General features: G+C 33.3%; 5 protein-coding genes and 1 long non-coding RNA gene across 6 annotated transcripts in view; 3 read left to right on the top strand and 3 right to left on the bottom strand.

Annotated features, from left to right (window-relative positions):
- LOC133196088 (NPC intracellular cholesterol transporter 1-like) overlaps positions 1–976 on the bottom strand; it is a 1,493-nt gene extending 517 nt beyond the window's left edge. The window contains exons 1-4 of the mRNA XM_061332032.1: positions 858–976; positions 519–750; positions 179–292; positions 1–56 (exon numbers count right to left, since the gene is read on the bottom strand). The exon at positions 1–56 is cut by the window's left edge and continues 107 nt beyond it. Coding sequence (XP_061188016.1) covers positions 1–56; positions 179–292; positions 519–750; positions 858–976 — 521 coding nt within the window. The remainder of the gene's footprint in view (positions 57–178; positions 293–518; positions 751–857) is intronic.
- A 1,500-nt stretch (positions 977–2,476) lies between these two features.
- Positions 2,477–6,063, bottom strand: LOC133196077 (NPC intracellular cholesterol transporter 1-like). Its single transcript, XM_061332022.1, has 6 exons — positions 6,004–6,063; positions 3,425–3,601; positions 3,175–3,289; positions 2,934–3,061; positions 2,692–2,829; positions 2,477–2,599 (listed from the first exon to the last, which is right to left on the bottom strand). Exons 1-6 carry the CDS (start codon positions 6,061–6,063, stop codon positions 2,477–2,479), a joined length of 741 nt encoding a protein of 246 aa, XP_061188006.1.
- Positions 6,064–31,084: 25,021 nt separating this feature from the next.
- LOC133202938 (uncharacterized) lies at positions 31,085–32,344 on the bottom strand. Its single transcript, XR_009723313.1, has 3 exons — positions 32,285–32,344; positions 31,776–31,840; positions 31,085–31,177 (listed from the first exon to the last, which is right to left on the bottom strand). It is a non-coding gene; the product is annotated as an uncharacterized LOC133202938 (long non-coding RNA).
- A 6,972-nt stretch (positions 32,345–39,316) lies between these two features.
- On the top strand, positions 39,317–41,451 carry LOC133196066 (uncharacterized). The gene is made up of 3 exons (XM_061332016.1): positions 39,317–39,439; positions 39,608–39,770; positions 40,778–41,451. Exons 1-3 carry the CDS (start codon positions 39,431–39,433, stop codon positions 41,449–41,451), a joined length of 846 nt encoding a protein of 281 aa, XP_061188000.1. The 5' UTR covers positions 39,317–39,430.
- Positions 41,452–64,988: 23,537 nt separating this feature from the next.
- LOC133202832 (uncharacterized) lies at positions 64,989–66,090 on the top strand. The gene is made up of 2 exons (XM_061338742.1): positions 64,989–65,286; positions 65,379–66,090. Exons 1-2 carry the CDS (start codon positions 65,184–65,186, stop codon positions 65,606–65,608), a joined length of 333 nt encoding a protein of 110 aa, XP_061194726.1. The 5' UTR covers positions 64,989–65,183; the 3' UTR covers positions 65,609–66,090.
- Positions 66,091–66,838: 748 nt separating this feature from the next.
- On the top strand, positions 66,839–68,827 carry LOC133196056 (uncharacterized). The gene has a single exon (XM_061332007.1). It carries the CDS (start codon positions 66,839–66,841, stop codon positions 68,825–68,827), a length of 1,989 nt encoding a protein of 662 aa, XP_061187991.1.
- Positions 68,828–72,089: the final 3,262 nt, after the last annotated feature.

Genomic DNA, 72,089 nt, shown 5'->3' with positions numbered 1-72,089 from the left:
GCGAAGGCTAGAACAATTATTCCACCCAATTTTGTCAGGGTAATACCGCTTAACACCTACAAAATAAGTAAGTAAAATATATCTCAAGAAAAGTATTAATATTTTTTTTTTATTAAAAAATTTGTAGAAAAATTAAAAAAAAAAAAAAAAGAAGAAGAAGAGTTTCTAACAAACTTACAGAACTGCCCATATGAGCCACTGCATCTTTTGCTCTTTCGACTTTATCTCGATGGCTGCTGACGGCAAACGCCCGTGTAATGTTAGCACAAAATTCAACCGATATTCCTACAGCCTGAAATTAAAGTAAAGTTGTTTCTTTTAAATCCAGTGAGAATACTTTTAAAATCAAAATCCTACATGTATACGATAGTTTAGAACAATATATAAATACATATTCTTTCATGAAGTTTTTATTCGTGTAAAGGTAGCAGGGTATTTTAATTTAATAGCATCTATACACCTGGGTATTATGCCACAACTGGACTGAAATCCTGACCATAATTTTAGAATAATCTTACCATAACAAGGTTGACCAATGAAACGGCATTAATTGAGATGTTCCACAAGGACATGAATCCTAAAATGTCAATCACTGTCATAGCCATAGTCATTACCACCATCAAAGCGGAAATGATGTCAAATCCCAGTAATATGAAGGTCACAACAAAAATGGCGGCAACACATATACATAAGTTTTGTACTGTATCCTCTACGATGGTCAAGTATTGCTCGTAAAAGACGTACAATACACTAAAAATATAAGAAAAATAATCTTAAAAAAGAATACCGGTAATAGTTGAAAGAAAATTATGCTGAATGATAGAACATGCTTAATTTTAAGATATACTTCTTTATACCTGTATGGGAAGACTTTAGTTGAATTTCCCCCCGTTTTTATTTTTAACATTTTTGTCATATTGTCTGCTACTTTCCTAGCTTCCAACAATCCCGTGATATAGTCCTTGCTTTCCTTCATTATGGAGTGATACGTCATGAAATAAGTGGCTAAGGGGTAAAACAGAATTATGATGTAGTTACTCAAAAATTCAAAAAGTATGAACAAAATTTCACGCAGGCGTGGTAATACTACATGTAATGATATAAAATAAATCCCACCTCCAACAGCTTTTTTGTCATTTTTTCAGATTCACCGCACGTCCATATGCAGCATGGCCTCTAATTAAAAATAGGTTTCAAAATCATTATATCATGATATAAAGTAAACAAACAATCCATAAATATATATAATAACTATATGGAAGCGTCTTTGGTATATCACAATAAAATCATTTCAAACTTACCCCTTTGCACATTTTATTCCAGGGTTGTCTTCTAAATACCAAGGTAAGAATTTCATAAAATCTTGAGAAACGGGCCGCCCATCGGCAGTTTTTTGAACTGGACAAATTAAACAACTCGTATTATCCTCTGAAAGAAATCAGAGATTTGTTGATTATACTTTGTTACATGCATGTTAACTCAATTGCATTAAGTAATATATTGAATCATAGATTCCAGTTTTTGGTGAAAATTACCTGTGGCTGCACAGAACTCTCCAGTGTGGTTATAGATCCGACAACATGGGGGATCACCACCAGGTCTTAACCAATCAAAGTAATCGTCTATCCAAGCCGATGTGGGATGGGCAATATAAGTACTAAATTCAAAGAGTTTTTTTTAAATATGCATATATATATGTTTACTGACGTTTCTCATGCGTTAGGCCATTACTGAATTTACGGGTTTTTCCGTTTTCCCGATCATGATCGACAAGGAGCAAACGGCGGGTGTGACTAGTCGACAGGGGATACTTATTCCTCAATGACATCTGATTACACCTCTTATGTTTTTAGAGGTCCGTGTTTGCTCTGCTTTAAATCTGCATTGTTTCAATGGACTTTTGAGCTTGATTACTGTTCGTTATCTTTATATTTTATGGAAAAAGCCAATATTTACTTTACCTTTTAACAGAACAAATTATGTATCATGAATGTTTTCTAGATAAAGTTTCGTTCGTCAATTTTACTACTCTGTGTTGTGAAATAAGTATAATGCGTTCTACAAGAGGAAAAATGCACAGATTTTGATTTTAAAAGTAAGTGTTTACTTACTATTTTGCTTGTTTTGCAGCTGTGCTAATCTGACCCACTACGGAATCCTCAGGACACCCTGTCCCCCCACATACTAAGTTTTGACCATCCTTTGTTGTGTAATCAACACCGTCTTCCACGACGAAGTACAACGGGGCCCCCACGTGCAGGTATTCACTCAGGTTTCCGAAATAGTTCAGTACATACGAGTTCTGTTTCACAGAAAACACATATACAAAAGAGCATCAAGTTTATACATTCGATTTCAAACTTGACTTATAATATTTTCAAAAAATGAAAGAAAGAGATATGATTTGAACATTGTCCCATCGGAGGTTTTACTACACAAATTGTTGTTCCTTCCTAGATATTCACAATTTAAAGTGCTAACAGCATAAAGATCTCTTGTTAATACTCACATCTGGCATGGATAGCTTTTGATCAAGCCCAATCTCTATTTCATGAATCTGAGAAACACTGAAGCAGAAATATCCAACAAACATGATCATCTGAAAAGGAATTGTGAGTGTTTTTATCTTTCTTCACTGACAGTAAAAGTTTTGAAAGCATTTAAGAAAACAAATGATACATGTAAACTTACCACAATTGGTCGAACAACTTTGGAAAGTAAAGCTTTCGAATAAAAGTTCTTAAAAATTTTAAAAAGAATTCCCTCAGAGTTTCTTTCTTTCTTTGTTTTATCCAGTTGTACACAACAGCAAATATCCAGCCTATTGCTCTAAAATTGACAAATAAATATGGATGATAATTTGTATAGATGAAATTGTCAGGGAAAATTTTGAAAAATGGCCTTATGCAGCAAAATAAAATCAATTCACTTACTTCTTCTCTTTTGGCATCCAACGTCATAATTGCAACAAAAACAGTTATTTGAAACAGGAAATCTAATAAAACCGCCATAGCTGAATAAAGAGAGAATACTCGTACTGCTGGCATATCGGTCAGTGCACCTGTAGAGAAAGATGGAATCGATCATAGTTTGGTAAATTTCAGTGTCTTCACAGCTGTATCAGAAGGGTGTGGCTTTAAAGTGTTTTTGTGATTATCATCCGAAAAAACCCACCCAAGAAGAAAGCAAGTGATTCAGCACAGCTGGTCAGGAGCATGCTTGGTCCAACTTTGCCTAGGACCCTTCCGATTCTGTCTTCAAGCTCCTCACCAGTAAGAGCTTCATCTCTCTGTAGAAGAAATAGTATGTTTAAAAGCTGGTTATTGAATGTGATATATAATCTTTCTGAACCTCGGAGCGCTTACTTTTACTAAACATAAGCATATTTCTACAGTACAGATTATTAAGCTTGAGCTATTTTGACCTGGAAAGCTTGGACAAAGATGAAGATGTTGTCGACTCCGACAGCTAAAACTAGGAATGGAACGACTTCAATGATGATAAGTGTGGCAGCAACCCCGCAGTAGCTGAACAGACCCAAGGACGAGGATACAGATAGCAGGAAAATGCAAACTCCACACAAAAAGCACAATTTTTTTAACTGTGCAGAAAAAATTTAAGAGAGAATACTCTTTCCTCCCATTTATTCCTTCCTTTCCATCACTGTTTAAAAATTCCTGAATCCGCCAATTTTCGTTATTATTGTAATCTATCGTAGGGTTTATTCAATTAAGCATGCGTATTAAAGATAATAAAACAGGCAATATCATCTATGCGCAGTGGCAGTTGGCAGTAAGATGTGAGCAGTTGGCAGTAAGCAGTGAGCAGTTGGCAGTAAGCAGTTGGCTGTCGTATATGGAATTCCACACCATGTCGACTTTCAAAAAAAAAATTTCAAACGTGTATATTGAAACAATAAATACTTTGTAAAATTTTTTCTGAAGATAACTGTATGTGAAAAATAAATTGCAAAGTTCTGTAACACTGTAAGTAGAGAATAAACAAAGAAAATTTAAATTTACAAAAGCCTCCCCCCCCCCCAAAAAAAAAAGAACATCAAATGGGATGGTGATACAAAGTTTAAAAGAAATGACTAATGCCAAGGTTTGGGTTTCAACGGGTAATTCTCTTGCATTTTTCTGATTAACACTGGACGAACACGCATTTAAAATGTATTTGACAGCATTACATGCGTTTCTTTTTAATAGACATATTATGTTCTCACCACACAATTAAAATTGCACAATAGATGCGTCACAGTGGCTTTTATTATGTCGTCCAGAACTTAAGTCAGGACGACATATCATTATCGATAGAACCTACTATTTTGTCCGAGCATTATCTTGATGACTTGGACAAAGTTATTAATGATTTTTTTTTCAGAAATAACGATCAGCAACTCGAGATGTTCATTAAATATCTTGATTTTTCAATGCCACCGTACACCTATGACTTATAAACATTGTTGCCATTTGAAGTGCTAATTTTTTTAACTCTGCAGAAAAAATATTTTGATTGACATTTGCCGCAATAATGTATGATTCGATGTTTTTTCCTTTCTCGGACCCCAATACACAAAACGTCAACATTTGTACTTTTCATTCTGTTAAATTCGCCTGAAAGCAGACTAAATTCTTTACGATTATTATTTTAAATTATTTTATCAGAAAGTTATGATAATTTCCTTTTGAAAATTGCTTTTACGTCATATTCATTATAATTGTAAACTCTACAGTGTAGGCACGTGCAGTTTTAGAATTCAGGTGGTACAAATATGCTCCAGTTCGTACGACCCTTGATTTTCCGGCAGATTCTAATTACGTTAAATTTGTATGAGGAGAGAATATTTATCTTTCTCAAACTGTTTACATCAACTTTATACATTATTTTTTAATGATATATTGGGTAAAATTGAATGAAAAAGCACATGTTTTGCAGCCGTATTGTCGCTTTAATCTTACAGAGTAGATGTACTCCCTATCACTCGAGGATGGAGGCTGAAGTACTCCTCTCCCTTTCTCTGGAGTATACACTTACATGTACCAAATTCATAAACGAATCAAAACTACTTGTATATATTACTAGTTTTGATTCGTTTATGAATTTGGTACAGTACCCGCATCGATATATCCAAAATAATAAACTTAAAAAACATGTCCCCATTGTCATTTGCTTCTGGGATACATATACTGTATACGAAGCAAAAGTTGTCTAATATCATCCCCCATCCAATTACATAAATTTAGAGAAGTAATTTGGAGAAATTGTGAAATTGTTTGCTTGTAAAAGAAAATATCATGGTCTCAGTTTTTGTTTCGAGTGGATTTGAAAAATAATTCTTCACATGCCACATTTTTTAAAATTATTGTCTCCTTATAACTTCAAGTGACCTCATGTTTTCCTAATAATGAACAATATAAGATTACCTCTGATCTACTGATTCATATACCACAACCTCATGTTTCCATATTCCTTATGTGGGGAGCAGAGCTAATATGAAGTTTATATGAATACGGAGATCATAGGTCCACTTATATTGTACATCATTAGGAGGACCAGAGATCACATTGTATTGTACATCAAAAGAAAGTCAAGAGGTTCCCTTATATCCTACATTTATAGGGAGACCAGAGGTCCCCTTATATCCTACATCTATAGGGAGACCAGAGGACACCTTATATCGTACATCAATAGAGAGACCAGAGGTCCCCTTATATCCTATATTAATAGGGAGACCAGAGGTCCCCTTATATCATACATCTATAGGGAGACCATAGGACACCTTATATTGTACATCAATAGGGAAACCAGGGATCACTTGTACATCAACAGGGAGACCAGAGGTCCCCTTATATCCTACATCAACAGGGAGACCAGAGGTCCTCTTATATCCTATATCTATAGGGAGACCAGAGGACACCTTATATTGTACATCAATAGGGAGACCAGAGATCACATATATTGTATATCAATAGGGAGACCAAAGGTCCCCTTATGTCCTACATCAGTAGGGAGACCAGAGGACAACTTATATTTAACATCAATAGGGAGACCAGAGTTCATCTTATAATGTACAATAGTCGGGAGACCAGAAGTCACATTATATTGTACATGAATACGGAGACCTGGGGTCCCCTTATTTTATTAATCATTGGGGAGACCATATTTCATATAAAAGTTTTTATGAATACGGAGACCAGAGGTCTGTGTACAATATGAATATGGAGACCAGGAGTCCCCTTATGTTGTACTTCATTAGGTTTACCAGAGGTCCCCTTATATTGTACATCCTTGGGAGACCAGAAGTCACCTTATATTTTGTTTAAATAGGGAAACCAGAGGTCACCTAATATTGTACATCAATAGGGAGACCAGGGGTCAGTTCGCAGCACAGTTAAGGCTGCAGTAAGGAGGCGGGGCCTAATTTATACGGGAAATGCTTACTATGATATCACACAAAATATCTTCTTCAAATTACCACAAAATGAAATGATTTGCTATTTTAAACTGATGAATAGCTTTAAACTACATCAATACTTACTAGTGCATGGATTATTGTCGTTGATTAAATCCCACACAGCAATATATAAACAATTCACTGATCGCAATGCACTTGTCAATGTGACGTCATATCGTAAAATTTGACGAAGTTTGTATGCAGTGAGAGGTGGATCAAGTTATATTTATACAATGAAAAATGTGTTTTGTAATTAAATAAAATATTAATTGTAGACATATAAAAGGCTATTAACTTGGATGCGATGTGTATTTTATGATTTTATCAATATGCTTCCCGTACATTCCCTAGACAAGCGATACTGTCGTATATTTGTATGCAGATTCATTGAAGGGTAATAGAAGGGTCGTAATAAATCGATATATTGCAAGGGCATACCCTCAATGAATTATGACAAGCTTTTACACATAAACTCAAGAAGTATGAAGATATTTGAAAAGTGCTGTGAACCTGTTGAAATCTTGCAAATGAAATATCTATATTTAATGTACTTGACCAGCAAAATATTCAACATACGGTCTAACAAATGTACTTTTAGCAATTAGATAGTAGAATCTATATAGGTTCGCATCACTTTTCACAAACTACAAACTACAAAGAGTGTTGAAAATAATTATATGTTAAACTTAGATTTTTAACTTGGTTATGCCCTTGCAATATTAGAATTTATAGATGACCTCAATACTTCAGGTATATTTGCTAAAATCACGTGACTGCCACATCACGTGGCAAGTCTAAATAAGAAATCTAATTGTCCTCAACATGTAGTTTTCAACCACATTGCATTTGTCCGATAATAGTAAAGTCCTAAAAAGAAACGCCCATCCTTGTAAAGAATGTATTTTCTATCTAAAAAATTCGCCGATATTCCCATTTGGCACCTTAACTGTACTGCGTTTATATTGTACATCAATAGGGAGACCAGGGGTCACCTAATATTGTACATCAATAGGGAGACCAGAGGTCACCTTATGTTGTACTTCATTGTGGAGACCAGAGGTTACCTTATATTGTTCATTAGAGAAACCAGAGGTCACATAGAGTTTATATAAATGCCAAGACCAGAGGTCCTCTTATATAAAACATAATTAGGAAGACCATGGAGGTCACGTAAAGTTGTAAATGAATACAGAGACCAGAGGTCTCCATATATTGTACATTACAGTGTTATAGGGAGACCAGCTATCACAAAAAGTTTATATGAATGCAGAGATCAGGCTTCTACGATACTAGACTCTGCTAAAAGACAACTCAAAATCAAAATGAAGCCAATAAGTATGAAAATAAGCTTCTGAACATGTAATAATGTGAAGAAAAAAATACTTCTTTCACTCTATAATTTCTCATATCTTACATAAACAAAGATTGCAACAGTTCTTTCATATCATAACACAAATAAAAATTTGGAATTAACGAACAGTATTCGAGCTCAAAAGTCCATTAAACATTACAAAATAGGAGCGAAGCAAACACGGACCTCCTAAACATCGGAGGTGGGATCGGGTGCCATGGAGGAGTGAGCATCCCATGCCGACCGGTCACACCCGCCGTGTGCTCCTTGTCATGTTCGGGAAAAAACGGAAAAATCCGTGGACAACTGTAAAAATAATAGCCTAACAATCAGTTTGAAAAAAGTCAGTCAGCATTTGACTTACTTGCCGACAAGGTCATTGTATCGACCATAGAACTTAAGAAATGATGACTTTAAACGAGACCGCTGATATTCTTGCTTCATCAACTTGTTTGTCAATAACTTAACTCGTTTTAAAATTGTTCATACGTAGAACATGCTCTTCCGTATTGAATCAACTGAGATATATCATTAGGGAGACCAGAGATCAACTTATAAACCCACATCAATAAGGAAACAAGATGTTCAATATACGAGGGGTGATCAAAAAGTTCGCGAACTATCTCTATATTTACAAAACCACAATTCAGATCAGAATGAAATTTGGCACACATATAGTCATACACATATTATATAAATAGCAGGTGTTATATAATTTTTTGCTCCGTATTTGTGACGTCACAATGTGAAAATGACGTCAATATGTAGGTCACTTGTGACAAAAAATGGTTGACTCAATTGTACTCGAGCAACGAACGGCTGTAAAGTTTAACGTATATCTTGGAAATTCCTTTGCAGCAGAATATGATAATTTGTATAAGGTTTATAAAGACAAAAGACTTACCAGAAGTTCAATCATTAATTGGATTGATTGTTTTATTGAAGGCAGGGAGATGGTTAAAAATGATTTTTGTTCTGTTGCCCAGCGAAAGCAAGCCGGCGAAAAGATGTGTCCTTAGCTGAGCAATTTGTCATAAAAGATCGCCAAGTTACAATTAGAAAAATAGTTCAATATCTTAACAATAATATAATTATCAAATCCCTAAAATATCGTTTACTTTGGACTTTAAACATATGAGCTATGATAAAAAGAGTCCGTCCATACTTTATCCACATTGGATAAACTACGTTCCCGAGACAGAGGACTCGGGTTTTGATGATCACCATGCTAATTCTAGGAAGGGATGTCCATATCCACCCATCCTATTGCCGAGATTTGGCCATTTCTGACAGATGGACTGTTCTTGTTATAAAAAATAACTTGCATGGAAAGAAATATAAGACTCGGAAAAATCTTTTAGCTTCTGTGAACAGAATGCCACAGAGCATGTCACGTGACCGCCTGGATCACGTGATTCGCGCATGAGCAGAACAATGGCAGATGTGCATTATTAATCGGAGAGGACTACTTTAAAAAATAATGAGCACTGAAACCTTATTTTATTTCTTTTAAGGAAGTAATTCAATTAGTTCGCGAACTTTTTGATCACCCCTCGTAAGGTGATCTCTGGTCTCCCTATTTATTTTCAATATACAATATAAGGTGATCTCTGGTCTCCCTAATTATGTACAATAAAAGGTGTCCACTGGTCTCCCTATTGATGTACAATATAAGGTGACTCTGGTCTCCCTAATTATGTACAATATACAGTGTCCTCTGGTCTCCCTATTGATGTACAATATAAGGTGACCTCTAGTCTCCCTATTGATATACAATATAAGGTGTCCTATGGTCTCTGTATTAATATACAAAATAAGTGACATCTGGTCAACCTAATGAAGTACAACATAAGGGGACCTCTGGTCTCCATATTCATATTATACACAGTCTTATGTAATCAGTGGTCTGCAAATGATGAACAATATAAGATGTTCTCTGGTCTTCATATTCATACACAACTTTATGTGACCTCTGGTCTCTTGAATAATGTACACCATGAAATGACCTCTTGTCTCCATATTCATTAACACTTTTATGTAAAATATGGTCTCCCCAATGATTAACAAAATAAGAGGAGCCCAGGTCTCCGTATTCATATACAATATAATGTGATTTCTGGTCTCCCTACTAATGCACAATATAATGGGACCTCTGGTCTCCCTATTGATGTAAAATAATAGATGTCCTCTGGTTTCCGTATTGATATACAATATAAGGTGTCCTTTGGTCTCCCTACTGATGTAGGATATAAGGGAACTTCTGGTCTCGATCCCTATTGATGTACAATATAAGGTGACTTCTGGTCTCCCCATTGATGTACAATATAGGGTGTCCTCTGGTGTCCCCATTGATGTACAATATAAGGAATCCTTTGAGCTCCGTATTGATGTACAATATAAGGTGACCTCTGGTCTCCCTACTGATGTGTAAGTTAAGGTAACATCTGGTCTCCCTAATTATATACAATATAAGGTGTCCCATTGTTTCCGTATTGATGTACAATATAAAGTGACCTCTGGTTTTCTTATTGATGTACAATTTAATGTGACCTCTGGTCTCCCTATCGATGTACAAAATAAGTGATCTCTGGTCTCCCTATTGATGTATAATATAAGGTGACCACTGGTCTCCCTATTGATGTACTATATAAGGTGGCCTCTGGTCCCCGTTTTGGTGTATAATATAAGGTGACCTCTAGTCTCCGTTTTGATATGAAATATTATTTTACCACTGGTCTTCACATTGGTGGTATCTGGTGACTGTTTTGTACACTCTTGTTTCCTTTTTGATATACAATACCTGATGACCTTCGGTCTCCGCATTGATATGACACATTATTTTATCATTCCATATGCAAGATATTGCTCAAAGCAGGCTCATGACAATGAATTTGATGTGACCAGGGATGATCCTCTGCATCTGATCCTGTCTCTGGAATGTAGGGATCTGTGTTTTATACTCTGTTTTCAAATTCCTTTGTTAATAAGATTTTTGAGATCAATTTCTGTTTGGTATCTTAACCTTTTTATTTCAATTGTTCACTATATGTTTGTAGTTGAAAATCAGTTAATTTGAAAACAAATTTAGGATATTAAAACTAAATTTGGACTTAATTTTATTCTCATTTAAAGTTCTTAAAGTCTGTGGATTTTCCTTTTTCTATAGGAACAGAGGTAACCTTTATTTGTATTATGATATAAAATAACCTTTATTTGTGTTATGATAAAAAGACCTGGTGTACTCTTTGCTTATGTAAGATAGGAGAAATTATAGAGTGAAAGAAATAATTTTTTCTTCACATGATTAAATGTGCAGAAGCTTATTTTCATACTTTTTGCCTTTATTTTTTTTTTTCGTTGTCTTTAGTTAAGCAGAGTAAAGTATCGTAGATGACTGCTGATAATACTGAACCATAGACCTAAATTGAACACTTTAGGTCTATGACTGAACGAATGAAGAAAAAGTCTCAATTTCCCTGTGTGCAATTTTTAACACAGTTACAAATACATTGGTTCTCAAACTGCTGATAATAATTCATTTATTGTTTGACAAAGTTAAGCAGTGAAACATTTCTGAAAGGGGGACGTCCGACACCGAGCCTTAATTATGACATGTTTTATTGTTTAAAACATTACCTTCACGTCTCTGCTAATCTATTAGAAAGATCTATATAAAGTTATTAATATAATTCTATTGGAGTAAGACAGAGAAAACTGGGGTTTTTTTTAAATAAAATTTAATCAAAATATAGGGTGACCTGAGGTCACCATATTGATACACTACGCAAAATGACGAACTATTTGCGAGTGACCCGAGGTCATAGTTGAGCGTACACTGTACGTTTTATCCTCCTGTTCGAGTTTATCTGCCGTCACGTGATTTATGTATGGATCATTATATATGTCTGTTGCTTGCAGTAGCAAACATTCTAGTCTTCATCTGTTTCATATTTCGATATTTTACTGATTATAGACGTTTATGGCCGACTAACAAACGGTAAGACTTCAGAATCGGCTTTTCCATCACCAACGTCTCACATATATTCATGTAGTAATATTTCACTATCGCCTGCATATGGTGTTTTGTCTCCTAACTTATTCGGTACGCTAGAGCATGGTCTGAGTACAATCATCTTTAAAACAGAGGCAGGATATTGACAAACAAGTTGATGTTACAGGGCTTTCAATTTTCGATAGAAGAAAATTGTTTTTATTCGGAATTGTTCGGACGAACTGGATATTTACTTCACAATTTAGCAAAATACATATTTGTTCGAACAGATTTGATGTTTCTTCTTTGGACAAAACTTTTTTCTGAAAAATAAGAGCTACCAGAAAATCAAAGATGGTACATGTATGAAGCAAATGGATCAAGTGTTCTTATTCTTTCGGGTTTCATGAAAATATACGAAAGTCACTAAAACATCACCCAATTCTTCTTATTTAAATTATAAAACACTTTTGCTATATGTCAGAAAATTACATGTTTGTACACTGTTTAAATCATGACTTTAAAAAATGCACTCGATCGAACACAACTTAATTAATTGTCGATAGACAGCATAAGCAACCCCCCTCTCTCTCTCTGGATAATATAACCAAAAAATGAAGAGAAATCTTCTTTAAAACAATGACACATTAGTCACATCAATATGGAAGCATTTCCACATAGTGTAGATTGAAGTCGATTAATGTTGTCAATTTATCATAAAACAAATTTGTAAGATTTAATGATAATAACAGATCATCGCTGTATCTTCAATTTACCTTTACTTCAGGTAAGCATTTTGATCCATGGGCCTCTTGATTTATAATTCTTAATCTTTTTAACCAAAAGAAAAATATATCACTAATAAAAATCTACAAGGCGTCATTATTCTACGGGGGTTATTTTTCTTCCCGTAGGGTATGCAGTTTTTAGGTTTTCTACAAGTAAAAGGGTAAATTTTCGACGTCAAATAATGACCGAGAATCATTTTTTGACCCCCGCAATGATGACCCCCGGTCGTTATTCTACGGGTGTCAATATTCATCTTTACACCGGTTATCTGTCCGTCTAATAACTTTACACATTTTTCCGACTTCCCAAAAGCCACTTGACAAATACCAACGGAACTTGACAGAGGACATCCTTGAGAAAAGGGGAAGTTCAAATTAAACATTAAAAATGAAGGACTGTGGCCCTTTCAAGGGAAGATAATCATAGAAATTTAAAATTGGCGGGATAATTAAAAAAAACTTCTTAAAAACTACTGGGTCAGACAAAATTTAAAGTACAACATACCTGGTATTTGAAAGCATCCTGAATGTAAAAGTTAAAGATAACGAACAGTGATCGATCTAAAAAAAATCCAAAAACAAAACAAATATGTGAAAAGGGCATAAAATACGGACCCTTGGAAATTCCAGAGGTGGGATCAGGTGCCTAGGAGGAGTAAGCATCCCCTAATGACCAGTCACAGCCGCCGTGAGCCCTATGTATTGATCGGGTAGACGGAACTATCCATAGTAAATTCAGTACAAAAACAAAGGCCTAACAATTGGTATGAAACAAGTCAGTCAAAATACGACCCAGTGATAGATCATATTTGCTAACAAAGTCATTATAACGACCATAAAATTTACGAAATGCTGACTTTAAACAAGGCTGTTGAAATCCCTGTATCAACTTATCAGCGAGTAGCCTGCCTCGCTTTAAAAATTGATCGTACTCAGAGCAAGCTCTTGAGTAGCGAATAAGTTGGGAGACATGTACACCATAAGCAGGTGATAGTGGAATGTTACTACATAAATAAGGAAAGTTGACGATGGAAATGCTAAAGTCATCTCGTTTGTCACACAATTTAGTTCTTAATTGGCTTCTATCATTTATTCAGTAAAACATCTCAATATGAAACAGATGTGGCAGACTCTGTGGTGTCTTTCATTTCAAGTTCACTGGGATATATCGAGTCGACATACGAATGAAAATAACTATTGTTATTTGATTAAACATTGTCGATATATCTGAATGTCGAATTGAAGGCCACAGCTAGTATTTTTCTCTTCTCGTGTAGAAGTTTTTGAATAAATTCTGCTTCATAAGCATGTAAAACAGGTCAGCTAATAAAGGAGCACAATTAGTGCCCATCGAAATTCCAACGATGACGTTGACGCGTAACAGCGCCACGTTAAGATGGGGCTATTCATCCTGCATGGATTCAAGTTCGGTAAAGTCGTGACTTTTGGATCAAGAGTGGGACCATTATATAGGGTAAAATTTTTATGGATTAAAGAGTGAAATCTTAGAAATCTTTTTCTTAAGAACAAGAGGGTAAATTTGACTCAAATGAGCATTGTAGCCCATGAATCTCTTGTTTGACAGAATAATATCTCCGTATTTGTTTTTGAATGGAAAGAAAAATTGTGGATATACTCGTATAGAAAATAGATACAATTGCAAATTGTTAAAAAATCATATTGATTCTATTGATTTTTTTTAGCCATTTTGCTAGTGTGTTACCAGTGAATTTACTGAGAATATTGAATCAACAGTTCACTTTCTGGCTCTCATCCAGACTAACATTTGATTTTATTACATACTCATAAGCAGCACAAACGCCTTTTCTTCATTGTTAATTATTATGATGTAAACTACATTATTGTACTATACAAATAAACCCCACACTTGAAAATAAGAGCTTCGTTTTTTAAACCTACAGCTGTTGTTTTATGGCTGTTTGGGACTTAAATTTCCAGAATTTAGTCCTATAAGATGGCAATTGCAATAGTAATCAAATCAAAGTTCATTTACAGAAAGAAAGCTAGGTGTGGTCTGATTCGACATACAGAAAAAAACCAAGTCATGCTAAAACTGTTTGCTATCGTCGTGTTCAGTTTGATGGTTTTGGTTGATAGTTATAATGAATGGTAAAACATAAAACCCGTACCCAGCCAATTTGTAAAGAAGTCATTCGCCGAGCAGTTGGACGAAGAGAATGTGGGTGGCATGCTGACCTGAGTCGAAATTTGGACCAATTCTATCTCAGAGGCAGGATCGTTGCATACAAGATCCGATGGTTCAGTGGAAGGTGATCTGGTTGGTTTGTTCCCGGTGTGAATGATATTGACATCAAATTCATTGTTTATGGCCGATACTGTAAAGACTACCCTGTAAAGAGCAACACATTAAGAAGATGGTGGTCCTATTTCTATGACCACACACATAGATTTTTCATTTGCAAGGACAAAAATAAACAGTGAATAAGGTGGATGTGAGGACCGTTTAATCGGCGAATCTTTGTGAACAAATTTTATACTTGCTAACAAGTATTTATTCCAATAAACTGAAAAATGTATCCATTAAGCTTTTTGTTACCTTATTTGGTTGTTTTAAAATTGTTTTTTAAAAATTTATGTTCCTTTTAATTTTGTTGGCATTGTAACGGTATTGTTAAATAAATAAAAATGCAATTCGCTCAAAGCTGGTATTACATGTGAATGGATGTTCTATAGCATACAAATTGTCTCATTTTTTTTTTATACATGTAGTATTTACTTAGTTTGTAGTTACACATCCCTCTTTCCTCTGCTACATTGCAAATTTACTGGACGGATTCTATAATTAAATCGGATCCGTGGGACGATAAAGATAAAATATTCTTTATCGTCAGTCTATCATTCTGCCCGTAAACTTTTTTTTCAACAATCTAACTCTCCAAGTTTTTGTCCTACATCAGTAAAACTTTAAACAAATAGATTAGACGGAGATAAATACATATTATTGTATTTATTGGTTTTTGATTGTAATGGTCAATGTTATGTATAATTCTATAAAAATAATACTCCTCCTACAGTTTTGTCCGATTAAAAAATTGTATATGTTTTCAATTTAACTATACAACATTATTCCCTAAACTGTATAACTTGAAAGGCATTGCAATAATCACTAAAAATGGAATAATTGTGCAATAATCTTTCGAAACTCTACTTCTTCAGCAGTTTCGGTTCGATTTTTAATACAATGTGCTAAACACGTAGACTATACCAGGATACATACAACTGGCTATAGGTTTTTGATGTGTGAAAGGTGTTACCATGGTCAATGCATTTTGTGTGAAATTCTTCAGAATTCTACTTATCCTGCAGGTTTTTGTCTGTTTTTAATATATCTTGGTACACAAGTACATGTAGACTATTCAGAGATATACAATTAATTCATATCGGTTTTTCGATTTCTTTGACAATATTGCCATTGTTATTTAAGATAATATAACGAATTTCTTTTTTAAAATTCTACTCCTTCTACAGCTCCGAAAAAATAAGTGCAGTGTTTGAAAGCCTTGAAAAATCAAGATACATCAATTCTTCTAAAAATAATTGCAATTTATAGGTACAGGTTTTCTCTTTCACTGTTATTAGTACAACCTGTTACCAGAAGAGCTTCATGCTCATCAGAGATTTCTGGTCGAAGTTTCCCGTAAATAATAACTTTTGATCTTTCTGTAAAACAAGATAGTATGAGAAATTTTTGAAAAAAAAAATGAATTCAAGAGATATAATAAATATAGTTTTACAGTAGAAAGGATCATTCATGTATACGGTGTATGTTTTTCATCAACATATAACTATATACCCTACCAAAAGGTATATTTGATATGCTGGGGGTAAAAAAAATTTTTTGTTTCTAACTACAATGGGAAAATAATGTTTAAGTTTCATCTAAACATCCTACAGTGAAATCAAATAACAGTATTAATTCCGAAGAAAATGCCTACAGTTGATCAGTGAAAAATAACCAATTTGGAATTGCAATTGATTAATATATTACTTATATAGCACGTTTACTAATTAGAAATCAATGACTTATGAAATTAACTATTAAATAAAATGGAATCGAATAAATGAAAAATTAGACAATGAAGTGTAAAGTAAAGCTATGATTTTATTTATACTTACATGTACGTATTTGTTTTGTCTATTTGTCCTTCCTTTTTTTTTTTAAATTGTTTATTTATTTATTTATTTTTTTGGTCCCTACGTAAGACATGAAAAAAAGCTGTGAAGTATAATTAATTTTAAAAAATAGATGCTCTCATAAGACAGTAATATACCCACACATAAGTGTTTTCTTTAAATATTTGAGTAGCCAGGGAAGAAGCCACAATAATTCTATAATTTACACAAAATATATACATGTATGTATTTTTGTTATATGTAAAAAGCTCAGGTGAGTCCGTGGCCCATGGATCTCTTTCTTTATAAGTATTTTATATAATAAATTCATTACCAGTCTGAAATTACAGCATTTAGTGTAAAGCAATTTTCATGAATTTTAAAATTCTAGATATCAAATGACAGCTTTTAAGAATGATATCAGTATTTGGGATGAAAAAAACCTTTTCCAAGTCCATGCACATCCGATCAACTTTGCTAATTTCAATCCCCATTACCTGTTTTCCTGCCATATGTGGAATATAGATAAGTCAAGGTTATGCAAAAATCGTATGTGAAGGACTCTCCCAATCATATTCCAAAATCTATTTGGGCTACTGTGAAAAATGTAAGAGAGATCCGGGAACAAGCCAGGTTTTTATAGAAAAACATCATTTTTTGACCCCCTCAGGGTTAAAATCGAAATTCCAAAACCTTATTGAACATCCACTGAACACTCCAAGTCATATTCCAAACTATGAATAGGCTACAGCGAAAAAATGTAAGAGAAGTTGAAGAAAGCAGGTTTTTGTAAAAATATGTCATTCTTGACCTATTTGGTCCCCAGTTACAAAATTTTTTGCACATGTTCAGGGCACCACCAATTATATTCTAAAAGATGATTTCTCTGATGCTTAAAACAAAGGAATAATTTGAGGAAGAAGCTAGTGTGACGGACGGACAGGCAGACGGAACAGGATGAAAAAAAATACACTCGAACTTTCTTTAGAAAGTGCGGGTATAAAAATATTACAATTTGTTATTACGTGGTATTTATCTCATTTTTTTTCCCCAGTGTTAAGTAACTGTTAGTGAGAAGTTTCACCAAGACTTAAGGAACTGAAACTTAATCTGAGTACCCTAAAGCCCTAATATTTCAAGAATGATTGATTAAGAGTCATTCTCTGTAAGGACCTCGGATGCAGTTCAAATGAATATCATAAATTTTAATAAAACATGTATGAAAAAATTATGAATGTGCATTAAATTAATTATATGTAAAAAGAAATTTTGGTTGTGACATATCCTCCAAGTTATGGCCCCCTAACACATTTTGTGGCCATCCCCTATGATTGACATAGCCAGTTTTCTCAAAATTTGACATCAAACAATCACAATAAATAATGCCCTATGGTTGAATTAAATGCATTAAATAGTGAGAACAATATGTGAGGTATAAATAAAAAATTATTTTGCACTATTATTAATATTCGTTTTTATGATAAAGAAATTTTATTTCCTCTCCTTTTTAACCCCTAACCAATAGGCTAAATAACCAAAATTTCAGTGCCATTTTATGAAATATCCCAAGATAGGTTTATAAAATATTAACAATATTTTGAAAGGAAACATACTTGATTATTCATTTATAATTATTTTGAGTATGTGTTTTGTGATTCAAAAAAATAAAATGCATTTGAAAAATTAAAAAAAAAGGGTATTTAACAAAGGAGTTATTGCCCTTTGTAAGACTCTCTAGTAGCAACAGTGAAAGGAGGTAAAAACAATACTATTTGTAAGCATGTCGTCTGGAGTTCCTTTTTACAAACCATGTGTTTTATAGCAGTATACAGTATTTTTATGATTTTATATTGATAACTTTATATATATTTCTATACAAAAGTGCTAAGATTATGCAGTGCAGCTTTCTTGGAAGATGTGAAATTGATTGTTCTGAAGACATTCAACAACTTGTAAATTTCAGCATTGACCATGTTCATATTATTTTGTCTGAAGTGGGTCTTAAGCCGTGCATTGCACTTGCTAAATACAATGACTACCGAATATACACGAGTCATTTTAAACTTTTATTTAAAATTAAATACAAAGAGGTCAAGAAGGAAGCTATGTCAAATTCCGAGTCTTCTTAGCTCCCACCCACATATTGACAACACCAGTGAAGATGGACTTAGATCCCTTCCAAGTAGAACACATATGAAATGTGCTAGCAGGGGTTTGAAGGATAGTGACATCCTTCATTTGATTGGACAAGCTGGTATAACACTACCTGTTAATACACGTAAGTAACTAAAGTTCTAACTTGTACAATATTTGTTCTTAGAGTAGATTAACAGATGAAAAAGGATTAAATCAAAGTGAATGTAAATTTCATTGTGCATGAGAAGTATATTGAACACACTAATGATAAAGATTTTATATTGAACACACTACCCTAATGATAAAGATTTTATGAGATATATGTTGCCCAGAGTTAAAATTTACATGCTGAAAAAAATCAACTATTAAATTAATAAAAAAAAAAATCAATAGATTACATGTACCATATTAATGTAAGTAGTGTGTACATGTATATAAATAGCCCAATTTTGGTTGGTTAAATACTAAAATCAAACATGCATGATAATCAGATATCTTTAAAGAGTTTATCCAATTAATTATTGTTATTTAGACCTGTCAACATACAAAAGTAATGTACTGTTAAATTGTACTGTTGAATCAATGGCTATAACAACATATTCTTGTATAATGTGCTTTAGTGCCAGTAAAGAATTGAATTGTTAAATAAAAATATATGATTTATTGTAGCATGCTGTACCATGTGTTTATTTAGGAATGACTCTAATTCTTGGCCAAATTATTCGAGGATAACCTGGTTTGGGTCAGTTTACGCTTTATAATCCGCGAAGCGGATTATAAAACAGCGTAAACTGACCCAAACCAGGTTATCCTCGAATAATTTGGCCAAGAATTAGAGTCATTCCTTATAATTTAATTCTAAAATCATTAAACAACTCTGGGTGTAAAATTTGTTGCTTTTTATTAGTTCAAATTTGCCGCTCAATAATACAACCCTAGTAACGGAAGTGATGGGAAGCAAGGGGAGGTAAAAACTGATACATAGTCCTAGCAGCCATGTTTTTTGTTTACATGTGGTAAGATCCGAGTTACTGTTTGAAGTTAAAGGTACATTTATTAAATCTGGAATTTTCCATGAATCCCGAGGACTGGAAATGAGAGGATTGCATGGATACAGACGATTCAGCTGGTTGTCAGGGGTGTGTGTCCCCATACCAAACCAGGTTATACAGAAATAATTTGTGTTCCTTTTTGGATATTAACCAATCAGAGGCTAGAATACAAACAAAATTAAATTATAAGAAAATAAGAGAACATGAAGAAGGGGAAGATCATTTGTCCAACATGGAGTGTTCAGCATCAGACAAAGACAAGGTTCGATCATTACAAAACAAAATTATAAAGAGGCATAGCAACTTTACCCAATATTTCGCCCACTTATCATGTATAATAGAAAGTACCTGTAACTATAAATAGATTTTCTAGGCGCATATGTTTAGGAAACCAACTTGTTGATCAAATTCTACATTTATATCATTTTATTTTAAAAGATTTACCCATAAACTAATACATGTATGCTCTGATTCGTGCTATTATATACATTCACATGTAACATTTTTTTAAAACTACATATATAGGTATGTATATACGAGGTATTTCTCTTAATTTCGTGCTTCAAAACCAGCCTCTCTGCACATATAATCCAATCAAAAAAAAAATTTTAATATTTTTTATTTGTTCGACATTTTACTTGTTCAGAATTATATCACAAGATTATTTCTTGATTGCATGTTTTTAAAAATCTTGTTACCATGAAAGGTCTACATCACTATTTGTTTCAGAAACTTAATTTTGCTGCATCTATGTATACATCATCAACAAATCTTCTATGTCTCTTCTTTCCAAAATAGTAAAAAATTCCATGTTATATTTAATTAATTAAGTCAGGTAAGGAATATAGTATGTAGACAGGCTTGAACAATAATGTATAGATCTATATATTTCTGATGTACCAATCATGTATATGATTTTTGGAAAATATGACGATTAAAAATTATTAGCTGAAGTAAAAAATAAAATATATTTGTACAAGTAACTATCATTAATGAAAAAAAAATTGAAATTTGAGGGGTTTGAACCAGAGACCTCAAACACAAAAACAGTTCAGCATACACCACTAGGCTATGCAGACTATTAACAATCCTTGTGCCTTTTGTGTATATAAAGCCCCAAGTTAGAGTCTTTGGGAAAATAGGATAACTGAGTTATATAATCAGTTTTTAATACGAAGACCATGGTAAACCAAAAAGACATAAAACTAGAGCAGAGCTCGTTGCAAAGCAACGAGTAGGTCTTCCGTTGGAGCTGCGAACAGGAAGAAGTGACCTTGAGTCAAGGTCATGCCACATTCTAAGGTTATAAGCAATCTTGTAAGGTGTATCAACTTGCAATGTCTCACCAGTAGAAAGACAGTTAAGGAATGTTGTTTCTCCGTTGATGACCTTGAACTCGTTCAAATGACCTTGCATCAAACCATGACACCCTCTGGTTATAAGCAAACCCCATCTATGTGTTACCGACTCGACAAGTTAACACATGTTCTTTCAGACCATTCATCCAGTCAAAACATTCTTTCCTTAGTGACCCTAAATTTAATCAACATGGCCGTAGGAACCGAGGGAGGGCCCCCCAATAATTTTGCCGATATATAGATTACTATAGTAGACATAGATACTATAGCTTGTGCCACCTCAATAAAAACGTCTGATAACCTTCTTTTTTTTTTTTTTTGCTTGTCAAGGAATTTTTGGTAGTTGGTGACTTTTTTTTGCTTGTCAGGAAATTTATGGTAGTAGTGCCCCCTGAACTGTCGACTGAAAATGTATGGCTGCCCCCCCCCCCCAAAAAAAAAAAACCCCTGAATTTGCTTCCTATAGGCCTGATCAAGGCAATGATACACTCTGTATGATATCAGCGATACCCTTTTGTGTGTTTCGGAATTGACAAGTTCACAGTTTGCATTTATTGCATGATAGTGAGGGAGACATGAAGATTTCTTCGCCCATGAAAAATCATACTCCCCGGAGGCAACGCCCGAGGGAAATATGATTTTTCATTTGCGAAGAAATCTTATGTCTCCCTCACTATTATGCAATAAATTGTTTATAATAATAATGAATTAACCAAAATGCAGGAATTACAAAGGAGATCCAATGAATAAAGCAAACATGCATTTGATGAGAAAGAGATGTAAGTTACAGGTACACCAATAGCCTCGTTTCATTAAAAAAAATTCCTACGTGACAAGTTTGTGTGATCACACCAGTAACATTCAAACACCATTACACTTTTACACATTTAAATCGACACAATCAATCAACGATAATATGTTGACGGTGCGACCGTTGGGCGAGTGCATTGTTCACTTAATTTTAAGATCCGCCTCTTCAAACAGCACGAGACATTTGGAACGTCTAGACTGTGACGTCTCATGACGTATGTTAGCTGTATTTCCATAAACGAATTTTGAAAAGTGCAAACATTTTAACAAAGAACGTTTAATCTACTATCTGTATGCAATTCCATTAATTAAGGTGATTTTTTGGGGTGAATTTTTAGTTGTTGTTACCGCGCGAACGAAGTTAGCAGCGTCGCTATAAACAATCTAACTCCTCACTCGTTTAATTGTGACGTCACAATCGTGAAACACGACGTTTTGTTGCAGGGCAAACATGATGGACACGTGACTTTCTCGGCCAATCAAATTCTATTTTACTAGTGATTTTTCACTTGTAAGCTAGTTTTCACAGAGGTATAATAAACGTTTTTTTAGACCATACATCGAAATAAATTATCATAATTTCTATAGTCGTAATTTATTAGGTTCAACTCACTGCTTTAAAGGATCATTGTAAATGTTTTATGCCCGATTTGGATACTGAACAACGTGTGATTTTTGAAACACTGATGCCCCATATGGCATCTTATGGCAAAAGTTAAAAGTTTCTCAAATGCAAGTCAAACTCCATGGTCAAGATCAAAAGATTAAAAAAAATGTTATTACCCAAATAAAGGTCTTGAACAAAGAATATACTATGAAATATATACTAGTATGAAAGCCACAGCAGCAACAGTTTAAAAGTTATGGCCAAGGTTAATTTCTTTAAAAGGTCAAACTCCAAGGTCAAGGGATCATAATTGTTTGTACTTGAGGGAAGGTCTTAATTGTTACAAGGAACACACATGTGGCATTAAAAAAGCCTTAGCACCAACTGTTCAAAAGTTAAAACCAAGGTTAAAGTTTTTCAAAAGTAGGACATACTCAAAGGTCAAGGTAAAATGGTCAAAATTAAAGGTATACATTGACAGGCCTTGTCACAAGAAAATTACCTATGTAATATAAAAGCCCTAGTACTAGTCATTCAAAAGTTATTGTCAAGGCTAAAGTTGTTTAAAAGTTGGTCAAACTCCAAGGTCAAGGTCAAATGGTCAAACATATTTATACCCAAGGAGGAGACTTATCACAAGGGATACAGATGTGAAGTATAAAAGCCATAGCACCAACTGTTCAAAAGTTTTGGCCAAGGTTATAGTTTGGTAAAATTTTGCGAAAGAGGATCAAACTCCAAGTTCAAGGTCAAGAGGTCAAATATGTTGGTACCTGAAGGAAGTCCTTGTTACTAGGAATACACATAAGAAATATGAAAGCAGTAGTTCCAACCAATCAAATTTTATGGGCATAGTTAAAGTTTTTGCGGACAAAGAGGCTAACACAGTCTAACAGACAAATAGACAGGTGGACAGGACAAAAACTGTATGCCCCCCGGATCTTCGATTACAGTAGCATAATAAAATGTCAGCGTCTTTGGGTTTTCGCATTGGCCTTAAATCTGAAAATCCAAAGGATTACAAGGTGCATTACGATATGCTTTCACATCATGTTCTATAACCCAGAGCATATTGTCTGCAAAGATAAATATTTAATTCAGTATTTAATTAGTTATGCATAATTATCTATGTTGTTTTAAAAAGGAAATATAAAAAAAAATATTTGTTTTATATTTTTCGATGTAGAGATATACAGAAAATGTTTTCCAATTTTAAGTCCTATCGCAATACACATTTTTAAAAAAGTGTGTGTTGGAGGGGGGGGGTCATTACATTTTTGCTGGGATTCGCCTATGTATGACCGTAGAGAAACAAAGAATGGGAAGGGTGCAAGCAGCAACTAAATCAAAATTTACATATTAAAACTACAACAAAAGACTATTTTCAGAAGGTCTCCCCCCCCCCCCCCCGTACAATCCGTACAACGGACCTGTGAGAAAAATACTGATCCTACATTCAGAGTCCCAGGGCACCAGGAAAGAGTGGCAAAAAGAGAATATCGGTTTATTTCAGTCTATAAGTCGAATCAAAATATCTTTTCCTCAAGAGTCTTCTTTCTTTGAGTTCTTCCCAGTGATCGTGTGATTTATTTCATTTAATTTACGTTCTGTACTGGACTTGGAAATTAAATGAGGACATCTTTAGGTTCCTGAGCTGGCCTTGAAGCCCGCAGAACAGATTTTCTGCTTTATGATAAATTCAAGTGATATGTAATTCGGTATTAATTTTGTGTTGATTTTATTAATGTTAATTTCATCAAGAAATATGAAAAATTAATGTTTTAACTATACATAGTGAGGCATTTTTTGTGTGGAACGATTATTTTGGGGTTTTCACGATTTTTTCATATGGTACACATGATGAGTAAGTGCAATAAATATAATTTGTGGAAAAAATGTCCAACAAGTCCCGGGGTTGAATATCGGGGGGGGGGGGGGGGGGGGTCTGTCCACAAGTACCTGTTGTCAAGCCCGTAGAAAACAATTTCAGTTTTTTTGGGAACGGGGGGGGGGCAAATAGAAATTTCCACAGGTACTTGTAATCGATTTTTTCCTATGGTACACATGATGAATAAGTGTAATAAATATAATTTGTGGAAAAAAATGTCCAACAAACATTGGGGTTGAATTTGGGGGGGGGGGGGGGATCCTGTCCACAAGTACCTGTGGAAATTTCTTGATACATAAACAGAATTTAAAAGCATGTATTAGACATCTTTTGAAGGGGAGAGGGCACGGCCGTAATTAAAAGTTATATAGAGACTAGGAAGGAATGAACTGTCTTTAAATTTTGGCTAAGAACTATTACCTAAACTCTTCACTTTCACATTTTCAATTACAGATTCTTGTTTTTAAAAAGCTATACATGTACATTTATATGTATCTATTAGATGCATAAATTATGTTATTAATCATTTTATCTTAAAGGAAAAGTAAAAATCTCAATCAAACTTGTTCCGCATATTATGCTCTCTGATTCATTACTCAACAGATGCTTCATATACATGTAAGAAGGGAAGACTGCAGACTGCAGGTGTGATAAATTCACAGCATGCAGCTCCAGCCTTAATTCCAACTTTGTTCCAAAATATTATTATTCAACGCGAAAAATTAGAATTAGCCGATAGAATATTTTGAATCACTTCGGAAATGCTGCCGTAACACCAGACTGAGTTCACAATATCGAGTGATTTTGATTGACAGGTGTAGCGCCGTTGTGCATGGATTTCGTGTAACTATACATGTACTGCAGATTGTGGTTGAAAATAATAAACAAACAGATCTAAAGAAAAGATAGTGTATACTGTACATATATTTGTTAAGAACCAGTTCATTCATGAAACGAATTTAGTCGTATTATGTGGGCCCATGTTAGATTTGACAGGTTGATTTACTAGTAGAAATTCAATGGACCACAGTCATTTAGGGTATTCCGAATCACCCCGCACATCGCGACTCTCGGTAATTTACCTTACCGCTGTACCTCACACGACACATGCACAGGTGTGACAACCAAACAGTCATTATTAGTAAGGTCTATACTTATTGCATACAACAAATAAAGAGGTAAACATAATGCGTTAACTAAAAGAATTAATTATTTTAATTCATTAACTTCCTATCCTTTTCGAAGAAAATGCCCGTGTAGAAACGTATTTCTCATCGATGTTGTGGCGTTGTTGGTGGATGAAACATGGCATATAAGGTATCGATAGAACGGCAATTTTATAAGCTTTTGTGAGTATTATTTGTTTTTTATAACATCTCAATAAAATACTAGTTATGGCCGCATTTGTAGCCCCCTACAGTTTCGAACCACGTGTGTACATGCCCCTAGCCAAATAAATTGCACACGCTACATGTATACTTGTTATATGTCAGATTATTATTTTTTTTATAACATTGTTTTTCTTAAATGCAAGGGGTATGAAAGTAATGATTTGACAAAGCAAGAGCTACAATAAGACTATCCCGGGTCCCGGTATACACTTGATCAGTGTTGATCAATGTTCATTTGTACGAGTACACGTATGCAAATAATTCGATAGCTTTTGAAGATTTCAACATACATTTTTGTAACACGCATATTTGTAATAACCACTTTATATACAAAACAAAATTTCATTCTCTTATATGGTAATATGGACGTCGTTATAGATCTGACTGAATGCTTGACATGCCTGTTTCAAAAACGTTTCCTAAGTTATCTTAAGATATGCCTAAGTTATAACTTTAGAAGTTCCTAAGATTTATCACAGCTGTATCGCGAAACAATCTTATCTAAAAAAAATTTATAAGTCATTTCTTAAGTTGTGCCTTTAAGGACTAATAAAATAACATTCCCGCTCTATATACAACTCTCAGTATGGTATATATTTTTAGATTCAAAAAGGAAGGGTGCGAGGATTGGGGATTGCCCCCACTTTTAAAGGATTTGGACACAAGTATGCTTAACTTTGCGAAGTGTGTTGCTAGATCCAAGCATTCACAGACACACCCTTTCAAGCCATCTTCCCTTCCGAGCACACGATATTTGTATTTTAATTTTTAAACATTGTTCTAGGTGTTATACATTTACTTTATTTTGTTCTTATAAGGTATCTACATGTAAATAAAATTTTAAACTGAATGCTTCATAGCGAACACATGCGAGTTTATATTTTTCAAACAATCTTTGCCAATTACTACACTGCATGTACACGTTAGTTGTTTGTGCGGTGTAGAGCAACTATCAGAGTACACAATGTATTTCAACATCGAGGTGCCCGCGGCTCTCTGTGGTACCGTGTATGTAAACGAGGACTGGACTACAACACTTAAGACACAAAGCGGCAAAGATGGATGAAACTGTTTGCTATCTTACAAAGACTTGAATTATAGTACATTTGAAGGAATTTTTATTTATGTTAATGTTTATTTAATTCTATAAATAATAAATGGACATTCACAAGAGTGATGGTAAAAATAATATGTGCGTAGCATGCGTAGTAATTACAATTATTTACCGAAGCCCCCATTCAATTACAATTGCAGATGAATTAAAATACAACAACACGGGATAGAGCAACTTTTTTTAAAATGTATTGTTGCGTGAACAGACAAAAACAGCGATTAAAATTCAAAATGATTTTTTGCACCAGTGTTTGGAATTAAGATTATAAAAGATCGGTAAAGTAATCTTACTGATTCGATATAATTAAAAACATACCTTTCCATTTATTTAATTAATAGCTCTTTGTACAAAATTGACATTATACGCGATCACAAATACTAGCTTTGTTTATGGCCACAGGTGGCTAGTACACTGTTCGATATAATTAAAAACATACCTTTCCATTAATTAATAGCTCTTTGTACAAAATTGACATTATACGCGATCACAAATACTAGCTTTGTTTATGGCCACAGGTGGCTAGTACACTGGTGACCTCGATCAACAGCGTGGGATTCGCGCGTTGGGTTACATAACTAAACATCGAGCTGAACATGGAGACCGTAATATGCATACAGCTAATGATCGTGAATTATTCAATGCATACAGTTTAAAATTACTTACAAAGTTTGTTGTAATAATAAACGTAGAAAGATAGATTTAATATTCTCCGCTTTTGAACACTATTAATCTAATTTAAAAAAGAAGAAAAGAAAGACTAGTTGTAATAAATAATTTAATAGTGAACCATAAACCACGTTTTAAACCTTATTAAAAAGAAAATTAACATTAAATACCGCAGGGTATATTATTGATAGCAAGTCTGTTTAAGTTATACACATGAGGAGGTCTGTAATAAAATGTAGGCAAGTATTGATCTAGCGAACATGTGAAGAAATTGGAACTTCGGAAGAATTGAAAAAAAAAAATAGTTAAATTTTATTTGTGTTTAATTTTACATACTAACAATGATCAGGAGACGTCAAGGTATTCGTGATTTCTTTCGAATTTGTTCTCTATGAAAAATAATTGGAGTTAAAATGAAAGAGAGAAAAATGGGGAAACAATAAAGATTGCAGATACTTTTCTAATGTTATGATTAAGTAGACAAAAGGAACAAAATTTAAACTCTTTTTAAGAATCAGACCACGAATACCAAATCCTTCATGTGGGGTAGGTACACTGTACCCATTGAAGAAGCAATTTCTCTATCATGTCTACACATGCTAAATAATGACAACAAGAGGCCCAAGGGCCTTATCGGTCACCTGAGTACAACAATTTAGAGGATCCATAAACTGATAAATGAAGCTTTAATTGTTGCCCAATAGCAAGAAAATTAGTACGATTAAGATCAACAAAATAATTGGTCTAGTATCTTTCTATCTGTTCCCCATTTATCACTATTACCATGCAGACTTTTAACAAAATGTCTATATTATTACCTCTCACATTGGCCTTACTTTGCCTTTGAAGAACATTTAAGAAGATAAGTTATTTTTGTTTCATTTTTATTCATCTATTATTTCCAAGTCTACCTAATTATTAAAACTATGAAAGTACTTTTTATACTATACAATAAATGTTCTTGCATAATTCTCTTATTCTATTAACCTTTCAAATACATTATCTACAGTGATTAATTATCAAAAGTGAATGGCAAAGGGGAATAACTTCACTCAATAGAATACAAATTAATAGAGCCCTGGCCAGGACCAGAACACTTGACTAAATGGTCCAGATGTTGAAAATTTACAAATTTGGAAGAGGTACCCTCATCATCATAACTATGCAATTAGTTGAAGATTTTCAAAGAATTCACACATTTTCACTATCTTATCAAATAGAGCCCCCCCCCCCTTTCAGAGAAACAACAGAACCCCTGGGACCACAAGTTTTAAAAATTTTGTAAAAGCATCCTTGCTCGTCATAACTATACACTTGTTTCTTTGCTTTATAACCAGGAGTAGAAAAAAATATTTTGAAAGAAATTATGAATTTTCACTATATAATCAACAGAATCCCCCCCCCCCTTCACCAGAACCCCTGACCCAGGGGCCATTAAATTCACAATTTTGGAAGAGGCACTCTTGCTCATCATAACAATGTACTTAGTTAGTTTATTTCATACCCATGAGCAGAGAAGAAGATTTTCAAAGATATAATGCATTTTCACTATATAATCAATAAAGCCCCGCCCTAACACCAGAACCCCTGACCCAGGGGTCATGAAATTCACAATTTTGGAAGAGGCAGTCTTGCTCTATATAACAATGTACTTAGTTAGTTTATCTAATACCCAGGAGCAGAGAAGAAGATTTTCAAAGAAATAATGCACTTTCACTATATGATCTATATAGCCCCACCCTAGCACCAGAACCCCTGACCCTGGGGCCATGAATTTCACAATTTTGGTAGAGGGCTTAATGCTTATTACAATCATGCCAACAATTTGACTGCTTGATGTCCAGGAGTAAAGAAGAAGATTTTTTAAAGATTGCATTAATTTTGGTGGTTTTAGCCCCACCCCTCAGGCCCCAGGGGGGCAGGGACCATGAAATTCACAATTTTTGTCCCCCTTCACCCATAGATGCTATATGCCAAAATTGGTTGAAATTGGTTGAGCGGTTGCAGAGAAGAAGCTGAAAATGTTTAAATGTTAACGCACGACGACGGACAAAAAAGGATAGCAATAGGTCACCTGAGTGACTCAGGTGACCTAAAAATAGGATATTTTTGATGTTTTAACAAGTGTATGTTTCATCTGTTCATGTAAAATTTATGCAAAACTTTGTTTTCCCCTTAACTGGGCATCACGAAAATAATGTGTAGATCTAACTGCACCTATATCAGCTGTATATTAGATTTTACTTTTGGCGTAAATCTAAATAAGAAAAAAGATATGATAAGATATGACAAGACCATAAACTGAGAACAGACAAGTCAAAATTTAGATCTAGAATATGCTGACTTTCATTTATTAAATAAGTTAAAATTGTCTTATTATATTCAATTTTAAATGTATGATAAAAATTTGTTTTATATTTATTATTAAAGTTATTCTTGTTTGAAAGGTTCAGTTCATCATTTGTTTGTATGTGAATATTTTACAAACATGCAACATTTTCATCATGTTTGCTAAATAAAAATCAAGATATTCAAAATGTTTAAATTTCTTATTTTGCTTCAGTTTGTTCTCAATTTATGGTCAGTTCAGTGCCGTACAAGTGTATCTTAATTAAAAAAAATATTAATGTGTGAGAATTTAATCAATTTATGTTTACAGAAAACATTTTTTCTAAATCTTCATAGTCAGACAGGTTGACAGCAATAATTATTGTAGTCAGCTCACACATATTCCTTAGATCTTATAAAACATGCATAAGAATCCACAGTTGTTACAGTATTTGTAACCAAAATTTAAGTAATTTAAATCTTGTTTTTGATCTTGACATTTAATCTTGAATGTTATTCAATGTCTAAATGAGGAATAAAAATAATTGACCAAGTTCACAATATTTATTCAGGGTAATCCCTTTTTTCAGTGAATATAAATATAATTATATATATTGAACCAAATGCACATTATCTACAATTTATATCTACAATGTATAACAATTGAATGTTCCATTATCATGAGACAAATTCATTAAAAGTGTCCATGAAAATTATACATGTATTTCAATGCCAAGCTCAAAGATACATGTACATGTAGTTTATTTAAATTGAAGTTTATCAATGTCTTATTACAGTTGTATGTTTTACATGCATATTATTTGGCCTGCTTGTCCGTCGCTCAAATTGAATTTCAAATGTCAAAGTAGTTGTCAGAGAGATGGTCATAAAGTAACCGAACAGTTTCACAAATGTCATCAATGCACAGAAAACAAATACATCACACACTGATCTCCTTAATAAAGAACACCATTATTCAAGACTTTAGGGGGCTCTTGGACACTGGTTTGAAAATCTTTCATTATTTATTCCAGCAGCAGATGAGATGAAGAAAATTTGTACAGCTGCAAATTTGCAGGATTGTCCTGAAGAAAAAACACACACCATTATATGCATGTAGATTGTAAATTGTGTCATATGCATTAAAACTGTATTTGATTGTGATTATCTTTCTCATTTCATGTACAATTGTCTGAATTTAACCTTTTTCTCTCCCAGAGTAATGCATTTAATTAATTTTAAACAAATCAAGCAAAATCAAATCTTATATTGCAACTTCATAGTCAGAACTCATATCTTAATTAAACAATCATAATTTACATAATTTACTTGTAGACTATAATTCATTTCATCTCGTCGTCTTGCTAACTAGTATGAGTACATGTTTGGATGTTTTTTTCTCTCTATTTTCTGCTTGTATTAATCTATTTAATATGTTGTTTGTTAATTTCTTTTCATTTGTTGCTTGAAATTTGAATATTAAAAAAATGAAAATACATATAACATGACAATGATGACCAGAACAATTATACATTAATTTCAGTTTTACTCTCAACATTTTAAAAAGAAGAAAATCACTTCTTCATAAAATCTGCAGACACTTAATCTCAACTTAGATAATGATTTTTATGTATTTTAATGAAACATGCATAAACACAAAATAAATAATCTAATCATACCTACTTCTAAATGTAAAATCCTTTATATTGTGATGACTAATGAGGGCAAGCAAAATTGGGTACCATTCTCTGAAATGAAGAAGATAATAAATGATTAATTTATGTTACATGTTTTATGTTTAACTCACAATAGGTCATACATACAACGTACATGCAAGTGCTGAGTGGGCTTATTATACACAGTAGCATAAGAAATGATCATGATGATTCTGCATTTAATTATTTTAAATTGCAATCAGATAAGGAAAAAAATGTTTTTTAACCACAGTAGGGAAATGAGTATATAGCAATAACAAACTGAAAAAGGTATAATACATCCGATCATGTGACAAAGTATTTGTAAATATTTAACCCCCCTACCCCTCCCCTTTCTACACAACCTCTTTTTTCCACATCCGATTTCTGTGTATATTACAATAGAACAAAATTTTAATAGTTCAAGTCATTAAAACATTGCTTAAAGGGAGAGATACGTATAAACATGCACACATTTACAGTGTGTAGTATACTTACATGGTCTTGCACCAAACAACTGCGATTATGATCTGTTATAGTCCGCCGCTGACGGTTCAAATGGAATTATCCAGAAAAAACAGAACACATTAACAGAGAAACATGTTATTGAACTGTAACACAAGTAGGAATCGAGTTAATCATCCAAACATGCTGAAGAAATACGATCCTTTGATGTCCGATCTCTTCTTTGTTTACATGCGAAACTTCTTCCGGTGATCGTTCACGGTTAGATCGTACGCCATATTACTCGAAGGTAATAGTAGAAATGTGTGTTAAGAAAAAAAAAACACGTCTATTTTCTTTTGTGATTTTATAAATGATTCTTTTGTACACGTTCTATATTCTTTTGCATTTCTGTAATTTATTCTGACATATGAATTAACCTTTACTGGAATCTGATTGGCTGTAGGATACAGGATAGTATAGGATATGATTGGATTAACTTCTATATGTTTCTATCGTGAATCCTCAATCCTGAATCCTATCTATCCAATCCCATCCCATGTCAACTTGTGGGATAGCAGCAATGTACCAATATCTGTGAAAATAAGTAATTTTCTACTACTTCCTGTTTGGCCGGAAGTGACGTCATTCGACGCATTTTGATGATCTCGCAAGCTGCTACTTGTCATGTTGAACAATTTTGCTTCTTTGAAGTATTACAAATTCTCAATACTTTTTGAGATATCAGGAAAAATATTTTGGCCCCTTTAGATTCCTTATTTTAGGGGCCAGCCCTTTTTTCGAGATATCATTTAAAGGATCTTGTAATTCTGCACAAATTTTGTTATATATGTTTTAACAAAATATTTCCAAGTAAAAAGATATCGTACAGAAAGTGTTCGAAAATTTGAAACTCTCGATACGACTTTTTTCAGGCCATAGCGAGCGTCGACGCGTGGCACTTCCGGTGAAAGTTAACTATGTATTACAGATCTACATATGTTGCTCTGTCTTCGCTAAAAGTTTCACGTTCCTGTGATGAGTGGCTTCTTAGAAAACCTGCGGACAAACTGACCCTCCAAAAATCACTAAATCGCAAAAATCTTCGGACCGGAAGTGACGTCATCAAAATAAAAAATATGTATCAAGATTTTTTTTATGTTCTATCAGACCTGAAAGTTTCATGAAAATCGAGCGAATCGTTTTCGAGAAATCGCGTGCACAAAATCGGTAAGAAAAAAAATAATAAGAAAAACAGTGGAAAAGAAACCGAAGAATAACAAGAAGGTCTTCCGCTGAAGACGGAAGACCTTAAAAACAGTGGAAAAGAAACCGAAGAATAACAAGAAGGTCTTCCGCTGAAGACGGAAGACCTTAATAATCTTAATCATCACAATCAGTAGAAGGTCTTCCGTTGGAAACGGAAGACCTTAATAATAGTATAACATGATATCAAATCCCTTTAAGATGTGTCTGGTTTAAGTTGGTTCAATTACATAAATCTGAACTTTTTTAGTTCTCCATATATCCCATGCAAATTCTGTAAATTTCATTGATTTTGTTTTAGATAATTCAGACTATTTTTCCAGGTTTTGGTATAATTTGTATTTATATAGGCTATATGTTGTATACTTAGTGCACTATACCTATTTACCGTGCTAAGTTATCAACAAATTTTTAAACAGGAAACAATATTAATTATCAAATATTTGTATTTATTTTCATTTATGTATCATATTTTAACTATCCTAGCTGTTAAAGTTTTGTTCCTGTTTATGAATCTACAGATTCAAATACCTGTACATGTACAGACAGAAGCTGAGGCCATTAAAATGGAAGAGTGTTCAGAAACAAGGGAACAACCAAGTGACAAGGTAACTACAGGGATTTATCTAGCTATTTTATTTGACAAACTTAAGGCTTTTCATGAAAGGAGGAAAATGAGTATAGTTGCAATGCATTTAGTGATGGAGGTGTGAATATTTTTTTTTTTTTTTTTTTTTTTTTTTTTTTTTTTTTATTGAATAAACTTTATTTCCCAGACCTAATCTATAACAAAGAATATATCCTTATATTTAAAAAGAAGGCAGCTATCGGGGATGGGGCCCCGACTAAGCTCCAAGTGATACAATAGCTATTGCATCTCGCAGGATGCATATACCTGTATAATTAAGATACAATGTATATTATAATTTATATTATGTAAATTTATACTTTAGATATTATATAATTCAATATACTGATTTTTGTACAGCTTGCAAATTAAATTGATAAGATGTATCATAATTATGCCACGCTGCCATAATGAGTCCATGTCGTCCCACTACAGTCCATATTTGACTCATATGGCAGCTCTATCAGAGGACTGGACCCTCTTAATAGTGGCTATTAATACAACAACTCTTATAGTTTATACATATTCATGTTTTAACATTGAAGTACAATAGAGAAAAAAGATATATTGAAAACGAAGAGTAATACATAGCATACATAATAATGAGATTAAGTTAATATAGTTTTTTTTATGTTATATACATATATATATTTATATATATGTATATTCATATGTATAAAAGTTGGATGATTTATATCACAGACTTTCTTCGACCTTTTTAAATATATTTATTTTCCAGTTCTTGTATTTTGATCTTTTAAGAGCATAATAAAACGTGTTTAAGGATTTTTTAACATGACAAAGAATTGCTTTTGGCGTTTCAGCTATTTCTTCCAGTCTACATAGCATTTTGTATTTATAGATTCTAAGGGCTACAAATGATATAAGATTGGTAAATAAAATTGTTTTTTCGTTGACTTCATTATAGAATCCTACTACTATAAGTTTCCATGATACATTAAATTTTAAAATTTCACTAACAACATTCCATATTCTTTGAACATTTTGGCATTCGTATAATAAGTGTTTGTTTGTTTCAACACATTCTTTACAGTATGGACACAGATTAGATATGTCATTCCATTTGCTTAAATAACTTCTATTATTAAGCAGATTATTAAGTATTCTATAGTTAAAATCTGCGATTTTTTTGTCAAAGGCTTTGACAATTTTGGAAAAATATATTTTGGAAAAACATTGATTCTGGATAATAAATTCTTTTCTAAACTTGTTAATATAGCATGGCTTTACAAATTTTTTATTTTTAAAGATATCATAATAGAACTTGCATTTTTTGTCTTTGATACAGTGACATTGATTATCATTTAAAACAAAATGAAAAGTATTTCTGATATTTGTATATTTTGATAAGCTGAAATCAAACTGATTCTTATATTTCTGAAACACATTTTTCAATATCAAGTACTCACAAAATATGTTATTTTTTTTAACAAGCATGTTTAAAAAGTATTCGAGTGGCTTGATACCATTTTCATCCACAATATCTTTTACATATAAGATTCCAGCATCATACCAGTTTTCAAAAAATAATACCTTATTTTTGTAGTTAAAAATTTTGTTTCCCCATATAGATTGTCTCAGAAAGTCAAATGTAGTCATTTTACTTATTTCCATTGGGCTCTTAGTTTCACTAAATGCTTCAAAAATTTCTCTATAAAATATCGGAAGATGCTTAAGTATATTGTGATCATGTATTGCTAAGTTATTAGTGTGCAACATGTAGATAATATCTTGCTTTCTTAAATTGAAATTTTCTAAAAAGATTTTAATGTTGCTTTTTTCATCTGATATTATTTTGGAAATCCATGAACATTTAATTGCTTTCGCTTTAGACTCTATATCCACAACTCCTATACCACCCTGCTGTATATCTCCTATTAAGGTTCTTCGTTTTATTCTGTCTCTCTTATTCCAAATAAAATTGAAGATAATTTTATTGATATTTTTTATGATATTAGCACTAGGATATGGTAATAGTGAGAGGTTGTATATTAATTTGGATACAGCAAGATTGTTAATAATGCAGGTTTTCCCGAATATAGTTAATTTTCTTTTTTTCCATGATTCGAAAAGTCTCTCAAGCTCTTTAATTTTGTTTCCCCAATTTTTTTCAATACATTTCTCTATGTCATGACCAATATGAATTCCTAACACTTTAATACTTTCTTTGTTGACCTTTACTCCATATAAATTATGTGCTGTATTCTTCAGATTGCCTAGTAACATGCATTCCGTTTTGCTAATATTGAGAGTCAATCCAGATATATTTCCAAAGTTCTTTATACATGTTACTGCTTGTTTTAAAGATTTTTTATCACGGAGTGCTAATGTAGCATCATCAGCGTGTTGTATCATTTTTATGTCTGTTGACATCTTAGGAGTTTTAAATCCAATAATGTTTTCATCAGACATTATTTTTATTGATAAGATTTCTGCAACGAAAAGGAATATCATCGAAGAAATAGGGCATCCTTGTCGTATGCCCCTTTCCATATTGCACGTTTTAGAAATCCATCCATTATTTTTTAGTTTGAAAATTGGTTCTTTGTACAAAATCGATATCCATTGCAGAAAATTATCCCCAAAGTTAAAACGTTTTAAGGTTTCAAAAATAAACTTCCATTCGACTGAATCAAAAGCTTTCTGGAAATCTAAGAAAAGTAAAATTCCATCGTAGTTTTTATTTTCACAATATTCAAATATATCTAAAATTGTTCTTGCATTTGTTCCTATGTATCTTCCCTTTATATATGCAGATTGATGTTCACTAATTAATAGGTCTATTACTTTCTGAAGTCTGTTAGCTAATATAATAGCTAATATCTTATAATCAGTATTTGTGAGACTAATAGGGCGATAGTTTGCTAAATCTGATTTATCTCCCTTTTTATGAATAAGTGTGATTAAAGCTAAACGTTGAGAGAATGTCATACATTTATTATTAAAGGTGTATATTAAATAGGTGGAGGTGTGAATATACTATGGAAGTCCAGGAGCATGCCCCTCTGGAAATTTTCAGATAAATGCTGCAAAAATCTGCATCTTGAGAGCTTAGCTTGGGGTTATTTTTAGAACTATTAACAGTATAAATCAGTATATTTTAAATGTTACTTGTGTGTTAATTAACGAATTATTCATAACTTTCATTCATTCATTTCATATACATTTATACATTTTTTAAGGGGAAAGGTAACTTTTAAACTTATAAAACAGCATTGATAAATCTGTAAAGTAATCCAGCAAGAATTTCAGGGATCGACATTAACGGTTGTCCGATTGCCCGGGACAACTAAATTCCCAGATCGGGCAAGTGAAATTGTCGACGTACTTGTCCGATCGGGCAAATGAATTTTTACTCATACAAATGTATATATTTACTTAGTTTACATTAATTTATAAATAAAACAATAAATTGAACACTTGATTTCCGCCACTTACCTGACTGAAAATGTTTTTACATTCGGAATACCTTGCTAGCTTTTCTGGATTATACATTTCATTTAATAATCGGGTCCGTTATTTTCTTTCATAGTAAATATGTTTTACTTCTAACAAAATTTTGTTAACTTCTTTTAAGAAATTATATTATTTATTCACGCACAGAATATAAATACAGTGGAATACGATGTATCCTGATCAAGAAGATGTATGTTTCATATCAAATATCTTCTTTTAGCGTTGCTTCACAGTTATTTATGAAAATCACGATTCAAAGAAGGATCCTACCGAAAATAATTTTTAAAAATATGAATTTTATTAAATGGAAACGGAGGGTTATTGCTGCATGGCAGTGTGTACCAACAGGTCAAATTTACAAGTACAGTGGTATACATTTATGTACAAATGCAGCATCAAATTTTTTTCAAGTAGCTCAACTTTCTAAATTGACAGTAGTGTATTTGGTCACTTTTTTTCTTATCATAACTTTACAGTAATTAATAATGTTCTTCTTAAATTCTTTCCTAATTTTGGGCAACCAAGTTTTGCATTCGGACAAGTCAAAGTTTGAGATCACTTGCCCGAAGGGCAAGTGAATCTGAAAGTTAATGTCTATCCCTGAATTTTAAAGAAAACCTAAATTTGTATCCTAAATTTTATGTCACATGATACATGTAAATGTAATTGAAATTGTACCTTTCTGATTTTTCAAGCAGAGGAAAGATAAAAATATGTAAACTTTAGATAGGAAAAAAAAAATCCTTAATAGAGCCTAAGGCTAGAATGTATTTTTTGTTTGTTGCTTATATGTACACTGTTAATGTATTTATAGGATCCCTTATTCCACTCAGGAAGTAAAGAGACATCCGAAACAGTAAGTATACATGTATATTGCATTTGACAATTGTGAGCAATGGACTAAGTATTTAAGAGAGATATTGTTGTTTTAGAACAAAAAGTATCAGTTCATTTCATGAATGAATTTGAGAAATATTTATTTGTGTAGCAAATGGCACTATAAAAAAAAATATTAAGTGAATTTGAACTGGTTTCCACTAATTTTATGTAGTATTTATTTGGAAATTTCCTTTATCATTTACAATTTCACACTACTATCAGTAGTACAAAATATCAATTTTTTACTTGCCTGTGAAAGTGCCAATTTTACACTAACTATTTTACATAACTATTTGATTGACAAAAATTTTCAAATTGAAATGGCAACATGAAATAAGCTTAAGAATTGTATTGTTTATAATTGGTATACATATGTAACACTTCAAACTCCAAAATGCCACTCGAAGTATCACAAACCTGAAACGCCATCTTATTCGGTGCAGAAACCAGGATGCAGCAAAATCTGATCTGTTTAACACAATGCAATCCAATGAAGTGCTTTTGATATGTGACTGGTCAATGAAATATTTACCAAGAAAGTATAGAGAAGATCAGAGTGATTGGTTCGGGAAGCGTGGTTTACCATGGCATATTACTGTGGCTTTCCACAAGACAGAGACTAGTGTTGAGAGCTTAGGCTTTGTGCACATCTTCCAGAGTCAAATATCACAGGACAGCATGACTACTGCAGCCATCATCATTGATGTAATGGAAAATATTCAGTCTATTGATGCATCGATTTCCTCTTTTCATGTCTGGTCAGACAACGCAGGCTGCTATAAGTCAACAGAGATGTCATGGCCCTCCTTAAGTCATATGGAAAGGTCAGTTCCTTCAATTTCTGTGAGGCACAGAATGGGAAAGGGACGTGTGATAGGACTGGAGCAACTTTAAAGGCAGCTATCCGCCGCTTTGTGAATCAGGGACATGATGTGCTCACAGCACATTCAATGAAAGAGGTTTGTAATTGCAGTGATTTTCTAATTAGATAATTTGTTTACTGAAAATCATTATACTTATATGTCTGTACACTACAAGGAAATATTAGAGTCCATTAGAGGGAACATGCAAATACCAGATTCCTCAAAAAGAGAAGGAAAAAAAATAAAATAATAAATGTGTTTTAGGCAATTGAGAAAACAGCAAAGAATGTGAAGTACAGGGTTAGTGTTTCAGAAATTGCTTCACAGAAGACATCCTTCAAGCCCATACCTGCCATCAGCTCTTATTCCAACTTTGCATTTGAGGAAAGGGGCATACGCGTTTGGAAAGCATATGGTATTGGCTCAGGTAAACATTGTAAATAAGCTGCTTATAAACCAACTAACAGTAAATGTTTTAAATGATACATGTATTTGAAATTTCATGAACATTCAATAAAAATTACTATACCTCTCAGTGGTGTAGACATGTTGCAAAACTGTAATTCGAACATTTTTTTTAGCTCACCTGAGCTGAAAGCTTAAGTTAGCTTTTCTGATCACATTTTGTCCGGCGTCCGTCTGTCTGTAAACTTTTTACATTTTCGACTTCTTCTTAAGAACCACTGGGCCAAGAAAGGTGAAACTTACATGGAAACATCCTCAGGTAGTGTAGATTCAAGTTTTTTCAAATCATGACCCCCGGGGATAGGGCGGGGCCACAGTGGATGATTCAAGTTTTACATAGGAATACATATTGGAAAAATCTTTAAAAAATCTTTTTCTCAAGAACAGCAAAGCCATGATAGGTCATATTTATATGGAAGCATCCTCAGGTAGTGTAGATTCAGATTTGTTCGGGAACACTTATGCATTTAAACTTTTCAATACTTAACTGATATCTGTTTTTCTCATAGCCACAGTGCTCAGGTGAGCAATGTGGCCCATGGGCCTCTTGTTTAAATCACATAGACTTGTTACTAGCATCTCATGAAGTTTCTGTATGATTAACACACTAATAACTCCCACATGATTAAAAGGTGGCAACAATTGACTTGGATTTGAATTTATATATATATTGTTGTCCCATATATTGTTATTTTTCCCCAAAATTTTTTTTACATCAGCACAGTGCTGAGTTTCCTATATTGATCTTAAAATTGAAGGTATTGATAAAATAAAAATAGTTGATGATGGGATAAGAATAAGAAAAAAATCGTTTCCTGGAGGTTTAAAAGAAGTTTTTAGTCAGGCCATTTTTAGGTAGTTGGTCAGGAGAAGACAAGCAGACAATCCATTTTAATGATGACCTTATACAATGAACCTCCACATTTGTTTATTTTTTGAGATTATATATGTATTCTACTTTAATTGTAGGTTTATTAGTCCCAAATGCTGTCATTCCAAGAATTAAATTCCAGCCACTAACAATTTTAGAGAAACCAGAAGACATAGGTTTTCATATTGTTACAAAAGCCAACACAACTCCAGAAGCAGAAAAGACCTTTCATTGTACAAATGAGGGATGTGTCAAAGCTTTTGGTTCAACTGAGGATTTGTCCAACCACCTCCTAATTGAAAAATGTAACCTTGAATTTGAACTGAGTTCCAGCTCCACATCTGATATTACCAAAACAAAATATGTCAAGAAAATATCCAGTTCTGAACATCTAAATTTGAAACTATCTTTGACTGCAGACACAGAAATACGAGCCACAGAGAGTGATTTAACTATAGGATGGGCTCTGAAAGAAGAGAGATGTTCAAAGAGATTTAATGAAAATCAGAGAGAATATTTGGTCGAAAAATTCAATGCTGGACTACAAACTGGAAAAAAGGAGGACTCCTTTCTACTTTCTGAATCTATGATGTATGAAAGAAGGGCAGATGGTACAAGGCATTTTTCGTATGAAGAGATTCTGTCTGTGCAGCAAATAACCTCCTTCTTCTCTAGAATGAGCAAGAAAAACAAGATGGCTGAAAATGATGACTGGGAAGCCAAGAAAGAAACAGAAATAAGTAAAATTAGGGTGAAGATCATTGATGAATAATTCATCGAACAAAATAAGTTTTATTGTTTTCATCCTGGTAACTGAAGCGGTATGCTGTATTCATAGAAAATGCAGATTGAAACCATTTGATGAATTATATTTGTTAACTATGTAATGGTTCATACATGTTTTTTAAACACTTGACTTTAATATTATGCAATTGTTGCATTCATTTTGTTTAAAAATCATTCCTAGGTGTCAAAAATGTACATGTATGTAATGGACCACATTTTGAAGAAGCTAATACATATTTGATTTTCGTATAATGCACTGCTTTCAATTTGCTTCAAACCATTTTTAGCTCACCTCGACGAAGTCGAGATGAGCTTATGCTATACCCCCGGCGTCGGTGTTAGCGTCGGCGTCCCGGTTAAAGTTTTAGGAGCAAGTCCCATTCCCAAGTAACTATAAGCCCTACCTGGACCAAACTTGCATGGATGATGCATCTAGGGATAGACACTACCACACTTGCTTCGGATGCTGGATCTGACCTAGATTTTCCAGATGAGTGACCAGGTTAAAGTTTTTGAGCAGGTCCATTTCCAGGTAACTATAAGCCCTACCTTGACCAAACTTGCATGGATGATGCATCTAGGGATGGACACTACCACACCTGCTTCGGATGCTGGATCTGACCTAGATTTTCCAGATGAGTGACCAGGTTAAAGTTTTAGGAGCAGGTCCCATTCCCAAGTGACTATAAGCCCTACCTGGACCAAACTTGCATGGATGATGCATCTAGGGATGGACACTACCACACTTGCTTCGGATGCTGGATCTGACCTAGATTTTCCAGATCAGGGTTTGACACTAACGGTGGACCGGCGGCCCGAGTCCACCAAAAAATTGGATGGTCCACCAAATGTTCTGGACTAGGTGGACCTTCGGTCCATTTAAAATTTAAACACCATATTGAAAAATACACAGTAAAATTCCGTTTTTTCTATAAATCGATATCCGTAAATCAAACAATTAATTCATCTATACTTGTATTTAACAATAAATAAATGGTTAAATTTGTTTTAGCTAAATATTTAGCTGAATATATATTTTACATATTGATGACTACATTAACAATAACATTGAGACGCAAGAACTTTCAACACGGACCTTGAAAAAGAAGCCAGTAAAATTCGTGCCAAATTTGTTTACTTAATGCACAGAAAGGTGTGAAAATGTACACTGGGTAACAGGAAATCACTCCACGCCTGAACGCACACTGATGGTCAGGTTTAGAGATGATTAGAATTGATTGACAGCTGCATTTATGCATTGTTTATTTTTTTTTTTTAGATCTTCAAACAGGCATGATTTGTATTTCATGAACACGTTATCTGCAGTTTCTTTTCTTCTGCTATACATTAAATCACAAAAAAGAATCTCAAATGATTGCAGTTTATTTGAATAAATAATAATGTAACTACATATACTTTTGTCGTTTTGCATCGTAGTAAAAAATTGTTCTAGCCATAGATACATGAAAAATTCACTTGTTTATATGTACAACTTAATTATTTGGATTTTAAATTTTATCTACCGTTGGAAGCAAAATAAATGCTGGTTTTTACCATTGTAAATAAATGATACCGTATTAAAATAACATTTTTTTAAAGATATAAATTGTATTCTTTTCTAAATATTGAAAATATATTAAAGAGTATTGCTGAAAAACTTCTGACTTATTGATTTGTTTCAATTGACTGGTTAAACTTATGCTTTATTAGTCTGACTGCACTGGGTACATAAGTTAGTTTCAAGCCTTGTTTAATGAATTCAAACATTTATGAAGGTCCGCCAAAATTTGAGAAGGTCCACCAATAATTTTTGACAAGTGGACCTGTGGTCCACCAAGGTAAAAAAGTTAGTTGCGAACCCTGCTCAGATGAGTGACCAGGTTAAAGTTTTTGAGCAGGTCCATTCCCAAGTAACTAAAAGCCCTATCTGGACCAAACTTGCATGAATGATGCGTTTAGGGATGGACACTACCAACACTTGATTCCGATGCTGGATCTGACCTAGATTTTCCAGATGAGTGATCAGGTTAAAGTTTTTGAGCAGGTCCATTCCCAAGTAACTATAAGCCCTACCTGGACCAAACGTGCATGGATGATGCATCTAGGAATGGACATTACCACACTAAATTCAGATGCTGGATCTGATTTAGATTTTCCACATGTGAGACCAGATTTAGATTTTGGAGCAGTCTTATTCCCAAGTGACTATAAGCCCTACCTGGACCAAACTTTCATATATGATGCATCTAGGGATGTACACTAACAAACCTGCTTCGGATGCTGGATCAGGCCTAGATTTTCCACATGTGTGAATTTTAGCAATATTTTAACTAAATTAGCATGGATGATGTATCTAGGGATGAACACTTCCAGACTTTCTTTGGATTCTGAATCTGACTTACATTTTCTAGATGAGTGACCAGGGTAATTTTTTTTTGCATTAGCTATATAAAATTATGGCCTGTTATTATTAAACTTGCATGGATGATGCATCTAGGGATGGACACTACCACACTTGCTTTGGATGTTGGAACTGACCAAAATTTTCTTGATTAGTAAACAGGTTAAAAGTTTTTTGCGCAGGTCTATTTCCAAGTAACTATAAGTCCCACTTAAACCAAACTTGCATGGATATTGATCTTGGGATGTACCCTAACTAGAAAAGAAATATGATGTGAAATTTGCCTTACTTATAGATAACATTCGTCGAGGTGAGCTTCGTAATCTTTGATTACCTATGTTTTTTTAAAGCTTTCAATAACGTACATTCTTAAATAGAATATAATTGGTGTATAAAACATTCATCTCATTGAATGTACAGTTTTATCCTTTATCACGCATTATCAGTTGCATGTTGAATTTTCATAAAATTGACAGAAAAAATGAAAGAAATTGATGTCAAAAGTGACTTTGTCTCGTATTATCATTATTAGGGCTTAAAGAAACTGGGGGACAAGCCAAGCCATACTATACAACTACTGTAAACATTGAAATCCCTAGGTAAATTCAAACAATTGGGATATTTCCAATAAATGTACTTGCTTAGCTGCAAAATGGACATGGGTACTTGGCTCGTCTTATCCCCCCAGATTCTTTCTGAAAATGTGAAAAAGCAATACTATTCTTCAGCTTACTTTGCATTCTTGACCTTAACTTTACGGCTTGATGAATCAATAAATTAACTGTTCATACACTCTATTTTAGTTAAATTTGTAACAAATAAGTTTGATACCTTAAGTAGATAAAATTTGAGTCATCAATCCCCAGTCTTTTTCTCATTTAAAACCAAAAAAAAAGGGGGGGGGAGGTTAATTTGAAAATTCTGTTTTTTACTTTTATATCTACACTAAGTCTATCTACAATTCATATTTAAAATTGGTAAGTAGCATGAGTTGCATGTGCTTTAGTGTTGTTAAAATTAATTAAAAAAACCATAAATTGTTAAGTTAAAAAACATGAAATGAGAATATTCCCAAGAATGGTTGCTATGGTAACCACTTGTATGTTGTTATCCTCCCCTAAAATAATACAATTTTTATTCATTTTTATCATTTAATCCTACCTTAAGGTTATTTTACATTAAAAATGTTCTCAAAAGAGAAAAATAATCTCTACAAAATATACCACCATAAAAGTATAATAGAGTTTTCTAATCTGTATCTGAGGAAATTTGGGATTTGGGGACATTTTCATTCTGATATTTCTCCAGTTATCTAAAATACACACTTTGGAAATCAATATGAAATGACAGACTATAGTGTAGATATTAAGAATAAATAAGAAGTTTTGAAAACCTATCTTGGAATTAAAAGATAAATATAATTTAAATAGTAGGTAAAATGGGTTTTTCTGCATTTTAAAAAAAAGCACAAAATTTGATATTTTTAGCCTTCTATCAGCTTGAAACACTTCAGGCCATAGATTTAAATCCTAATTATTTTAATCATATAGGAATGCTTAAAACAAATTATATAATTGAAAGCGTTCATATTTTTTGTGTTTAAAGGAAATATGGGGGTTAAAAATGCTCTATTTCATGAAATAGAAACTGTCAAAATGACCATAATTCTGTCACTTCTGGTTGCCATGGCAACGGACACCCCAAAACATAAACTAAGGTGGTTTTCTCAGTAAGACACCTGAGTATACTCTTAATACAAAAAATTACGTATATCGGGGTCATTTGTTTGAACGGCGTCCTTAGATTCTTTGGTTTTTACGGAGAATGACTCTTAAGGATCGATACAGTCTCGACCTTTTCTGTAAATGTGTCTTGATAGCCACCCCCTCCAAATAATTTTGCAGATTTAAGTATTCTATAAAAACAAAACGACTTTATGAATGTGCCGACTTTATGAATGTGTGTTGTTTCCAGGGTTCCGTGTTTTTGCCCTGTTCACTATTCGTTTGTTTACTAGATTTATGAGATTGATTACTGTTCGTTATTTCTTGGCATTCATCGGATCTCATGTTTACTATTATTTCGATTTTGATTATTTTCGAAAGAGTTTCATCTGAATTCGAAGAACAGTCTCCATGCCCTGCATTTCAATTTGAATCTGCAACGTACTAATGATTTACTCTTGACTTCGTGATTTACCTATCCACCTACCCAACGTGAAAACTAAGGGTCGGGTTAGGGGAAACAAAGATATTTTAATGATGGTCTTGGCACGATTTAATTCGGTCGGTTGCATTAGGGGAAACAAAGTTTTCTTTTTATTTTGGCCTAACCGATTTCTTTTGATGAACTGAAAAAATTTGTCGACAGGAATGTGGACCATAAGGCGACGATCCAGGCGACGATCATATAGATATACCACAATTTCCTAGGGTAAATTCTATTGAAACTCAAATCAACATGGAGAAAAAATACATTATCTCTTTATGAGCATGCGTATGTTTATCTAAAGAAAGATTTAATGAGTATCCAAAGTACATGTATATTAGGCCCACTACTTGATGCCTTTCATTTGATTTGTTTTACCTGAAAACATTGAAATGTTTTATTTGAATTCTATGATATATAATGACCTGAGTTGATTTTTATTCATCTTTCATTTCACTTGGTGCCTCTATATGATGTAAATATAATTATATTAAATGGCCTGTTACAAAATTCAAAGGTTCACGGATGCAAAACAAAGCGGATGCAAGCTGAAGCATAATGAATTAATAGGCAATTTTTGTTTTGATTCATCTGCTGGATATTTTAAATTTTATACACACCTTATTTGAAATTCAGTCTTGAAAAATGATAAACAGTGATGGAACATTGTTTTGAACAACCTTCTCCATGGTTTATTCAACAGCAGCATATTGCAGTGAATAAAAAAAATTTCTGATTGTCCACACAAGTACTATGAAGTTGACAATAAAAAGATGCTTGAGTTTCTGATTGACAATATCTTTGTAGTTTTTGGAAACCAGGTCTTCCAACAACATGTCGGAAATCCCACATGAATACCAATTGAGCCCCATTATTAGCAGACCTTTTTTTGTATTCATATGAAGCAGAATTTATTCAATATCTTATACATGAGAAGAAGAAGAAGAAGACAAAACACTTGCTGTGGCCTTCAATTCGACATTTAGATATATCGACGACGTATTATCAATTAACGATAGTTACTTCCATTCATATGTCGACTCGATATATCCCAGTGAGCTTGAAATAAAAGATACCACAGAGTCTGAGACATCTGTTTCATATTTGGATATTTTACTAGACGTAATGATAACCCAACAACAAAGTTTTATGATAAATTACGTGATGACCTCAGCTTTTCAATTGTCAACATCCCTTACTTATGTAGCAATATACCCTTATCACCTGCATATGGGGTTTACGTCTCCATGTTGATTCGCATGCTCTACCTACGAACAATTTCTTAAACGAGGCATACTATTGGCAAACAAGTTGATGAAACAAGAATATCAACGGTCTCGTTTAAAGTTATCATTTCGCAAATTCTATTGAAACAACACAAATTGGGAGCAGAGCAGTGTTTAAATAATGGCCTAACAATTATATGAAAAACGCCAGTCAGCATTTGACTTAAAGATAGATTGTATTTGCTGACAAGGTCATTGTATCGACCATAGAACTTGCGAAATGATGACTTTCAACGATACTGTTGTGACCTTCTTTTTTGCACACAAAAAATCATAAATTGGGTATTAAAATCCACAGAGGCAGTAAAATATTTTCTTGTATCAAGCATTTTATAACTTAGGTGCTGATCAATTGAGAGTATTGTGTAGTTTAAAATAATTAAAAGTTGAGCAAGTTGAGGCAATTGATGTAAATTTTGAGATTCTTCTTAAAATATGCAATTTTCATGCAATATAATTATATTCTTTATGTTTTTGGCAAAGTGAACCGTGTAAAATTTGTTAAAAAATTTTAATTGAAACCTACTCCCAATATTCTTAGCATATAATAACAGGGGAAAAATATTTGAGTAAAAAATATGTAGGGTTAAAGTTCCTGAATGTAAAATCAAAGAAATGTGCAGATTTGAAAAATCTTCTTCTAAATATTCTTCCACCATAAGAAATAGTCCTCCATAAATCTTGTTTCTTTACGTGTTTTATTACGATTTTGTAAGCAGTTTTTAATTTGAGTATTGTATGAGGGTTGTCCATAAAGTTCGTAGACAAATGTTTTTTCTTAATAATAACCCCGCTGCCAAAAAATGTACGAATTTTTTTCATATATAGACCATGATTGAGTAAATGTATAAAAATTGAAATAATACACACTATAGTGGTAAATAGATTGTATATATGTAAGCCGCACGGCCCGGTCTGACATTAAACTAGTTTCATGATGACGTAAAAATATTGATTTTGAATTTTGATCGCATATTCATGAACATGCGGGTTTTTTTTTTTTACTTTATATGCTGATAATTATTTTCAATTATATTTACGTATAGATCATAATTGAGTAATTTTTAAAATTCTAAATAATATTTGATAATTTACGAGCATCATCAGTATAAAATTAACACTTCGTATACACAGGCTACACTGTTTAGTCCGACGTTGTGGTAGATTTCTAACAACGTCTTGAATAGGGACAACCTATTTTCGTCAAATATCATTAATTTTTCCACTTCATGTAGTGTCTCTTAAATGATACACATCGGTCAAAAACCGTAAATACCAATTTCAAATCAATGAACTAAATACATTCCAATAACTTCTAATTGTTTGAATAATAAATAGGTTGTCTCTGATGTTTCAACCATACTATAAAAACTTAATTTTTCAACAAGATGTTGTTCCGTTAGGGTGACCGACGTCGCTTTTTCTGTCAATTTTTGTAACATATTTCTTACGGTTTTTTCTTAATATTTTCACTAAATATCCAATAAGCGAAACAAAAGAAAATGAGAAAATGACAGAAATGATTATTTAATGACAGAAATTTCAGAACAGAAAATGACAACAGCTGCTTTATTCGAGAATTTCATTTTTATAAGGTTTAAGCCTGTTTTACGAAGAAAATAATCATTTTAATCAGAAAGGATGACTGCACTTAAAGACATGCGAAATTTGCGACAAAATAAACTTTCAAAACAAGCATTTTTATTTTCATTGCAAGAATGGTCAACATCCAATCTACAACTTTATGTAATTACGTTTAATAAAAGTGTGTATTTACGAAGTTTGAATCTGTTTTCAAAGGCAGGGGTCATCACAATTTCTTAAATCTCCGTTCGATAATGATGACGCTCACTTTTTTACTGACTTTATACATAGCCAGCGCATGTTTGTCTAGTATTCTACGTTAACAGTAGTTGTATATTTGCATAAATAATAATGTGTCAAAGGCAGATTAATAGACAAACATGAGCTCATGGTTAAAAAAAACTGCTTCTTCTTACCTTCGCTCTCTGTGTTGTAACCAAGGATTGTGACATGTTGAATATTATAATTCACCACGTGATTTATTACCTCAGGTAACTTTGTAAATACTAAATTCCTTCACGTGACTTGTAAGGTAGCATGTTTTGTGCTTACTAGGACATTGTGTTCGAACACGTTAAGTCATCTGGCATTGATATAAAATCTACTTTAATTACATTGACGTGCTCATATTGTTAATTTCGTTTTGAAACCTTTGTCAGAAGTGTATTTGTGCCATACAGAATGGAGAGGGAGACTGGAAAGAGTGATCACGTTCTTTTTTCCAAACATGTCATTTTTATTAAGTCTAATTTTAGAAACATTCTTACAATGTTAGCTCCACCTCTCATGTATATCTAATGTTCAATCAAGGGCAGGTAAGTGTAAAGTGTAAATTCACTATATTTGGAAAGCAGTAAGGACAAAAAACATTGAATCATTTTATTGTATCACAGTCTAAAATCATTTTAAGATTTAAATTTGGTTCCAAATTTACAGGATTCTTTTATAAACATAAAACAGTGAAATAAGGTTTAGATATAAAAGCAATAGAAGCAACCAAAAAAGACCCCAAAACAGGCGTTAAGTGCAGTCATCCTTTTATTTCAAAGTTAGGACATTTCAACTCTGGGCCGTGCTCATTAACTGCACTTTTACAAAAATGTTCAGGTGAAATAACTAAATCCAAACTTTCCTGACTTGAATTTTCATAACAAATAATTTGGTATACAAAAAGTATATCTTGGACCATTAAATATTCAGTTTGACAAAAACGTCAGTGTCCACGATTTTTATGAACAACCCTTGTAAAATTTATATCGTTTAATTCAAATATGTTTTTAAAAATTGAATTGTAATAGAAAAAAAATTGAATTTAGCGATTCTGACTAAACCTTTACTCAAAAGCTGACGTGTGACATACCGTAAGAGTCGTTAGATTTGTTAACCATTGTTTACTTAACATGAATCTGGATTTATCAGATAAATCATATTTTTCACGGTTAAGTATAATTAACACTTGTGAAAAATAAATTAACTATGGTTTAGAGATGTTAAAAATAAATCATTACTTACTAGGTTTGTTACTGATTGTCCCAAAAAAAAAAAAAATAAATAAATAAATAAAAAATGACGTGTTGCTCAAGTCTACGGAAGGCTTGGCTTCGCCTCGCCTTACATGGACTTGAACAACAGAGAAAATGTATGGAACGATTTATATGAAAATCTTTATCTCTAAAAAAATATGTTCCTCCAATAGATAAATACAGTCCAAAGAAGTGATGATTTCGAAAAATAATTTCAATAAAAAAGTTCCTCATAATTTCCCAGGAAAATCACCGAGGCACCCGTAGAACACCATCTACAAGTACATATATAATGCACAAGTAAACAATTACTGTAAACCAACTATTATTCACTTTTCTTCGTCATTCGTCAGTTTGAAATGAATCCACGACGATTAATTTTCAAGACTGAGGAAACATTCTTTACAAATACAAAGCAAAATAAATGGTTCGAGGCGATTAATATTCGCGAGTTAAATTAGGTCGCAAAACTCGCGAATATTTCTCGCACGCGAATTAAGTTGGTTTACAGTATCGTGACTGCAATTATAATTAAATTTATGTTGTCACACATGTTTTAAAAGACGTAGTAGATATTATTTAAGTCTTCGATTTGGTTTTACAGGGATTATCTCAAAAGCATTATTAATTTTAAAAAAATAATAAAATAGTATGAGGCAAATGGAACATCCATAATTTTGTGATTTTATAATAGCTTTATCCAACTCGTTGAAATTGTATATCTTCGCGAGGATCGCCGAGCGGATATTTATAACCATTTCAACGAGTTGGATAAAGCAAATATAGCATCATTTAATGATATAGATATCGTCTATAATTTATCAACTATATTCGCCATATAATTCATACCAAATGATTTTACATGTAATCAATTTATATATAATATATATATATATATATATATATATATATATATATATATATATATATATATATATATATATATATATATATATATATATATATATATATATATATATATATATATATAATGCCTTTTACATTGCCTTTTTAGGGCTACAAAAAAGGAGTCGGGGCTGACATCAAATAAAATTAAGAATTCCTTAAAATACCACAAAACGATATACCATTTTAAACTGTAAGAGTGCATTACAACACATCAAAACTTACTCATGTTACTATTGCATTCAAATCTGTCGTTATTAAATCTGACATAGCAAAGTATGGGCTGAATAAGTCACTGATTGCAATGCACTTGTCAATTTGACGTCATATATCTAATATTCCTATATTAAATGACGCATTTGTATGCAGTTATAGAGGAACCAAGTAATATTTTTACGATAAAAAGTGTATTTTATCATTAAATAGAATATTTAAAGATATTTATGAGACGATTCTCTTGAACGTACGGATAACAAATGTAAAATAACAAGAATTAACAAAGTCAAAACACCTAAGAAGTAAGTCAATGTCCCTTCCGTATGAATGTGATGTGTGTGTGTGTGTGTGTTTTAAATTTTATTCATATATTTCCCTTCAAGTTATATTACCTAGTATAGTGAATGATACTGTCGTATATTTGTATGCAGATATATTGAGGGTAATAGAAAGGCCTTAATCGATATTTTGCAAAGGCAAACACTCATTGGATCATGGTAAGCTTTTAAACATAAACTCAAGGAGTATTAAAATACCGATTCTTAAGAAATCTTGCCAATATTTAATTTATTTCTTTATTAATGCAGTGGACTAGCAAAAACTTTAGCGCGCGGTCTTACAATTTAACAGTTAAATAGTAGAAAATATATAGGATTGTAGTAAATTCAATAAACTAGATAATTCTTAAAAATATTTTTGCAATGAACTTTCAACTTTGGTTGCATGGCCGTAGGAACCGAGGGGGGGTTGGGGGGTTGGAGGACATCCCCCAATGATTTTTCTGATATATAGATTACTGTAAAAACATATCTCTATGCTTGTGCCCTCTCAATGAAAACGTCTGACGACCTTTTTTTCTTTTCTTTTCTTTCTTTTTTTCTTTTTGCTTGTCAAGGAATTTTTGGTAGTTAATAGTGCCTCCCCCCATTGAAAATGTACCCCACCCCAACTGAATTGCTTCCTACGGGCCTGGGTTATGCCCGTGCAATATTAATTTCATAGATGATCTCATTACTGCAAGTGAGTTTACTAAAATCAACTGCCTGCGGCATCTAAATACAAAATGTAATCGATATAGATATGGAGATTTTTTATCCGATATTAGCAAAGTCCGAAAAGGAATTTCCCGTCTTGGTAAAGAATGTATTTTTCACCAAAAAAAAAAAAAAAAAAATCACCGATATTTCGATTGCGCAAACAAAATAATATACTACGCAATATATACGATTTTTTTTGGAAATTATGTAATATTACTCTCTTGTGGAGAAATTTTATCTAAAAATTCGCAAGATGTTGCATATAAACAGTGAAATGAGAGAACGTGACGCTAATGGGATGCTGACTATTATATATGGAGTCGATAAAATCTGATTTTTCATAACTTGCCTCGGTAGCTGTTGTAATCTTTGTTACAACTCAGAATGACCACGATGCTGTATTTGCAGTTCACCACAGCTTTCTGTCTCTTTCTGTTGACCTGTGCTTATAATGACATAGTTCGATACGATACTTCAGCACAACCAAAGTGTAGAGAAGTGGTTAGAAGTGCACAATATTCAAAGCAATGTGGTTGGAAGGCTGGTCTGTATCGAAACGTCGATCAATTCTACTTGAAGGGTCGAATTGCGGCTTATCAAATCCGGTGGTTTAATGGTCATTGGTCAAATTGGTTCGTTCCCGGCGTCAATGACATTGACATCAAATTCAATCCTGTACGTTTATATTGCAGAGATTTTAAACATCTGGCAAATTCCATGAGGAGATGGTGGTCTTATTTCTACGACCATACCCACAAATTTATCCTCTGTAAAGACTCACAGTGATGGGGATGTATCAATGCTGAATGGAATACTCGAGACATATATTCCTTCAATCAAGAAAAGATTTATAAAAATTATAATAAGACATTAAATTTATTTTATCTCCATGTCTTGGTATTCGCTCATTATTTTGGATGAACACTATTTGCCAATTTCATGTTTGATTTTGCAAAAAGCTTTGGAGTATCCATAGAGATGTAAAACAGGTTTCATGCGACACAAAAGTATGTAATTTCACTGTTTAACCTTCTCATTGGAACATTGTTATATGAGGTAATTTCAGGTCTTTCCTTGAGCTATATTTAAGATATCATGTATCTCGTGTAATGCACGACATCTCAAAATAGTGTCAATATATTATTGAGATTTTTTTTTTTTTGAACAATTAGTATTTACATAGATCAACCATATTTAAAATATAATTCACATTGTCAAATAAAGGCAAAATAACTTTTAAAAATATGCATAATTATTAATAACTGCATAATAACTAAAAATATTCTCCTCTCTCTCTCTCTCTCTCTCTCTCTCACGCTCTGTGATTTCTGACAAAGCACAGTCTTCTTCCAAAAAAAAAATGACTACATATCCCTCTGGAGAAATATTTCTTGTTCTCTCCTGAATATTGGAAATAACCGTCTTGGAAATTTCTTCACATAAATAGATTTTTTTCATGGTTCTTGTGAAGGTGAAAAATCTTTGAATTTGTATCTGCGGCGAAACAACAATTAATGACACTTTCAGGGAATCTTTATTTCATATTGCCATTGTGACCCATTTTTCTTTCCGATCAGACGTATTTTTGGAGTTTCCCATGGCAAACATGGACACTGCCATTCTTCCTATAATATTGAGGCTACCCATCTCTTATCCGCAACGCCTCCTTTAACATTGAATAAAATTCAATGAGATTTTCGCAGAATCTTTATAACATAGTGCCATTGGGTACCTCCTATTACGTTCTGATCGGACATATATTTTGGGTTTTACGTGGCAAACAATGGACTTTGCCATTATACTCATAATTGAGGTTGGGAATCATTAGTTTTTTTTAGAAGTTCACCGTGTTCACAGTACCACTAGTTTACCTATAGTACCTCAGTCACAGTACATCTACCTTAAAGAATTTCAATATAAATTCGTTATGACAGTTTTTTATATGTTTGAATGATATTTCCAGAGCGTATGTAAAGTCATTGGATACAATGTCATATATTTCTTTAAATAAATCAGATTACTTTTATCACAATTTATAGTAAAATATTTGACTACTCTTTTTTTTGTAGAATTAAATAGTGTAAATGTGAAACCAAATATTTATTAAAAAGTTATCTAGATTTTAAAATACAATATCACTCTTTATGCCTTAATATTCCTAAAAATTCATCAAATTTTTTGCCACCATATTTTGAGTGAAATGTTTTAAACCACACGTTTCCTTAATTTTCTTAAGGCCGATTTCCGATAAGTCAACAGGATTAGCACTTTGGTTATTATTCATTGCTTTTATAGAAGTAAATCGGTCAGACTTATGAAACTATTGACTCATCCTTTAATCATTAAACTGTTAAAGCTTGAGTTTAACAATGGTTAATGATTATTGACTATGATATTTTTTTATAAACTTGCAAAGAGTACCAACACGTTGCCGGTTAACTGCAATTTCAGGTTATTTTTTTTTGGGGGGGGGGGGGGGCACAGCCATACATTTTCAGTTGAGGGGGCACTACCAAACATTCCTTGACAAGCAAAAAAAAATAAAAAAAATAATAATAAAAAAAGGTCATCAGACTTTTTATTGAGGGGGCACAAACATATAGTATCTACGTATACTATAGTAATCTATAAATCAGCAAAATTAATGCCCCCCCCCCGTGCCCCCCCCCGTTCCTACGGCCATGCTATTGATTCGTGAAAGGATTTTAAGAAATGTTAAGGCTCATTTAATATATATCTCATGTACATTTTAACACTAATCCTGTTTATGCTTGTGGGACACAACAAGGAACTGTATATACTATATAGTGACTAGGAGGAGAAAACATTCCCTGATGACCGATCATACCCACCGTGAGCCCCTGTATTGATCTTTTTATGTCAGAATACTTGTTTATAAAAGCAGATTGAATCTTAATATTTTTGTAGATAACCAAAAATAGAATATGAGTATTTCAGAAAATGTTTTTTTTTTAAATTTCAGAAAATGATTTTTTTAACTGAGGAAGCAGTTGTTTTTGATGTCAAAAAGCCCGCTCTTTAATTCATCATTTAATTCATTATGAGAAATGGCTGTATAAGGCGTTAAAAAAGTGATACATCTTGATGTTATTAATTATGGAAAACTTCTGTGATTTTATAGAATCTACATTTGATTTACACCACTGCTTTCCATACTTTCTAGCACAAGGTATAAGGTCTTCCCATTCATATATAGCCAGTCGTTTGGCGGAACGAGGCACACGTCTCGACGGAATTCAAAATAGAATTGAAGTTTTGTTGCCATTTAAAAGATCGGGTCTTCATGAATTTTTGACCATTTAAAATAATTTATTTCAGGTCGTCATTTTAAGCTTTATTTACAACACGAGTCATGGTGTGTCCAGCTGGACTATAGTTGAAGGAAAAGGAAAAATAAGAACACTTGGATTTAATTTAATTTAAGAGATTTGATTTAGGTTGTCAATATATAGGCAATGTAGAATTTCTTTATCATTAAAAGTTTGGATGCAACAGTCGGGGAATATCTGTAGGAAATGCAAGATGTAGACTTAAACTTAAATTATGGTTGAATACAAGACTAAACTTTCCTTATGATTAAGAATGTTAATAATGTTCACAGCATCTATAACAAACCGTTGAACAATATTTACAGATATACAAATGTATTAAATGACTGTACAAAAAGATTGGTCATTGGGAGGTATCACTCTATCCTGTTTATCAATGATAAAAACAAATAAATTTAAAAAATGCCAAACAATATAAGCTGAGAAATTAGGAATTTATGCAGTAGTTACACAGCAGTTTGGCTCAGTTTCTTGGACATGTTACTTTTAATGCTTTTTATCTTATAAATAAAAGTGATAGAAAGACAATATTTATGGTATATTGCTACGTGTGAACTCCGATTAGACAACCATTTCCTTGAAAAGGACTCTTGAATTTTCTCGTTTAAAATAGGAAAGATTATAACACAATGTATTTGGATTAAATTTTTTTACTATGAATTGTGTTACAAGACAAATGATTTTCTTCGACACGAATTGAAATATTTTTAAGTCCTATATTATGGCCGTAGGAACTGGCGATATATAGATTACTATAGAAAACAGAGCTACTATATGCTTGTGCCCCCTCAATAAAAACGTCTGTTGACCTTTTTATTTGTTTTTTGTTTTGTTTATTTTTGGCTTGTCAAGGAATTTTTGGTTGATAGTGCCCCCTCAACTAAAAATGTATGGCTGTACCCCCCCCCCCCAAACTGAAATTGCTTCCTACGGGCTTGTATATAATCATACGTTCTCACCACTGAAGGAATGAAATGTGAAGAAAACCAACATTTATCATACTCAAAATTCATTTAAACAATACAAATTGTGAACAGGGCCTACAATAAGTGGACCTCTGAAAACAGAAGTGGGATTAGGTGTCATAGAGGATTGAGCATTCCCTGTCGATCGATCACAAAATAAACAGAATAGACAAATTTAAAAACATTGGAAAAATACTAGAATTCAAACATACGCAAAATAAATGTATATCAATTGTTCAATTAAGATACCAGATAATATCTAATCTTTTAGCAATAGGCTCTAAATTTAGTGTACATTAACCTGCATTGCTTAGATTTTCTTTCTATTTTCCTTCACAGATTATAATGATTGATATCAAGATTTAGTCTTTATTCAGTTTTGTTGTGTACTTCAGGTGTACTAAATTGTTATATATTTATTTTGCTCTCTTTTATAGCTTCCCCTTTAAAATGATAACACAGAGTGCACAACGGAACAGACACCCTTCGCCCAAAAATATATAGCGATTCTGCATACCAGTATATTTTCAGATATTTTTAAAGAAATAACTAAGAGAAAACATGAACTACTGAGAGAACATTTATTTTAATCTTTACGACAACGCTTCTTTTTCACGTTCTTCTACTGTGATGAATGGATTAGGTCGTTCTAGTGGGGGTGTCCGAGGAGGAGATGTAGGCTTTGTACGAGGTTTTACTATGGGTGTAACACCAATAACATCAATAGTTGAGTCTTTACAGAGGATATCTTTGTGGGTGTGATCGTAGAAGTAAGACCACCATCTTCTCATTGAATTTGGCAAGATTTTAAAATCTTTGCAATTTGCACTTCGAATGTTGTGCAACTACACTTAACTAACTTAACTAACCACGACATACTATTCAGTTGCATTTTTTCAGAGTTTTGTCTCCGTTCCTTTATCTTTCACTTTTATTTTTTTTTTTACGTTCTCTATTCATTTAGCGTTCTCTGTCATTTGTTTATTTAGCGTTGACATGGTATATTAGTTCAATTTAAATTTAAAGATGTAGAGAACCTGGGAGTCAAATCTTTATATCATGTATAACAATTGTTAGTAAGTTAAAAATGTGTGCAGTTATGGATTAGCAGAGGACTATATAGTTTCATTAGTATAAATAGAACACACATGACTACCATTCCTAGTGTGCGAAGCTACAACCAAAATCCGCATTGTTTTAGTTTCCTTATCACACTGGAACGATTTACTGAAAAAAAGCAGCATAAAAGAGGAATGACTGACAAGATAATTAGCTACTGTTAGTTTTTAATGTGCACAAGCATTATTCAACTTGTTTGCATTTGATTAAAATTCATTATTGCCTAGAAAAAGTAGACGAAAATATCATTGAATTTTGATTTTTTTAATCTTTGAACAAGTTTTGTAAGCTTTTAATAATTAAATTCTCCAAAATTTGTTTTAAATTTATTTTTTTTTAATTAATTTTAAATTCCGGACTATATGTAAGTGCATGTAAACAGTTTTAACTAGGTCGAATCATGGGTAACATTTTCCGATCATTAGTATTTCAAAATTTGAAGAAAAAAAACCAATAAAACTTGGCTGGTTTCTCCGTAGAAAAACTCATATTCTAAAAAGACCCACCGATTTGGTTAATTGTTAGTCATGTTTTTCACTTATGCTAATAGGAAAACACAACTTAAAATATGCACTCAAATATATATACACCAATTAAAAGAATACAATATGACCCGAAATATTGACTTTAAATGAGACTGCTGGTATCTTTGCTGATATCTTTGTATTATCAACTTATTTGTCAATAGCTTGCCTCGTTTTAGAAATTTTACGTAAAACATGCCTTCGCCCATCAAGATATCACAGTTGAGATATCAACTCTATACAGGTGATGATAATATAATGCTGCATAAAAAGGGCAGTTGAGGATAGAAAAGTTAAAGTAAAGACATTTATCATTAAGTTTAGTTGTTAATTTGCCCTCAATGTCTTTCTCTAGTAAAATATCCCAAAATGAAACAGATGTGTCATACTCTAAGGTGTCTTTTTTTTAAAGTGCAAATGGATGTATAGAAAACATAAGAATGAAAATGGATACTATTAATTGATAAAACTTCGTCGATTTATCTAAATTGAAGGTACATCAAGAGACTTAGCTTCTTTTTTTAAAAAAAAGTTTTCGAATAAATTCAGCTTCATATGAACACAAAAACAGGTCTGCAAATAACGGGGCTCAATTACATATGTAGTCCCATAGGAATTCAAACAGATTAATGGAAGACATGGTCTCCAAAAATAATCAGAAACTCAAGTATCTTTTAAATATCAACTTCTGAGTACTTGTGTGTAGAATCAGAATATTTTTTTAAAATAAATAAGTTTGCAGACCAGTGACAAGATTTTTCTTTGTGTGCTACTTAATCGTAGCACTAGGCAAGTGACAAAAAAACATATCTGTATATATTAAAGGTAAGTAAATTTACTTACTTAAGGTATGTCACTCGTCAGCCTTTTAGAAAATTTCAGTCAGAACCTCTTACTTAAAAACTTTTAATTACAATTAAATCTTCATAACATATTTAAATTAAACAATGTAAAATGTTCAACATTCAATTAAAAAAAATGCTCAAAAATTCATAAAGAAGCAAGATTTATAAGGGACTATTTCTTGTGGTGGAAGGATATTTAGCAGAAAATTCTGCAAATCTACACATTTATTAAATTTAATATTTTGGAACTTTAGCCTCACATACTTTTACTCAGAGAATATTTTCCATTATGATATGCCTAGAATAGTAAATATAGGTCTCAATTTATATTTTTATAACAAAATTTACACCTTCGCTCAACAAACTTTGCCAAGAAATGAAGATATATTAAGGAAATCGAGATAAAATTTACACAGTTTTTTGCCAGAAAATCGCATATTTTGACCAATATTTCAAAATTTACATCACTGACCCCAACTTTTTCTTTCATTATTTTAAACTTCTCGATACTTTTGACCAATCAGCACTTAAGTCGTAAAAAGTTTGATACAAGAAAATATTCTATTGCCTATTTAGATTTTTAATACCCCAAATATGAGACTTTTTTAGTGCAAAAAGGTCACACAATAATTTACGCGCATTAATTTGCATGATTTGTTCAATGATAAATATTATTCAAACTGTTTTACGTAAAATAAGATTATGTTTATTGTCATGGTTACATCTGATAAAATATGATAACGGTTAAAGTGATTAACCAAAGAGTTACAATTTAAGTGCAAAAAGGTCAACTTAATTGTACCGTAGATCAGTTAGATGCACACTGACCCCCCATTTTCTCTGCGATTTTGAGTCATACTATATGAGTACTTATCCAAAATATACTTCTCAAAAAATCCTTGATATAACAAATTTCACGAGTGACATACCTTAATTTACTTAAATTTATTTAAATTAAGTAAAAAAGGTCCATTTTTATTGCAAAAGGAGTTGTAAATGAAGTAAAAAATCCTGGACTTTCATTTGTCGTAAGGAATGCATGTATAAAGTGTTGAAAAGTAATCCGTTTTGATTATTTTGATAAAATGTTTTGATTTTATAAAATTTTATGTATTCTATTTTTCTTAAAAGTTCTTTTGAATCTTTAAGTATCCACATCTGATTAAAACCAGTTTTCAAATATATGGTTATAAAAGTTACAATAATTGTATAAAATTCTATCACAGACAACCAAACGGAGAGTCAGCGAATATGATAATTGTGTACATTCACTCTCTGGAAGCTCATGTTTATTGATATAATTCAGATCATTACAGACATGCAAGAAAAAGTATTACTTACATTAATTAAGTTTTGTTTATATTTCTTAAGAATATTGAAGAAAAAAAGCTTAATAATAGCCTGAACAACTTTTTCTTTAAGCCATTATATATTATCTTACACTTCTTTCTATCGTGTAAAATTGGCTCGTCCTTTGTTTGGATTTCATTTATTCTTTCGTTTACTATATAGCCTTGGTTGGCTTTGATAGCCACTTTCGGCTTTTAGTTTTCATCTTGTTGCGCTGAGAATTGCAAGTTACTGTAATATTTGTTTCCACCACTGATGACAGATTCTATACATGTAAATATTAATTATGTTTCATGGAAGAAAAAAATGCTATGCATATTCATACAAGATGTGACTATAACTATCATTAAATTAAAAAAAAAAACGCTTTATTAAAGATAAGCATGGAGTTGGTCTATTATAGCAAATTTCGTAGTATTTTAGAAATGTTAACCAGATTTTCATTGCAAAACAGTTAATACGGCAATTCAGTTGATATATTTAATTTACTTCGGTATTTAATTTTGATTTGATATGTTCAGTTGCAATATTTAATCAACTCTAAATTGCTATACAGCTCGTTAAATTATTTCCCAGGACATTCTCAAAAACGTTAAATTTGACTTAAAACAAAAGGAGGATGTGTACAAAATGAATGTATGTTTCTGAAAATGAATATCCTTTGTTTTTTAAATGAACAGTTACAAATGCAAACGTAAACGGATGTAAAATGAAGCGAGTACAAGCTGTAGCATAACGACTTACCACGCAATATCTGTTTTTGATGTATCTTCAGGATATTCTGACGGATTTCATTTCGTTTCTGAAAACGATTATACATGTAGCTGACATTTATTTTGAACAACCTCCTCCACAGGATTACAACACGGAACATATTGTAGTAAATAAAATGTCATAATTTTATTGAAAATTGGCTTAAATCTATAATTTTTGTCTTATCGATTTTTATTTCTTTCTCAATTTTTATTTTAAAATTATCTTCTTTTTTTTCTTGAAACTATTATAGACGTTTCAGTTGCTGCATTAAAAATGGTAATCCTATTCTACTTGTTTTCGTTATCTCCACTTCCCTTCGAAAAAAAAATTAAAATTCAAAGAGAGTGAAAAACAGAAAATTCAGACTTTACAGCATTATTTTTTTTTTATGCTCCATGACAATATAAGGTAAATATGACGTCAAAAATTAACGATAATTCGCCCATTTAATAATTTTTGAAAAAAATAAGGTATTTTACGGCGATAATTTGATTGAAATATATCAAGCGCAGGTTTACTCTGATTTGAACGTTTTTATTGTATATTTATACAAAAGGATTGGATACAAGTTCTTTCAACTTAATAGATCGATCCTCTCCTTGTTATACAAACAATGAATACAATTTGATTGTCATACTATATTATACATATTGAAATCAAAGACACTGTTTTGAATTAGAATTTATCTGATTCTCGAATAAATTTCCGGACAGTAGAGAAAATTTGAATATTTGCATCGGTAGACAACGATTCATTTCCACATAATAAAAATGAATGTCTATTTTGTTTTGCTGGTTAAGTTGAAGAATAGTGTTTATTAAGTCATTTCTTGGACGTTCATATTTTGGTTTGCTCTGACTCCATCTTTGGATAAAATGTGTAGAATGATTATATCAATGAAATATCTGAAAATGATTCGTGAGCAAGCAACTCTATAAAAACTTAAGTCAAAATTGAACATAATTTGTGCATATTTTTCCCCTTTTTAAAAATAACGAGAAATCTCAAACGTTTGTGATGTGATGACAAAAAAAATTTCCCAAATCAATTGTATATACAGTCAAACCTGTATTAAGCAGTCACCTGCGGGAACCATTAAAAGTGACCTTTATAGAGAGGTGACCTTTGAAAAGAGGTTCATCTTTTTTCAAGAAAAATTCTTTTCCAATTTATGTAAGTTCTATGTTTTAAAATACTACATCATATAATATTAAAGAAAGATGTGTTTTGGACATCAATGGTCTCAGATTTTTTTAAATTTAAATAGTCTCAAGATTAAATTCAAGCCACATTTGATGACTCCAAAAAAATATATTGAGTCTAATATAGGACATTGAATTATTCTTCCTCCAAACAACAACATAACTTTCTTTTATTATAAGATTACATTATCATGTTGTGCCATGAATAAAATATAATGTATTTTTTATCCAAACTGCCTCTAAAAACAAGTTTAGTTAGTCCTGATAATTATATGTTCAATAATACATAAATAGTAGCGTAATAAACAGACAAGTCATAATATTCTCAGTTTATCAAGGCAGTGCAAAATACAAATTGATATAAAATTTACAGGTGTTGTGAGCAAGGAAGCGTGACTAATCCAAACGGTCGTCTCACCAAGCTGAAAATCAGGAGATAATCAGGACACATTGAGTACTTATACAAAACAGTTAAATAGGGTTTCTACAAATAATACGTTACCTATGTGTTAAAAACGGCCTGCCATGCGTTTACACAATTACACCTATCGGAGTAGTGTAAAAACCAGAGTTCTGGCGCAGATACTTAACATGGAGCTCCACAGTGGAGCTGTGGAGCCATTGACGTCATAAATAACCATGGAAACAAACACACCCTCTTTACTCATGAATGATTTAAAACAATTGGTCATCATCAAAAAAGAGATCGATGACCCCGTGACGTCAATGATTATTATATCTTGAAACAATAGGTCATAGAAATGATGATAAAGAATGGAACAAAAGCAATTTCTTAATTTAGACTGGGAAATTCCGCAAGGTCATGGGGTCATTGTTGAAGGCAACAAAAGAAATAATCACCATGATCAGACGAGACCCTTAAATCGATCAAGTCAATAAAGGGAACGCAAAGGGCCTTTTGTGGTCCCTAATGGGTTTTTTCCATGACGTAAAACTCTGTTGTACTATCGATTAATGGTGTATTGAAAATGTGAACAATGGAGGTTTAAAAATGGGACAGTGTTGAATGAGACATTTAAATGGGGCATCAGTCAACCGAAACATTACAGGTAGAAACATGTCTCGATGAACACGGGCATTTAAATGCTTTAAGCATCAGCACTCTTCTATTCAATTTATACATTATAGTGATTGTAGTGAAAGACAAATATAAATACGGCATCTTTGTACCGATACACTACAGGTATACACGTCATAAATAAAGATAAGTACAATTCAATGTCTACTACATCCTCATGATAATCTAAGAAGGAGAACAGGAGTAACAATACTACTCTTAAATCTGACGAAACTTTAAAATAAACAATAAAATAAGACCACAATTGTCATACTTTTATCAGCATTTTCCTATACTAAGAGCTAATATGAATTTATTGGAAGTTAATTTCATGCCATATAGTGATTATCAAGTATACATTGTAAATGAATTCATTATCATATACAAAGGAAGCTGAATAGTTTTGACAGACAGTCAAATATTAGAAATTTGTACAGATCTATAAATAAATGGTTTGGAATTTCTAAATGGAAAATTACAAATTTTAATGGAAAGTTACTCGGGTAATGACGTTTAAAATGAGGTAATAACGAAGAAGCCAATCAGACGACTTGATTTTCAATTATCACCATGGAGATTGTTACAGTATAAATTGATGAACTGCATACATATAAATCTAATGTGTCACATCTGCGAAAGAAGTAACACCTTATAAAGTGTTTAAGAAGAGTTTGCATTGTGGTTCAATTGTATGGAGTGGGAAATTATATCTAAATGAGGTAGGAACCATTTTATTAACTTATGAAAAAGTAATTAAAAGGATGCGTTAAATAATGCAATTTCTTGTGTATGTGCAATGTAAATGAAAAAAAAAATATGAACAAACCTTAACTCACTGCAGTGAAGTTATTTTAGTTAGAAGGGGGGCTTAAAAATATATGCACAAAAAATCTTCAGACAGCTGTTTAATGTTTGGGTTTTCCAGATGAGTAATTTCGCAACGTTTCTGTTAAAAGGTCTCGGCCGCTCAATTTCGCCATTCAATTGTGAGATTTAAAGGCTTCATAATCGAACGGTCGAGTAAACAATTTTACTAGGTTTTTTTTTTCAATTGCATTAGCAAGCTAGGCATAGAATTAGTTTATTTAATCATTAGGAAATAATTATTACAAATGTATTTGTCAAATCTATGAATGTTACCCTTTTACAGGGAAAATCATGCCTGCTGATCAGTTTCTCTGTGAGGATTGTGGAAAGTATTTCACTCGAATATCGAATTTACATCGACATCAGCGAACTACACATGGGTTAGAATCCTCACGTTGTCCAACATGCGGTAAAAGCTTTAACAGAAGGGACAGCTATTTACGTCACATTAGAAGTCACTCCAGAATTTCAGGTCTGGAATCCCAACATGGCAATCCTGAAATGGGAGATCATCCACAAGCCTCGAACAACATCGACAAAGAAAATGTAAACCCTAATTCCAAAATTCAACTTGGCAGCGGAGATTCATCAATTAGCCCTAAAGGTAGCATTAGTGTTTTTTTCTAATATTATTCACATTATTATTGTGTAATTTTCAGACATGAAATTTATCTCTGATTATTTATTACTATTCAGCTGATGACACAAATGAATGTATCACCGAGGAAGATGCCATTGAGGGAAATTTAAAGAAAATATTTCTAGAGGCTACCGAAAAAAAGCAAATACGATCCTTTGACCTTCTTAAAAATCAAAGAAGAGACAATCAGATCAATTCTGAAAGAAGAACGCCTCAAAAGAAAAAGAATGAAATTTTACCTTACCTTACAAGTTCGTTTCACCAAGACCAGAGGGGATCAAATTGAGCATGCTGAACCCTTTTTCCACGGAAGATGTCACATAGTTCTCAAAAACGAAGACATCGAGTCTGCACTAAGAGAGAGCATCATGAAAATTGTTAACTCTTTTGTTGAATACCAAAGAGAATGTAGTAACTGGGCACTTGATAAAGTTCTGGGAGTCAACATCCATATCGTCCAATATAATCCGATTAAAGGTTCGAGTTTCCTACCGCTGCCACCTAAATTAGCAAACAAGAAAGCCATCATCAATGTTCAGAATTCTGATCAAAAATGCTTCATGTGGTCAGTGTTGGCATCTCTTTACCCTGCCACAAAAGACCCTCAGCGAGTTATAAATTATGTACAACATGTGGATAGACTCGATTTTACAGACATTCCGTTCCCGGTTCGAATCGGAGACATTCCTAAATTCGAGAAAAGGAACAACATCTCTGTGAACGTGTTTGGGTATGAAAAAAGTGAACTTTATCCCCTTCATCTCACTAAAGAAAGAGGGTTAAAACATGTTGATCTCCTTGTAATTTCCAAAGAGTCAAAGCATCACTACTGTTGGATCAAAAATTTCAACAGATTGATGGGAGATCAAAACGGAGATAATAACCAATATTTCTATTGTCATTACTGTCTCCATGGTTTTACAAAAGAAAGTCTTCTCAAGAGACATGTCCCTAACTGCCAAGTACATGGTGCGCAGCGTACCGAAATGCCAACTGAGGAGGACAAATGGCTGAGGTATACAGATGTATCTAAGCAACTCAAAGTTCCGTTTGTGATCTATGCTGACTTTGAGAGTGTTCTAGAGAGGCATTATGGATGTCAACTGGATCCCAGCAAGTCCTCTACCATCAAGTTAGCTCGTCACGTACCGTCTGGTTTTACTTACAAAGTTGTAGGCATTTCACCAGAAACCGTTGAAAATCACGTGACGTATCGCGGCCCCGATGTCGTTGACAAGTTTATTGAGCACATGGTCAACGTAGAAGAACGCCTCGTGAAGGCTTTTAAGAACCCAAGGCCGATGCATTTGTCCGACGAAGAAATTGCTGCTTTCCAATCAGCCACCCATTGTTGCATTTGTAGCCAAGTGCTGGGGGATGACATTGTTCGTGATCACTTCATGTGACGGGGAAATTCCGGGGTGCTGCTCACAGCAGCTGTAATCTAAACTTTAGACTGAGAGAAAGAATCCCAGTATTCTTTCATAACCTCAAGGGTTATGATGCTCATCACATTATGACCGCCACTGGCAAAATCAAGCATAAAAAGATCAGCTGCATCCCCCAGAATCATGAGAAGTACATTTCATTTTCGCTAGGGAAACTAGACTTCGTAGACACATTTCAATTTTTGTCAACTTCCCTTGACAAACTCTCTGCCAATCTCGGAAAAGAAGGCATCCATAAGTTTCCTCATGTACGAGCTTACGTTGCCTCCTCTCATCCTGGAAATGAGCAATCAAAACTCCAGTTGCTCAGTAGAAAAGGAGTTTATCCGTATCGATACATGAACTCCTTTAAAAGATTTCAGGAGTCGACACTCCCACCCCAACGGGCTTTCTACAATGATCTAGACGGAAAGACCGTGTCTGATAAAGACTATGTACATGCACAGTGGGTGTGGGACGTTTTTCAAATTAAAAATTTAGGACAATACCACGATCTGTACATGGAGACAGACGTGCATCTTCTCGCAGACGTGTTTGAAAATTTCCGAAGTCTTTGTCTTGAAATGTACGGTCTCGATGCGGCTCATTTTTACACGGCCCCGGGATTAGCTTGGCAGGCCGCTCTGAAAATGACGGGCGTGGAGCTCGAGTTATTAACAGATCCGGACATGCATCTTTTCGTGGAAAAAGGGCTCAGGGGTGGTATTGCTATGATTTCTAAAAGGTACGCGAAAGCCAATATTCCCTATCTAAACGACTACGATCCGCATCAACCTTCAAACTATCTGATGTACTTAGATGCTAACAATCTGTACGGGTGGGCCATGAGTCAACCTCTACCAACTCATGATTTTTGTTGGCTTACCTCTGACGAGATAGAGGGGGACACTGGCTATATCTTTGAAGTAGATCTGAAATATCCCTCGGAATTGCATGACTGCCACAGTGACTATCCGTTAGCTCCCGAATCATTTAAAATAAAACCAGAGATGCTTTCACCATATCAGAAAGACCTTTTAACTAGGCTTGGAATGAAAGATGGCTCTGCCACCAAGTTAGTTCCAAATCTTTTTGATAAAGAGAAATATGTTGTCCACTACAGAAATTTGCAACTCTACCTGGCTTTGGGAATGAGACTGACCAAAGTCCATCGGGTACTGTCTTTTAAGCAGAGCCCTTGGCTGAAAACTTATATCGATTTCAATACGACAATGCGAAAAGGGGCCAAAAACGAGTTTGAGAGAGATTTTTTCAACCTCATGAATAACAGTGTTTTCGGGAAGACCATGGAAAATCTGCGGAAAAGGGTGGACATTCAACTCGTTCACAAGAAGAAAAGACTCTTAAAGCTTTCGGCTAAACCTGGGTTTAAATCCTTCAAGATCTTCAACGAAGATCTTGCTTCTGTAGAGCTTACCAAACAAAAGTTGGTCCTCAACAGACCAATTTATGTGGGGTTTTCCATTTTGGAACTTTCCAAAGTCTTGATGTACGATTTCCACTACAATTACATCAAGGAAAAGTATGGTAATCGCGCCGCTCTCTGCTTTACAGACACAGACTCTTTGTGCTACGACATATCCACCGAGGATGTGTATGTAGATATGATGGAGAGTCAGCATTGCTTTGATTTCAGTGATTACCCCGTAACACATTTTCTTCATAGCAATGTCAACAAAAAGGTCTTAGGTAAAATGAAGGATGAATGTCAAGGTCATATCATGCGAGAATTCGTAGGTCTAAAGCCCAAGATGTACAGTTTCATTTACGAAAAGAAAATAGTTCAAAACGAGAACGAATTTATTTGTCAAGAAGAAAAGAAAAGAGCCAAGGGCGTGAAAAAGGCAGTCGTGCAATCGAGCATACAACACGAAAACTATAAAAATTGTCTTTTAAAAAAAGAGTTTCAGATGGAGTCGATGGTGACGTTCAGATCATTTAACCACCATATATACACTGTTGTTCTAAATAAAACCAGTCTGAGCCCCTTTGACGATAAGAGGCACATTCTTCAGGACGGTATTCACACCTTAGCTCATGGTCATTTTAAGACTTAAGATGTTTTGTGCATTCTTATTATTATTATCATAGGTTTGTTATGAAACAGGTTACGTGTCCATTATAGAATATAAGACATAAGATGTATAGTGCATTGTTATTATTATCATATGTTTGTTATTAAACGATTTACGTGTCCTATGTATAATGCATAAAAAGTCTGTATTACATGTATTCAGTGTACACAGAATTGTGAATAAATGCATGAAAAACAAGAATATTTTGTTTTAATTAAACACGTTCAGCAAAGGATCCCGGGGGGCACCGCCGCGGATCTTTAGGTTTCCGGAGTCCAAGGATTCCGGTGACCTTGGATTCCGGAGTTTAAAGACGCGGGAAACTAGGATTCCGGAGTCCATGCATTTCAGAGGAATTGTTGGAGGTGTGCAACTTTTTCTAATAACATATTCACTTACAAACAATATGCAAATGAGATCACGTGGAAAACATCATAAAAATAAAAAAATAAATTATTTTTGCCATAATATAGGAGGACGTCAAAGGGTTAACATGTATCCTTGCAATCTGAGCTCAAGTGTATACGTCTGGCCTGATAGTTTGAAAAGACATGTGAAATATAAACACGGTGTGCAGGAATCCGAAGTGTCACAACAACAACAGCAACAACAACAGCTGTCCTTGCAACAACTACCTTTGCAGCAACAACAACAGCTGCCTTTGTTACTGCAACAACAACAGCAGCAGCAACAACAACAGCAGCAACAACAACAACAAGAAGAGTTTATGTTTCAACATCCTTTTACGGCTAATGTGTCAGGACCCACCTGCTCCGGCAAGACTTATTTTGTAAAAACGTTGTTGCAACATTGTATGAGCAAGATTTCCCCTCCTCCGGAGAGAATCTTGTGGCTCTATAAGCGATGGCAACCCCTATATGACATCATCAAAGCCACTGTGTATCCCTCAGTCGAATTTATACAGGGCATTCCATTAGATCTGGAGCAAGATTCGTTTATTCACCCTGGAACAAGGAATCTTGTGATACTAGACGATCTCATGTCTACGACGGCCAAAGATTCTAGAATCAACGAGTTGTTTACGGAGGGTAGTCATCACAGAAATTTGTCAGTTGTGGCTATCAATCAAAATCTGTATTACAACAAAGATCCCACCCAGAGACGAAATTGCCACTATCTGGTCCTGTTTAACAATCCTGTGGATAGACAGCAAGTCATGACTTTGGCTCGACAGATGTATCCCGAAAATCCTCAACACCTGTTGAGACATTTTAAAGAAGCCATTTCCAAGCCTTATGGATACCTACTGATCGACTTGAAGCCGACCACACCCGAACATCTGCGCCTGCGCACAAACGTCTTGAATTCTATAAAATCGCAACCTTCAGATGTCATCTCTCATACTCACAACGACACGCCTAACATTCAGACGCATTCAGAGCTAGATCAATTAACAACCTATCATTTTGCGCAGCATTCTTCAGCTGATCAATTGCAATTCCCAGAAACAGCACCTACCAATCCCGATCTAGACGAGATGCCTTCCTGTGACGAATGTGGTCTTGTGTTCGAAAGCATGCATGACCTCCAGAGACATGTAAAAAGATGGTGTCCCGAAAATTTTTCTCTTAAACGAAAGGGAGACGATGTGGAAATGGAGGAGGGCCAACCACCTGCAAAATGGATCCCATTCGAACCCACAGAGATGAAAGAAGATGAAGATAACCGCGAACATGAAGTTTTTAACGTTCTCATGGATAAAGCCAAAGAGAACAACGAGACAGAATGGGATCAAAAGTACGATAAATACATCAAAGAGGGATTAACCCGGGAAGAGGCCAGAGCAAAAACCGAGGAAAAGTTGAAGTCAAAAGACTTACTAACGTTCGCTAATAACTATGCCACCCTAATCCAATACATTCTACAATTAAAACACGGTTCCATTCATGCCACTATCATGGACGATGTAGCCGAGTTCCTTTCTAAGGGTTACGGTGAACGCAAGTCCATCAGAATGGCTCTTAATAAAAATCGTCATCTGCTCGACGAAATGTGGGACGACGAAAGTGAGATGGAAACTGATGATCAGGACGACAGTGAAACAGAAGAGTACGACAGTGAGGAATCCGAAGGAAATGCTTAATTAACTTTTGAGAGAAAAAACAGTTTTAAATTACTCTGCTTTTTTTAATATTCATTTATCAATACATGTATTATATTTTATAATGTTATATTGCAAGTTTTTTTCGTGTGAATAAATGAAAAAAAAACAAAAAAACAAGTGTGATACTTGATGTAAGAGTAAACAATGTAACTCAATACATTGCATTTGAAAACTGATGCATACTACGTTTTATATGATTTATTTTCTTATGCATTTCTATAAAATGACTGTATCTTATGAAAACTTATATCAATAAAATATAAAAAAAAATACCTCAGGTGTGTTGTTTTGTGTGACATAAAACCATTTATTTCTTGATCATGTGACTCAAACAGTATATATCTGTTAGAGGATCACATGTATGACCCATTTCTCAGTCGTCAGTCAAGGAAGTAACATGTCTTGGGAGGATTATCTCAAGCAAATTTATTACGACCCTGTTAATGCTGGAAGTTTTTCGGGACCAGACAAACTGTATCGATATGTACGCAAACAAGGAAAATATGTCCTGAGCAAATACAAGATCAGGAAATGGTTACAGAGACAAGAATCGTACAGTCTACAAAGACCTGTTCGAAGGTATTTCAAAAGAAATAAAGTCATCACCTTTGGCATTGATGATCAGTGGGATGCAGATCTCATGGACATGTCCAAATATGCCAAGCAAAACGATGGGGTCACTTTTGTTCTCTTTGTTATAGATATTTTTTCCAAGTTTCTGTGGATGCGCCCTCTAAAGGACAAAAAAGGTCAAAGCGTCACTTCAGCCTTTTCAGACATACTTCAAGAAGGTCGACGTCCTACACGAATCCGTACAGACAAGGGACAGGAATTCCGATCCCGAGCCTTTAATGCTCTATTGAATGATCAAAACATCCATCATTTATACGCTCAGAACACTGAAGTCAAAGCCAATTATGCAGAGAGGGTGATTAAAACAATCAAATCTAAAATATATAGATTCATCACGTTCAAACAAAACTATCGCTATGTGGATCACCTTCAAGACTTTGCCATCAATTATAATGCCACATACCACAGAACCATAGGCATGCCTCCCAAAAATGTGACCAAGTCGAAAGAGACGAACTTATGGTGGAAAATGTATTGGCCAAAGGA

The sequence above is a fragment of the Saccostrea echinata genome, unplaced genomic scaffold (genome assembly GCF_033153115.1).
Source record: "Saccostrea echinata isolate AGI-Se365-2 ecotype Australia unplaced genomic scaffold, CSIRO_AGI_Sech_v1 ptg000001l, whole genome shotgun sequence".
NCBI classification, from domain to species: Eukaryota; Metazoa; Mollusca; class Bivalvia; order Ostreida; family Ostreidae; genus Saccostrea; species Saccostrea echinata.
The sequence above is the reverse complement of the archived record's forward strand: the minus strand, read 5'-3'. Positions and strand labels throughout refer to the sequence as shown.

Excerpts from the sequence above, each read along its gene's own strand:
- LOC133196077 (XM_061332022.1), bottom strand. The coding sequence starts at position 6,063 with ATGAACTCTGGTCTCCCTATTGATGTTAAATATAAGTTGTCCTCTGGT. Across the intron at positions 3,602-6,003 it reads CCTCTGGTCTCCCTACTGAT|TTAAAAAAATTGTGCTTTTT; the intron begins GTAGGACATAAG and ends TTTTCTGCACAG. Across the intron at positions 2,830-2,933 it reads TGGATGCCAAAAGAGAAGAA|AGCAATAGGCTGGATATTTG; the intron begins GTAAGTGAATTG and ends TGTCAATTTTAG.
- LOC133196066 (XM_061332016.1), top strand. Across the intron at positions 39,771-40,777 it reads AGCATATGGTATTGGCTCAG|GTTTATTAGTCCCAAATGCT; the intron begins GTAAACATTGTA and ends CTTTAATTGTAG.
- LOC133202832 (XM_061338742.1), top strand. The coding sequence starts at position 65,184 with ATGGGAGATCATCCACAAGCCTCGAACAACATCGACAAAGAAAATGTA. Across the intron at positions 65,287-65,378 it reads TTCATCAATTAGCCCTAAAG|CTGATGACACAAATGAATGT; the intron begins GTAGCATTAGTG and ends ATTACTATTCAG.
- LOC133196056 (XM_061332007.1), top strand. The coding sequence starts at position 66,839 with ATGACCGCCACTGGCAAAATCAAGCATAAAAAGATCAGCTGCATCCCC.